Source organism: Plecotus auritus (assembly GCF_963455305.1).
Source record: "Plecotus auritus genome assembly, chromosome: 2".
NCBI classification, from domain to species: Eukaryota; Metazoa; Chordata; class Mammalia; order Chiroptera; family Vespertilionidae; genus Plecotus; species Plecotus auritus.
The window spans coordinates 69831123-69903211 of record NC_137771.1 but is presented as its reverse complement, the minus strand read 5'-3'; the positions used below and the strand labels follow the sequence as shown (position 1 = coordinate 69903211).

At 41.9% G+C, this 72089-nt stretch overlaps 2 protein-coding genes across 2 annotated transcripts; one reads left to right on the top strand and one right to left on the bottom strand.

The window, feature by feature from the left end:
• The first annotated feature begins 18339 nt into the window (after nucleotides 1-18339).
• LOC308242870 (guanylate-binding protein 7-like) lies at nucleotides 18340-43357 on the top strand. Its single transcript, XM_080657567.1, has 3 exons — nucleotides 18340-18450; nucleotides 21928-22123; nucleotides 41668-43357. Exons 2-3 carry the CDS (start codon nucleotides 21934-21936, stop codon nucleotides 41910-41912), a joined length of 435 nt encoding a protein of 144 aa, XP_080513693.1. The 5' UTR covers nucleotides 18340-18450; nucleotides 21928-21933; the 3' UTR covers nucleotides 41913-43357.
• A 1500-nt stretch (nucleotides 43358-44857) lies between these two features.
• LOC308241098 (uncharacterized protein) lies at nucleotides 44858-55594 on the bottom strand (the record flags this gene model as incomplete). Its single annotated transcript, XM_080654650.1, has 5 exons — nucleotides 55547-55594; nucleotides 51529-53066; nucleotides 50042-50169; nucleotides 48536-48670; nucleotides 44858-44905 (listed from the first exon to the last, which is right to left on the bottom strand). The coding sequence occupies exons 2-5, from the start codon at nucleotides 51545-51547 to the stop codon at nucleotides 44858-44860; spliced, it is 330 nt and encodes a 109-aa protein (XP_080510776.1). The 5' UTR covers nucleotides 51548-53066; nucleotides 55547-55594.
• Nucleotides 55595-72089: the final 16495 nt, after the last annotated feature.

The following is a 72089-nucleotide window of genomic DNA, read 5'->3' as shown; positions in this document are numbered from 1 at the left end:
ACTTTCTGTACCTTTCTCCATAGAGTTTACACTATGCTCACTTGAAAATGGAGGTGCCTTTTGTAATTAATGACCCTGATCAGAAAGTGTAATAAAAGTTTTCTTATCCTCGAGAAGAAATGGTTACAGCTAGAAGAGGCACATGAATTAAGTACCCAAGATGTCAGGGAGCCTGGAGCTCTAGCTTTCTGGGTGTTTATATTACAAAAAAGATGAAGCCCAGATAGTTGGAGTTGTAAAGCTGACAGTAGTTTTATTTAGTCCCTGGATAGTTTTATTTATATTCAAAAGTTTAGAAAAAGGACACTGGCTCATTGTTTCCAAAGAAACATTACATTACATTATACACAATTCACAGGAAGATTCAATTGTTCCTGGAATTATTTTTTGGGTTGCCTGAAATAAACAACAGATTTTATTGGCCAGAAGAAGCAGCTGATTTCTCAGTATTAACCCTATTTCAAAGTAGCTCTGCCCTACTATCTCTTTCAGACTCATATTAACAGGAAATGAAGTTTCAAAATTTGTCCTAAAATAGACAACAGAATTTTACTTTTATGAAAAAGATGGGGATAAACTATAGACCTTATCATTGACAAAATATTAATCAGACTAAGTTGAGGATGGTAAGAAGAGAAACAGGAAGAATGGGTGCACCCATGCCCCCACCCGTGCACCAATCCTCTATCTATATTAATAAAAGGGTAATATGCTAATTAGACTGGGAAACCTTCCAGGAGACCTTCTGGGCATTCTTCTGGACAAAGCCATGGTGGTGGGGCTGAGGTAGAGGCAGTTAGAGGCCAAAAGGGGAGGGCAGCTGTGGGTGATCAGGCCAGGATGGGACGGCAGTTGTGAGTGATCAGGCTGGTGGGTGGCAGGGCCATTGGGGGTAAGCAGACCAGCAGGGGGGCCAGTTGGGGGCAAGCAGGACATCAGTGGGAATCAGTTGGAGGTGATCAGGACAGCGGGGGGAGGCAGTTTGGAGTGAGCAGGCCAGCAGGGGGGCAGTTGGGGGTGAGCAGGCCAGCAGGGGGGCAGTTGGGGGTGAGCAGGCCAGTGGAGAGGGAAGGTGGGGGGTGAGCAGGCCAGCAGAGGGGCAGTTGGGGGTGAGCAGGCCAGTGGAGAGGGAAGGTGGGGGGTGAGCAGGCCAGCAGGGGGGCAGTTGGGGGTGAGCAGGCCAGTGGAGAGAGAAGGTGGGGGGTGAGCAGGCCAGTGGGGAGGGATGGTGGGGGGTGAGCAGGCCAGCAGGGGGCAGTTGGCAGCGAGCAGGCCGGCAGGCAGAGTGGTTAGGGGCAATCAGGCAGGCAGGTAGACAGTTGAACGGTTAGGAGCCAGCAGTCACGGATTGTGAGAGGGATGTCCGACTGCCAGCTTAGGCCCCATCCCTGTAAACCAGCAGTAGCACATCCTTCGAGGGGTCTCAGATTGGAGAGGGTGCAGGCCAGGCTGAAGGACACATGCACCGGGCCACTAGTAAAAGTATAATTTTTCAAGTATAGCAAAAAAATTTCTTTCCCTATATTTCTGTACAATCAAGCTCTCATTAAAATAATTCATGAGGACTTCAAAACTCTGTTCAGTGAACACTTACCTCATTAGTGGACAATTGGTTTACTGTGTATATATTTTTATCTGTAGCAATCCAAGTTTGCAGAGGAAAGTCTACTTCCAGTCATATTGAACTTTCCATTGCTCATTGCCGATGGATGGACCACTGTTAATCTTATGCCTGATAAAGGAATCTTGATAATACTGGGTTGCATATTTGATATTTGCTAACAGAGTTGAATTTAAAGGTTCCTATCAAAGAAAAAACAATGTTTATCACTATGTAAGGTGACGACAATAATTAGACATTGTGGTGACCGTTTTGCAATGTATACAAATATCAAACCATTACATTGTACACCTGAAGCCAATATAATGTAATGTCTCAATTTAAAAAATAAATGAACCGTGGATTTTCTGTCTACCAGTTCCATCATTTCACAAATGTTGAACCTGAACCCAAGAGAACTGAGGAACTTTCCACAGGTCACACAGCAAATTGGTCTAAACTGTGACTAAAATGAGCTTCTTGAGCATGGTCTATGGTTCCATGCTCCAGTCCAACCCGATGCCATCAAACGGCTTCTTCTACGAGGATCACCACTGGCTCTTCCCTTCTTTTATAATGGCCTCTTTCCTTTGCATTTCTCCACATTTCTGTGGCAGGGCATCGTAGAGAAAAAGAAGGAAAATTTCTTGCTGAAGAATGAAGAGGAATCTCTCAAATATTGCGAGGCTTAGCTTAGACAGCTTTCAGATCCGCTGATGGAAGGTATTTCTAAAGGAACTTTCTCTGTACCTGGAGGATACATTCTCTACTCAGAGGAAATGAAAACAGTTGAACAGTCCTATGAATTGGTGCCCAGGAAAGGAGTGAAGGTGAGGAATAAAATGAGGGGAAAGAGAGTTCTTGTGGGTTGTTTTGAAAATCTAAGACAATAGGTCCATTTGTGAAGACATAGCAAAACATAGCAATTTCTGTACATTTTTACCTTTTACATCTATAATTAGTTAAATACTTTTAAATAAGCCAGAATTTTTCTCCTAAATATAGGATTTACTATCAGGAATGTAGGTGAAAGAGAACATGTCTTTCTTTTAGGAAACAATGCAATAGTTTATCACTCTGTATAAGGGATACATAATTATAGAAACAATGTTCTCAACAAGCTTATGATCTTACCTAAAAAGGAATATAGTTCATTGGATTGGTAGGATAATGATTATCATGTAAGTATAAACTAATAGTGATGATAATAATGATGAAATGATGGTGATGGTTGATCTATATTGAGCACACACTTCCTAAACGAAGTATATTTTTAGGTTGATCATTTAAATTGATTATCACTTTAATCTTTAGAATAATATGACTTTAGGTACCAATGCCATCCCCATAATACAGTTGAGAAATGAGCTGTACTGAGAACCTCATAAGTTACCTAAGAACATACAGCCAGCAAATGGTATAGCTGGTGGGCAGGTCTGTGTACCTGGCATCCAGTCAAATCTCAGGAAGTTTAGCACAGCTTCTTGGAAGAGGAGGTAGAAGCTGTAAGTTGAAGTATGGATAAGTAGTATCTGAGTAAAGAAAGGGTAGATGAGCATCCAGTCAGAAGAAAAAGAATGTGCAGAAATTGCATACAATTGAGGAGGAGTGTTTGTAGTGGCATCATTAAGAGGAGGCTGGGGTTGCCAAATAGGGATTTTGGGGGCTTTTTTCCAACTAAAAATGTTGGATTTTTTATTGTGGCCCTTGAAGGAAGGGAACCACTGTTGGATCCTAAGAAAGATCATGAATTTACAGGGTCCAATTTGTAGTTTTTTTGAACAATGACTTCCCCAGCAAGAAGATTCTGTGCTCCTTGTTTCCTCAGGCAGTGGAGGTCCTCCAGAACTTCAAGCAGTCACAGGCTGCAACAAAGGAATCCATCCTGCAGGCTGACAAGGCCCTCACTGCTGGGGAGAAGGCTCTAGCAGGTACAGGGCAGGGCTGTGATAATGGAGGGCAGGGAGGTTCCTGCAGTGCCCCTCAACGTGTGAGAACAAATCCTTCTTGAAACAAGGTGTTTCCACAAAAGAATTAGAACAACTGGGCTAAATAAAAAAATAACCAGGTGAGTTTTAATTGCTGCTTCAGGCAACCAGTGCATTTCCATCATATTCTGAAACATGTTTTGCTGGTATTGTTAGTAAGAATATTCAGAGATTCCTCTCTGCCATTATAAAACCATTTTAGTCTTGACCTTTGAAGGGTACAGCTAGGTATAACTTATTTTCTTCACTGTGTAAAACCACTGTGGAATAGCTGAACAAGCCAAGACAGAGGAATTGGAAAGAAAACAGGAGTTTCTAACACAGTCACTGAATGAAAAACTGAAACAAATGGAGGCTCTAGAGATCAGCTTTGAGGAAAACATTGCCCAGATGAACGAGAAGATGAGCGAGCAGAACACAAAGCTGAAAGAGCAGGAAAAGAATATGCAGTACATGCTGATGGTAAGTCTGGGTGGGGGGTGGGCAAAACCTAAAGCACAGTCACCTAGTTCCTCATGAAGGGAAGACCAAAATACTGAAGTCATAAACTGTAAAGAAAATCTAACGGCATATGACTCAGTGAAATGTCAAGTTAATGGGATCATTCTAAAGCCCCAAGTCTTTAGACTCAGAGCCTTCTGTGGTATTAGAATTAGGGGTTTCAAATAACATGGCCCAGATTCATGATCTACTGTTTGTGGTGATTACAGGGTCATATTGTGCCCCAGGTGAATAGGATTTCACTTCTTAGGATGTTTGGTACAGCCATCAAAGAGACCTGCCATAGGGCCATCTGGTCTCAAAGTATCAGATTGTATGTGATATGAAATATGGGATAATGAAGCTCTAAAACAGGGGTGGGCAAACTTTTTGACTCAAGGGCCACAATGGGTTCTTAAACGGCCCGCGGGCCGTAGTTTGCCCACGGCTGGTCTAAAATGTGCTACCTTCGTTTCCACATCGGCCTGCTCCATTCTACACATCCAGAGTAAATGCACTTTTTGTCTCCACCTCGAGTTCGATAACTATATTTTATAGAGAGTTGGCAGTACCCATTAAGCTTAACGTGTATGGTCATCCTGATTCAGTGGAATCAAGAAATAGAACTAAACCCCCATTCCTCCCAAAGAACATCCTTAGGACTGAAACACATTCCTGGCATAAGTGTCAGGCCTGAGAAAGTTCCACCTCCTTCACATCACCAGTGAGATCCTGCTAAGGGACCTTAGGAAGGTATAAAACAAAGATACTCCTGCTACCAGATCCAGAGGTTCAGAAATATTGGACAAAAAGCATCAAAGAGCTATTTGAATTTTACAATGATTGTTATATGGATGATAAAATTAAATTTAATTGAGTGCATGTATTACTAGGTTTTCCTTAAACCCATAGTCATCATTTCTTAATTGTAACTTCCTCTGCATCACTAGACAGAAGAGATACAGAAGAAATACAAAGAGAAAAAGGAAAATATGAAAAGAGCAACTGAAGGTGAGAACAGCTGAAACACTTCAGATATCAAAATAATAAATTGTAGTTCAAAATTAAGAACTCCACTCTTTGTAAAAAATCAGAATTTTCATTCTTTTTTTTTGGTCATTTTCTATTTTTTAAATTTCTTTATTGATTAAGGTATTACATATGTGTCCTTATTTCCCCATAACCCCCCATGCTCTCATTCATGCCCTTACCCCCCTGTTGTCTGTGTCCATTGATTAAGCTTATATGCATGCATATAAGTCATTTGGTTGATCTCTCCCCTTACCCCCACCGTCCCCTACCTTCCCTGAGGTTAGACATTCTGATCAATGTTTCTCTGTCTCTGGATCTGTTTTTGTTCATCAGTTTATGTTGTTCATTATATTCCATAAGTGAGTGAGATCATATGATATTTATCTTTCTCTGCCTGGCTTATTTCATTTAGCATAATGCTCTCCAGCTCCATCCATGTTGTTGCAAATGGTAAGAACTGCTTCTTTTTTTACCACAGTGTAGTATTCCGTTGTGTAGATGTACCAAAGTTTTTTAATCCACTCATCTGCTGATGGGCACTTAGGCTGTTTCCAAATCTTTGCTATGGGGAATTATGCTGCTATGAACATAGGGGTGCATATATCCTTTCTGATTCGTGTTTCTAGTTTCTTGGGATATATTCCTAGAAGAGAATTTTCATTCTTTCAGTGAAAAGACAAGTCATAGATTGGAAGTAACTATTTGCAAATCACACATCAGATAAAGGACTTGTATCCAAGATATTTAAAGAACTCTTAAAACTGAACAAATATCTCACTAATTGGAAAAGCAAATATCCCAAGTAAAAGGGAAAAAGTGATATAATTTAAATAGATACTTCATCAAAAATATACTTGGATGGCAATAAGCACAGTAAACAACATCATTAGTTAGTAAAACATCATTACTTATTAGAAAAGTGGAAATTCAAGCCACAATGAGATACCACTTATGCACCTACTAAAATGGCTAGAATTAAAAAGACGAAACATCTCAGGTGGGAATGTGGAGCAACTGGAACCTTTATACACTGCTGGTGGAAATGTAAAATGGTAAATCACTGGGGAAAGGTTGTCAGTTTCTTTAAAAGTTAAACAAATACCTACCATTCAGTTCAATAATTTTGCTTCTACATCTATCCCCAAGAAAAATGAAAATTTGTGCATATGATAGCTTTATTGGTAATAGCCAATAACTGAAACAATGTCCATCCACAAATTTTAACATACCCATACAAGAGAATACTACCAAACAATAAAAAGGAATAAACTATCAATACATATAAGAATGTTAGATGAATCTGAAAATAGATATGTTGAGTGAAAGAAGGCATAGAAAAATGTCTACATACTGTATGATCCTTTTATGTAAAATTCCAGAAAATGCAAGCTATGCTATAGTGACAGAAAGCTGGGCAGTGGTCAGTGATGGGGATGAGGGTTTATGTTCAGGAGGGAGGAGTTTCCTAAGGGCATGTGAAGATGTTTCTGAGTGATGTGCATGCTCATTACTTAATTTTGATGGTGGTTTAACAGATGTATACATGTATAATAGGTAGATCAAAACTTATGTGACAGTATATTGCATTATTTTTATACCTCAATAAAGCTTTTCCAAAAAAAAAAAAACCCACCCCAAAACACGCCAGGTAATGGGAAGCCCTACAATTGTTAATGTTAGCTATATCAGTGCACCTGAAATCAAAGAATAACAAGTATAGTTCATAGTTCTAGGGGATTTTTTAACTGTCATTTACAGTTAAAATTACTCAGTTTTGCTTACTCAGTTTAAAAATTCTCACAGGAAGTTTTCTCTATGAAATAAGAATAAAACAAAAAAGATGGGTTGAAAGGCAAAATAAGATTATAACAATTTAATCCTCATGTTTCTCTGCTTATTTTTCTTCCTCAGAATGTATAAGAAAATTGGAGGAAATGCAAAAGAAAAATGAACAGATGATAGGAGAGATAAAAGAGATTTATGAGGTAAAAATGAAACAATTGATTGAGAAGATGGAGATGGAGAAGGCCCAGTTCATGGCAGAGCAAGAGAGAATTCTAAATCTTAAACTTTAGGCATTCACCATTTTATTGTCCACTGCATTGAGTCAAAAACATGCTTAAAAGTTAGATCATTATGTAAGATTAAGAATTTTTCTAGCCCAAACACTAGTAGACACTTCATTCTCATACTGCTTCTACCTGTGACCATACCTGGTTACTAAAGGGCATTACTTTCAGGATAAAATCTCATGGATCCTTTATTATTAAACTAGAGGCTCGGTGCACAAAATTTGTGCATGGGCGTAGGGCAGTATGTCCCTCAGCCCAGACTGCACCCTCTCCAATCTGGGACCCCTTGAGGGATCGGGCCTAAGTGGGCAGTTGGACATCCCTCTCACAATCCAGGACTGCTGGCTCCCAACTGCTCACCTGCCTGACTGATTGATGCCTAACTGCTCCCCTGCCAGCCTGATTGCCCCTAACTGCCCTCCCCTGCTGGCCTGGTCACCCCTAACTACCCTCCCTTGCCAGCCTAGTCACCCCTAACTGCCCTCTCCTGCAGGCCTGGTCCCCCCCCAACTGCCCTCCCATGCAGTCCTGGTTGCCCCAAACTGCCCTCCCCTGCAGGCCTGGTCACCCCCAACTGCCCTGCCTTGCTGGCCTGATTGCCCACAACTGCCCTCCCCTGTGAGCCATCTTGTGGTGGCCATCTTGTGTCCACATGGGGGCAGCCATCTTTGACCACATGGAGGCGGCCATCTTGTGTGTTGGAGTGATGGTCAATTTGCATATTACCTCTTTATTACATAGGATCACTAGTAAGCAGTAGCTATTCACTGCCAGGCACTGTGCAATGGCTTTACAATCAATCTATTATCAAATCCTTATGTTAAGTTGTAGATACTATGATATTCTCTTTTTCAAATGAGGAAATTATAATTTTATGAGGGATAAGTAATGTTTCAGAATCCTGCCTTGTGGAAGAATAGCTGGTCTGTCTATCCTACTTAGTGGAGTTCAAGAGGATTCTCTTTCTGCCATACCTGGTAACTTTATCTCTGCAGGAATCCTAATGAGTAGGAGGAAGACTCCGTGACCAAATACACTATTAATCATGCAATTACATACCCAGGCTGCCTGTATCATCCTGTTCTACAGGCTCTACTCCAAGTTGTTGTGTCCAGATGTTCACCCAGAAATAAAGTGTGGACCAGCACAGGCCCCGATCTCCTCAATTTATTACTGTTACTTTGCCTCATCAAACATCTGGCATGATTCTGAATCATGTAGTAACCTTCCCAATGGAATTCACTCATCTTTCTCACCTTCTTAGATAGATATTTGAGAGGCCACACTGCCTAGATCAGAGTTGAAGGAAAAAATGATATAATTTCCAGGAAGAGTGTAGTGCATGTGGGTGCAGAGGACCAAAAATATGATTCTGTGTCACTAAAAGTTTAGAAACTACAAGTAAACAACATTTCTGTAGCTAAATAGAACTCAGAAATATTAATGAAAAACAGGATACTCTGGAGAGAGTGAAATATTAGAAATTGAGAAGTGCACTTAGTTCACAAATAAGTTTAAGAAACTCATGAAGGATTAACATAGTTATTGAAAAGGGAAATAATTTGGCAAATGTGGGAAATGTTTTACATTGTGTGAGTTCAGTCTTCATTTTTTCCTCTCAGAAAAATTTACAGTGTCACCAGAAGAAATATAAGGAAGATATCAAGAAACTTCAAGTTGAAGTAAATTTTATGGAGAAGAAAATGGAAGAAACAAAATGTACCATACTCTAAAAATGCTAGGAACATAACTTCCTAACCAGCTCCCTCCCTCCACAGGGGACTACTGGATTGAGCAACTTCTGAATGTCACACAGTTGCCACTAAACTAAAATTAGAATCAGGATGTTTGTAATTTTGTTGAACCAAAAAAACTGCAAAGAGGAAATAAACTGCAAATACAATGTTTCCCTACAGAGTGATTCAATTCTTGCTGAATATAGTAATAGTGATTAGTATGATTCTTACATGGATTCTTTATTTGAAAGCATGGTTACTGAGTCTAGAGACACATTAAATTGTATAATGAGATGCATTTTACGATGAGGAGATATCAGGTGGGTCGCATTCAGGATAGAATTGCTCTCCCTCACATACCTCACCCTTCTAGACATCCTAAGCCCCTTGCTATTGCTCAAGGGTTTGTTTTGGTTTTGGGATAGAGTTGGAGTGTTGTGAAATAAGGCAAAGCTGATGGAAGTGAACAAAGTCGTGGGACACATTGATCATCACTCCTGCCAAGTAGTCTATGGCTCATGGGCTGGCTGCAAATCAGGGAGACCTGGGACAGTTGACTGCAAGGTGCAGACAGAGTACAGTTCTTGGTTGGGTGGTGGTTAATGGTCTGTGGGCACAGATGGGACTCTGGGATACTGGTAGAAGAAGTACTTGCCTCTGTGCAAAATGAATTTATGTGTGGATGCTTCACCCTCCATGTCCACAAAATTATTCTGGGTAATTACTGTCCATCCACAGGCCACCCACCTCTCTGTCTTCTACTCTCTTTCCTTATTCTTATTCTTCCCACAGTTCAGAAAATAAATTCTACAGTCATAGAAAGGGGAGTTTGAACTCAAACTTGAAAGAAATTTATTTTTATTTCTCTGAGAACCATAACAATAATCCTGCAAAACTTAAACTAGACTCTATTGTTCTCTTAGCCTTTCTACTTTTGTGTAGGAACAATATTTTTTTTTTTGGGGGGGGGGGAAAGAATATTGACCTTCAATCACATCATATGCAAACTAAATTTGAGATGAATCATAGTCTTAAATGTTAAAGTGAATATTTAAAAGAAAGTTTCTGGAAAAAAAGTAGAAGAAATTTTTATAATCTTAGTGTGAAAGGGAACTCTTGTGCACTGATGATGAGACTGAAATTGATGTCGCCATCATGAAAAACATTATGGAGATTATTACCATTAAAAATAAAAAGAAAACTACCATATGATTCAGCAATTCCACTTCTGGGTATTTAGCTGGAAAAAAAAAAAAAGAATGAAAACACTAACTCAGAAAGATATATGTAGTCCTATATTCATAATCAGTATATAAAAACACTCTAAGGGTTCATTGACAACTGAATGGATAAAGAAATTCTGACATATACACTGAGTGGCCAGATTATTATGATCTCTAAATGCATAATATTCTGGCCTCTCAGTATGTATGTGTGTGTGTGTGTGTGTGTGTGTGTGTGTATGTGTGTATATATATATATATATATATATATATATATATATATATACAGTATATAATACTCAGCTCTAACAAAAGATGAAACGTTGCCATTTGCAACAACATGGATGGACCTTGAGAGCATATGCTAAGTGAAATAAATCAGAACAGAGAAAATGGAATACCATATGGTCTCATGTGTGGACTAAAAACAAAAACAAAAAAAAGCCCATTTATAAACAGAACTAGAGGCTCGGTGCACAAAATTGTGCATGGGAGGGGGGAGGGTTGTCCCTCAGCCTGGCCTGCGCCCTCTTGCAATCCGGGACCCCTCAGGTAGAATCCCTAGGCCTGACTGGAGATCAGGGCCTATCAGGGCTTTCCTTCCCCCAGCTGCTGGCAGCTGGCCTGGCCCCCACCGCTTCACTGCTTGCCATTTGTGGGGCACTGCTCCCCCTCCCCTGCCACTGGTTGCCTCCCTCTTTGGGCAACAGGTGTGGGGTATGATCACTTGGCTGGCCTGGGCCTTCCTCTGCCGGGCGATCTATCATGAGGCTTTGCGATTGATGGCTCTGCAGAGGGAGGCCCCTCCCACCCACTGCAGCGCTGCTGGCCTGATAGCCTGGGCCTCTCTCTTTGAGGTGATCATGGAGGCGCCCCCGCCCTTTTGCCCGATCGATCGCCCTGCCAGCCAGTGGCCTGGGCCTCCCTCTGCAGGGCGATCATGGGGCAATAGCTGGCCCCCCGACCAATTGCATTGCACCCACCTTGGCTGGCCTGGCACCAGTGCATGTCATAGTATGGTCGTCTGGAAGGTCATCCGGATGGTCGTTCTGCTGTTCAGTTGTTCATTCAATTTGCATATTACGCTTTTATTATTATAGATTGGGGGTTGCAAGAGGCACCGGATGAGGTGTAGCAGAAATCAGTAAAGGAAATCAAAAGGTACAGTCTTACAGGTATAAAATAAGTAAGTCATCAGGATGTAATATACATGCAAGTGCCCCACGTTGGGCTGCCAGTTGCCAGTGTCCCTCCCCACGTCCCGCGTGGTTCAGGGTTCAGGTTCAGGGTTCGGGCTCTGGAGGAGGCCCCACACAAATGAAAGAGACAAGACAAGAAAATACTAATTTGGGAATTGGGGGCCAGGCAGAAGCCCAAGAGAGGACTCCGCTTTGCTCTGGCCTTGTGATCCCTATTATTCAGGTTTGGGATCCACCTACAGCCCTTAGGCAGGCAATTTCCAGTAATAGCTGGATGACAGCCCATCAGCAAGGATTTACATAAGACTAAAAGGTGGAAGTTGCTTCAGCTCCCTTTGTCTCCACCAGACAGTGGGTGTATGGCTCTGACCCTTGCCAGAGCCTCAAGGTTGACCTGCCTTCTGGGTTCCTTGTTCACCTCTTTCTGCTAGTGAAGGCAATGGGCAGCTTCCAACATATACAGCATTACACCTAGAGTCAATTATACTGTATTGCATATTTTAAAGTTGCTAAGATAGCAAATCTTAAAAGTTCTGATGACAAGAAAAATATTCTGTAACCATGTATGGTGATGGATGTTAACTAGACTTACTATAGTGATCATTTTGCAATATATACAAATATCGAAACACTATGCTGTACACCTAAGACTAATATGTTATATGTTAATTATAACAATAAAAAAGAATTAAAATATTTCACTCATTAAAATGTCATAACAATAGTGATTCAGGGGGTGTTTTGCTGAGCAGTGTGCAAGGGTGATTTCTTTCCCGGATTCGTGTCCAGATGGATTTGATGAATAAAGCCAAGGACAAAAGTGGTAGGTGAGAAGTACATAAACGTTATTGCAAACAGACACTATCTCTAAAACTTATAATCCTAAGTTTCTATTCCTAAGACTATCTCTTGTCTGTTCATGTTGGAGCTGCTTTTGATCTGCCTAATGGTTTCTTTAATACCTAGCAATTGTATCTTGCCAAGCCTTGAGACTGAAACCGCTGGCTTCTCTGCTCAAAGAGTAAAACAGCCTCTTTTTTCCTGGGAAGAGATATTTTATTACCCCTATGGCTCTCCCAGCTGCTCAGGCCAGGGCTGCTTTTAATCTAACTTATGGCTGCTTAATTGTTCAGGTCAAGATGCCCCTGTTCTCTCTGGACCCCCCCCCCCTTCCTGTCTGCGTAATTAAGCTAGCTAGCTACCCTTATCAAAAGCAAAAAGCAAGACATCAACTAAGAAAAAGTAATTACAATGCAAATATCAATCAAAGAACTCCTATGCAGATTATATAAAGAACTCCCTTGCCTGGCTGGTGTGGCTCAGTAGTAGAGCATCAAGCTATAAATCAGGAGGTCATGGTTTAATCCCAGTCAGGGCACATGCCAAAGTTCCAGGCTCGATCCCCGGGCGGGGGGCCGGGGGGGGGCGCATACAGGAGATGGCCAATCAATGATTCTCACTCATCATTGATGTTATTTTTCTCTCCCTTCCTCTCTGAAATCAATAAAAAATTTTTTCTTAAGATTAAAAAAATTTTTCCTTAATTCATTAATTTTCAACCTTCTTTTCTCAAGGCACACATAAAGTAATTACTAAGGCTGCTCTTTTAGGAATTAGTTTATGTGTGCCATGAGGAAAAAAAAAAGGTTGAAAATCACTGCCTTAAATCAATCTCACATACTGAAAACTTATACCCTTAAAAAAATACCTCCTTGCCAATAAGCATATATAAACACATGGGTTTCAATGTAATAATACTAACATGCAAATTAATTTTATTTCTGGCTATCTTTTAGAATAATACAAGTATTCTAAAGACTGCAACTCCAAGTACACTGGGAAGAGAGGAAATATACCTTTCTCTACCCAGCATTTAAAAGAAAATGTCCCTAGAAAGTTTTTCAAACAGCCTTACGTGAAACCAAAAAGCAGGGAAACTGTACAGAATTCATAGTACTCAACAGAAAAGAGCTATTTTCTTAACGTTTAGTTTATTCCTGAAACTAAGAGCTTGTTCCTGCTTCCACTTACAAAGAATGTGTTCAAAACAAGTACTTTCCATTTGTTCTTAATCGACACAAGATATTCCTCACTCATGAGAAAAAGAAGAGCCAGAGACTTTTAATTCATAAAAGGGCTGATCAGACTGTCATAGGCAGTGAGGATAAAGGGAGACTCCCTGCTGTGAGTATTTCAGTATTTCACTCCACATTTGCAAACACAGAGCCATGATGAATCTAATTTGACCTTCCTCTTAACATACTTACTCATCATTGGAAGAAATCCCAAATCAATCACCAGGGTCTTGTGACTCAGTGAACTGCAATCAACAAACCATTAGCCCTGGCCACTGTTGCTCAGTAGGTCAAGTGTTGTCCCCTGCAGCAAAAGGTTGCAGGTTCAATTCCAGGTCAGGACATTTGCCCAGGATGTGCACTTGATCCCTGGTAGAGGGCCTGTGGGAGGCTGTTTGGCTCTCATGTTGATGTTTCTTTCTCTCTCCCTCTCCCTTCCTCTCTTTCTAAAAATCAAAAACAACCAAACAAAAACATTACATACCTTTAAACTGTATTTACTAGTGTGTGAAATGCAAATTATAAAACCTACATTATATGCATGTGCTGAAGAATAAATTGAATTTTGTTAATGACACCTGCAAAGAGTTTAGAACAGCCGTGGGCAAACTACGGCCTGCGGGCCGGATCCGGCCATTCGGCTGTTCTATCCGGCCTGCGGAGCCGAAAGAGCGAGGGTTCTCTTGCTCTCCCCTCCGCTCCTTCACCAGCAGCAGTGTTAACATGGCAACATTGGGAAACACGGCAGCAGCTCCTTCTTCTGAGTGGGCGGATTTATATCCGCCCATTCAGTAGAAGGAACAACCTCTCAATCTTCCAGAGGCTCCTTGTAATGCCCATGGACGCGTCTCCCGACATCACCCTGGGAATGCGTAGACACGTTGTCGTGGTGATGTAGGGAGGCACGCCCCTGGAGAGCACAGTATCAGAGCATTAGCTAAAAAGGAGACCAACAACACTGTTCCCACTGAAGTTGATGTTTTAAAGACCAAAAACCTTTCAACGCAGTCTACATTGCCATCTACATCTACGTCCCGGGCATAATTTGGAAGTTGCACTAAAGAAAATGTTTAATTTACTGTTTACACATTTTGTTCTTTTCTATTTGTTTTAGTTTTAAATTATTTTATTATATTTAAGTTTAATTTGAAAGGCTTTTGTACCTTTCCTTTGTTAGGCAATTTTATTTTGCCTTTGCCATCTTCAATATAAGGTATGTTATTGTGCTATGATTCCTCCATTTTTTGAAGTTTCAAATTATAATAATTAGTGTTTACATTCTTCTTGTTAAAATGTTTGAAATGAATAAAATTATTGAAATAAAAAAAAGACCGTATCCTTTTATGTAATGATGTTTACTTTGAATTTATATTAGTTCACACAAACACTCCATCCATGCTTTTGTTCCGGCCCTCTGGTCCAGTTTAAGAACCCATTGTGGCCCTTGAGTCAAAAAGTTTGCCCACCCGTGGTTTAGAACCACAGCAGTGTTTGCATTTACTACCTGTTTGGTGATTGTGACACTAGAGACCCAGCACATGTGGGGTTTGGACCCACACTGCACAGCAGAAGGACTTGCTAGACCATTGCTGCATTTTCCTTTTTTTAAAAAAAAAAATCCCTCTCTTCCTTTTTCATTTTACTGAGCTGAATAAAATGAAATTGAATTCTTATGAAAGTTCTCAAAAAGAAATTGACCACACATCAAAACAAGACATGCTGATAACTATCAGTGACTAGAATGTACAAGTAGGAAATAAAGCAGAATCAAACGTCATTGGTAAATTTGGACTGGGAGTGAGAAACAAAGTAGGAAAATAGCTCATGAAGTTCTGTGAGACCAACCAGTTTTTTCATCACAAACACGTGCTTCACACAACCAAACAGACAACTATGTAATTGGAAGCAGAAAATGTATTTCCTTAAAAAATTACTCTTCCAGGTATTTTTTAAAAGGATATACAGTGGATTATTGAGGCATTCTGTTTGTAACTAACTCTCAAGCAGTTCGGACATAAAAAGAAAGTATGTGGTAAAATAACATTAAGGGAATTTTGTATTTTTGGCCAAGTTTGAGAAGAATGGATATTAATTCTTCTTTCAAGGTTTGGTAGAAATCACCAGTGAAGCCATTGGGGCCAGAGCTTTTCTTGGTGGCAGTTTTCAACCTCTTTACTTGTTACAAGTCTATTCAGAGGAGCTATTCTTCTTGGGGCAGTTTCAGTAGTTTGTGTCTTTCTAGGAATTTGTCCATTTTTAATCTAATTTGTTGGCATGTGGTTGTTCATACTATTGCCCTATAATCTTTTTTTTTTTTTCTGTCAATAGTAATGTCCTCTTTTTCATTCCTGATCTTAATAATTTGAGTCTCCTTTCTTTTCTTCTTGGCCAGTTTAGCTAATAGTTTGTCAAAACTGTTTTTCAAAGCACCAACTTTCACTGTCATTGATTTTTTTTCTATATTTTCCCATTATCTATTTCATTAATATCATTTACATAAATCTCTATTTTTTCCTTCTGCTTGCTTTGGGTTTAGTTGGCTCTTATTTTAGTGTTCTAAGGTGAAAGCATATTAATTGAGATCTATTGTTTTCTCAGTGGTGCTCCAGGAAATATAAATGATACATTTCAGAATATTTTTCAGTCTGTCCTCTGTATCTCTGAGTGTTTCTATTTTATTTGTTAGTTTAATTTGTTCATTACATTCCACATGTAAGTAAAATCATATGTTATTTGTCTTCCTCTGACTGGCTTACTTCACTTAGCATAATACTCTCCGGTATCTCAGAGGGGAAGGGGGATTGAGAGATTGGGTGAAAAAAGTGAAAAGATTAAGCGAAAAAATAATAAAATAAAATAAAAAATAAAACCCTCACATATATAGACAACAGTATGGTGATTACTAGAGGAAAAGGGAGTGGGAAGGTAGAAGAGAAAAGGGGGGATCAATGGTGACAGAAGGGGACTTGACATCAGGTGGTAAACATACAATATACGGATGATGTGTTATAGAATTGTACACTTGAAAACCATATAACTTTATTAATCGATGTCACTCCAATATATTCAATAAAATTAAAAAGAAAAAGAATTAATTCCAGTGAAATACAGAACAGTTACTTCTATAACTCTATTCCTTCTTACCTCCATTTAATGCTATTATTTTTACACTAGAGGCCTGATGCACAATATTCATGCTTCCCTCTGGCACCTGGACTTCCCTCGCAGCCCCAGCTTCCTCTGGAAGGATGTCCGGTCTAATTAGCATGTTACCTTTTATTATTATAGATATATATTACAAATTACATCTATACATGTAACAATCCCAACAAAACTTTTTGATAGTTATTAATTTATATGACATGTCTTTTAAAGAGAATGAAGGAGAAAGAATAAATGTATAGGGCTTCTTATAATAACTTTCTTTCTTATAATTTCTGCTTCTCTGTATTCCTATGAGTTATATCTTTATTTCAATAGGCGGTGTAACTACTTACCTCCTTTATTCTGTTTTGTTAAATATATTACTTTTAAGTATAAAATAGGCCCTGCAATACAATTATATACATATTGTTGTATACAATTGCTTCTTAAATCAGTTAAGAGGAGAAAGGAGAGGAATTCTGTATTTATACTGTCTTTTCTAATTACACAATTCCCTTATTGCTACTCTTTGTTTTTCTATGTGAATTTCCATTACCATCTGAGGCCACTTGTTTCCTGCTTGAAAACCTCCTTTTGTGCTTTTTGTAAAGTCAACGTGCTAGCAGTAAAGTTTCTTCAAGTCCCCACGCAGTTTCAAATAAAATCAGCTCTTTGGGGGAGAACTTCAGAGATCTCTGTGATTATGGTCTGCCTCTCTCCCTGGGTAAATATCTCTGAGCCACTGCTCCTCCCCTGGGCAGGGGTGGTAGCCTCTGGTCTTCCCCACTTGCCTCTCCCAGCTTGGAAACTCCTTCCTACAAGTGAGCTAGAGGTAGGGTGATCAGGCCAGGCAACCTCAGCCTGCTATGCATCAGCTAGAGCCTTCACTCTATGAGTGGGGCTGGGTGCAGGTTTGGGAGCCCCAACCTCCAGGAATTTAGTCTCTGCAACTCAGTGTTGAAGGCAATGAGAAATACTGGTGGCCTGCCTCTCCCAGTGACATACCTTACCCTGCTTGAAAGAGGGAACAGGGAGCCACATTTTGTTGACCTCACCCACCAAAACTGAGCTTTTGTCAAACTGAACTACCATATTTTTCCATGTATAAGAGACTCCCATGTATAAGACATCCTCCACTTTTCCAAACCAAAATTAAGATATCAATATTTTAAACATTTTGCTGGTTTTTCTCCTAAGGCTTTCTTCTTTTTTGCTATCTTAAGGAGTTGTTCTTCCTGTTTTCTCTACTGTCTAATCATACACTCAGTGGGAGGAGGTCCAAATTGCCTCTCTGCAGCTCTATAACATGCTCTTTTGCATAACTGATTACATTCAGTTTGAATTTTGTAGAGTAAGACTATCACTTACCGGTATTTATCTTTTTACTTTTTAACATCTTTATGAACTCAGAAAGCTCTAGTCCCTGTTGCATCTGTGGCACTCTCCACTTCTACCTATAATTATGGCATCAGATAACCAAAGTAATAATAAGGCTCCTGATTGGAGGAAGCCTCTTTGACAAGGTATGGGCAGCTATGCACCCACTTGGTCCCCTCCTCAGCTGACTTCTGTGTATAAGATACCCCTTGAGTTTCAGTCTTACAATTTTGGAAAAAAATAGCATCTTATACACAGAAAAATATGGTAGTTAAGAATCCTGTGTAATCCAAGAACTCTCCTTGGATAGCTTTCAGAAATTTCTATTTTGGATGTTGTGTCATTGCTTTGTACTCAGTGCTTTCAGTTTCACATTACTCTAAATCCTTCATTTCTAATTAATGGGTCTTTAGGAATTCCAGAAAGTCACATGACATGGGACAAGTGAATAAAAGCCTAACCATCCAGTGAAAGACAGAGAAGTGACAGAAACCACTCCAACCTACACTGAGGAGAAAATACAGGTAAGAACTTAATTTCAAAAACACCATGCATTTTAGTCACACATATGAGCTTTGTTTCACAGTGGATTTCTTGGTTTAGAAGTAACCCAGGTTCTGGTTGCCAGGTGGGAGGAATGGTAGGGGCTGGGTGAAAATGGGAAGGGATTAAGGTGTTAAGTACAAATTGGCATATATAAAACTGTCACAGGGATTTAAAGCACAGCCTAAGGAATATATTCAATAATATGGTAATAATTATTCAGGCTGCCTGGTAGGTACTAGACCTATTGGGGGTTTCACTTCCTAAATTATAGAAATGTCTAACCACTATGTAGAATGCTGAAACTCATACAATATTGAACTGTAATTGAAAATAAAATTGAACTGTAATTTAAAAAATAAAATAAAACATAGCCCAGATTCACTAGATCCAATTTTTTATGCCAACTTCTTTTTTATGCCTTACAAGTAGAATTTCTCCCCACGACTTTACTAAAAATTTTCTCATTAAAGAACCTACTGTGGTGCATTGCTAAAGCCAACATTTTGTTTATCTGACTTCTGGAAACTCTGCCTCTAAATTCCTTGCCTTGGCATGAACTTCACTCCTCACCGACTTCTCTAACAGCAAAAAACAGCGTGTCCTTTTTATTTTGATTTGGGTTCTAATCAACCCGACCCTTAACTTCTTGGCTGTAATAAATATCTGGCATGATTTTCAACTTCAAAAGTGGTCACTATCTGGAGTAGCCAGACAAGCAGGAAGGAGTGAGGGAGGGAAGAGCCAGGACAGCAGAAAAGGTGTCCGTTGTCTGCAGCATCAAAGACATGTAGGTTCCATCCTAGACTTGCTCTTCCAGGCCCATGTTCCTTAACATCAACAACAACAGGTGCCTAAATGCACACCCCACACTGGAAGCACAGACTTGGCACTGGAGGGCAGGGGGGCAGCGGGAGGCTAGCACTGGGCCTGGCTACCAGCAGCTCAGGCCTTCCCTTTGGATCAGAGACCTCTCTGTGAGGCAACCAGCGCTCATCCACCTTCTCACCAGTACAAGCTGCCTCTCTGGCACTCCCCAGGGCTACACAAACAGCCCTGCTTTGGGGGAGAAGGAATGGATCCTCCCTCAAAAGGGGCTAAATCCTTCCTGGGATGGATGGAGTAAACCCCATCTACTTGCAGAGGCTCCTGGTGGAGTCTCTTCCCCTCCATCTCTCTGTCCCTCCTCAGGGACAGGGAGAGCTAGGATAGCTGAGGTCCTGTCCCCTGTCTTCAGCACCCAAGCATAGCTGAGGTCCTGTCCCCTGTCTTCAGCACCCAAGCACCACCACCTCCTCCCCACCTCCCACCCCACACCTCCAGGCATTGGGGAAACGGAGAGAAAAGTTATTCCTTAATGTACAGACAATTTAATCTTGAATGATTGACAATGACTGTTTTTGTATTTAACAACATTTAATACTTTAAAGATATTCCAAAGCTGTGTGATATAGAATAATTCAATTAATCACCAAATGTTAGAAATAACTATAAAAGCTAATGATATTTGTTTACCAGGCATTGTTTCTCATGTGTGGTCCATACAAGAACCATCTCAGAATATCCTGTCACACTTGCTAAGAAGTCAAGGCTTCAGTAGTTTTCACCATCACTTTAGATGACTGACTATCCTGAGGAGTAACTTGGGAAACCGACTAACTCCATACAGGATAACTATTTCATTTTACTTGATTATTTGAAATTAACAGCTTTTGGATTGGTTTACTTGCACTTTTTTTTTTTAAATAAAATGTTTGTGAACTCATCTATTCCTTCCAAAATTTTAAATATTCTGTCTAAGAAAAAATTCTGCAATTTCTCCTGATTATAGCATAGCCTTAGAAGACTAATATTTATTCCCGACCTCTGCTCCCAATAAACTTTAGAGAAAAACAAAAACAAAAACGGAGAAATGGTACAGAGAATGTGTGTTTAAAATTTTTATGTGATTTTATGAGAAAACTATTTCAGACATATTATTTCTTGGCAATTTTGAACACATTGCCTAACTTGCGCATTGTTAAACACTACATTAATCCTGGAAAAGTCTTTTAATTATGGAGACCTTGTGTGTTACTACTCTGTACAGTGGTGAGTCATGCAGGAATTCTTGCTTTATCTATCACACTGATAAGAAAATGGAGACTCACATTTGTAAGTCCTTTTTCAAGGTCTCACTAACAGGAACTGATTGAACCCTGGGGTTTGAACCCTGATAGCCACTCCAGAATCTGTTCTCAGACATCCCAGGACTGCTCTGGGTTCCTCCCACAGGACTGACCTCCCACCCCCACTCGTTGTCCTCCATCCCCATCAGTGTCCTCCCTCCCAGCTGTTAAGGCTGCTCCTGTCTTGCCTGAGTCCTACTCATGGGATGTGTCCCCCACATGCTGACAACTGGATAAAGAGATGTAACTGTTCAGTCCAAAGCCAAATCTTCACCTTCATTTAGAACCTAACTTCCCTGCCCTCTTAGACACTCAATTTTTAATCAATACTAACATAGGATTCAGTATGCACCACATGATTTTAAGAGCATTAAAATTTCATCATATATTTAACCTTCATAGTGACCTTAATCACTAATAGATTATTATTTTTAGTGTTGTCATTTTATGGAAGAACAAACTGAGACAGAAAAATTACTCTTTCCAGTGCACACAGCTAGGAGAGCATGGAGCACATGAATGTTGTGTAGGATAGTCTTTGAGGAAGTGAAGGGACAGTCAAAGTATGTTGACTACATTCTGTCCCTTGATTCATGAAATGCCCACTGTGATGAAAACAGTAAAGGAGAATCTCTCCCAGCTGTGGGACTCTGGCAGCTCTGGGCACACCCAAAATCACCCTGGCTATAGCCTCTCTTCCCTGTCAGCCCAGAAACAAAAAGTGTCCTTTATTCAAGTTTAAATAAATGAATTCCTGCATTCATAACTGTCCCTGGGTCCTATAAAGATCTGTATCGTGGTGTTTTAAGAGGGAGTCTCATTCTTTGTCTTCTTCTTCCTCTCAAAGTCTCCCCTCCTCCAACTGCTGTAGCTCCCAGGATTTACTACATTTGTCCTCCTCAAGGTCACAGAGCACATGTATTTCTCTTTTTCTGAGAGGCCTATTCTGAACATCCTCTATTTAAATTCACTCCCCATGCTCCCTATCTCAGTTTTGCCCCTGCTTACCCCCAATATATTAATATTCTCAAGGCTCCATCACCAGTGTTTTGTTTTGCTCATTCTATTCCTTTTATGCATCACATGTGCAAGGTTGTATTAGGGTTTCATTAAAGAATAATATGATAATGTACATAAGAAATAAGTGCCAGGCCTTGACACACTAGGTAAATACTTATCTTTTAGAAACATGCAACATGTAGGAAACTGGTTTTTAAGTTCTACACACAGAAAGCTGACATGCATGTGACTTGTGTAACCATTAGACTGAGTTGTTCCTCTGGGTTACAGCTCACCATGGCCTCTGGATACACCATGAAGGACCCCATCTGTCTGGTGGAAAATCAGAATAATCAGCTGACAGTAAATCCAAAAGCACTGGAGATTCAAGACAAGATCTCTCAGTCTGTGGTGGTGGTGGCCATTGCAGGTGTGTATTGGACAGGAAAATCCTACCTGATGAACCGCCTGGCAGGACAGAACCATGGTGAGTGTTGTTCTGGGGAAGGGGCCATTTGCTTGGAGACAGTGATAACACAGGCTGATCATGCCTCCTTCAGGGTCATCTTTAAAAAGCCTAACTTCTTCCACTGAAGAAGAGTTCTCACTGCCACCACCAAATAAAGACCTTAAACCCCACTGTTCCACAAAACCTCACTCTTTATGCCAGTAATAAGGGGTTCCCAGATTTATCCAAAGATCCATCCATTATTCTTGATCCCATCCACTCTTTCTGCTGAGGTGCTCAGCTCCAACAATTATTCCCTTCCTTTCTCTCCTATCACTTTTGTCCTAATCTTAGGGCCTTTTCAACTAGGACACAAATATTGTTCAACATGTCCTTTTTTCAAAAGAGATGGAACAACTGACAACAATATATTATAGGAGAGAAACCAAGATGGCGGCATAGGTAAGCATCTAAACTGCTGCCTCGCAGAACAATTTCAAAACTACAACTAAAAGACAGAATGGACACGATCCAGAACCACAGGAAAGCTGGCTGAGTGAAAATTCTACAACTAGAAGGAAAGAGAAAAGCACACAGAGAATTGGAGGTACGGCAAAGGGTCTTTGTGTGTGCAGAGGGAAGGGCGGCTGAGAGCCTGGCTGACTTTCTCTAGCGGAAGGGTGAAGGAAGCCCCCGACCGCACTGAACCTCAGTTCTGACTGCACTGAATCCCAGTTCCGGGCGAGCCCCTGGGACCCACGCTCTTGTGGGGGGAGTCTGGACTCTCGGGTGGAGACTCAGGACCTGGGGAAGGCAGAGGTCTGAAGACGCGCGCGTGCCAGTGCACACAAAGGCAGCGAAAGTTGCCACAGGCTTTCCCTAGTGGAAGGGAGTCAGAGGCTCCTGACTGCACTGAGCCCCAGTTCTGACTGCACTGAACCCCAGTTCCAGGCGAGCCCCTGGGACCCACACTCTTGTGGGGAAAGTCTGGACTCTCGGGCGGAGACTCGGGAGCCAGGGAAGGCAGAGGTCTACGAGTGCGCGCAAGGGCAAGGCGGACGGGAAGCCAAGACTGTCTGCACCGCCCTGACACCCCACCCCATCCAAGCTGAGCACAGAGGCTATTGCAATTTGGCAAGTCTAATTCTATAAGGTTGTCTCTAGCACCGAACTTCTCCCAGCATAGACACAGCTGATCCTTACAGCCAACTGTCCTGGAGGTCAATTCCTCCCAGTGATACCAACAACAATCAAGACTTCATTACAACAAGGCTGTACACACAGTCCACAAAGGGGTGCACCAAGAGTGTCCACCTCAGGTTAACTGGGGAGGCTGACCCACTGGGCCATATAGGAAACCTAGCACACAAACCTACCCTACCAACTCAGGGAAGCAGTGAAAATGCGGCGTCAAAGAAACAGATCACAAACGAAAGAAATGGAGGAAAACAAACGACTGGATATAGAATTCAAAACCACAGTTATAAGGCTTTTCAAGAATATCCTAGAAAAGGCCGATAAATATAACGAGACTCTCGAAGATATGAAAAAGGACCAACTAGAAATTAAACATATACTGACTGAAATAAAAAATATTATACAGAGACCCAAAAACAGACTAGAGGAACACAAGAATCAAGTCAAAGAATTGAAATACAAAGAAGCAAAAAACACTCAACCGAAAAAGCAAAAAGCAAAAAAAAAAATCCAAAAAGTTGAAGATAGTGTAAGAAGACTCTGGGACAACTTCAAGCGTACCAACATCAGAATTATGGGGGTGCCAGAAGAAGAGAGAGAGCAAGATACTGAAAACCTATTTGAAGAAATAATGACCGAAAACTTCCCCCACCTGGTGAAAGAAATAGACTTACAAGTCCAGGAAGCCCACAGAACCCCAAACAAAAGGAATCCAAAGAGGACCACACCAAGACACATCATAATTAAAATGCCAAGAGCAAAAGACAAAGAGAGAATATTAAAAGCAGCAAGAGAAAAACAGTTAATTACCTACAAGGGAGCACCCATACGAATGTCAGCTGATTTCTCAACAGAAACTATGCAGGCCAGACGGGAGTGGCAAGAAATTTTCAAAGTGATGAATAGCAAGAACCTACAACCAAGATTACCCTACCCAGCAAAGCTATCATTCAGAATTGAAGGGCAGATAAAGAGCTTCACAGATAAGAAAAAGCTAAAGGAGTTCATCACCACCAAACCAGTATTATATGAAATGCTGAAAGGTATTCTTAAAGAAGAGGAAGAAGAAAAAAGTAGAGAAAAATTATGAACAACAAATACATATCTATCAACAAGTGAACCTAAAAATCAAGTGAATTAAAAACATGAGGAACAGAATAATCTGGTGAATATAATAGAATCAGGGGCATAGAAAGGGAGTGGACTGATAATTCTCAGGGGGAAAGGGATATGGGGGGTTCAGGAAGAGACTGGACAAAAATCATACACCTATTTGTTGAGGACAGTGGTGGGGGGAGGTAAGGGCAGAAGGTGGGGTGGGAACCGGGTGGAGGGGAGCTATGGGGGGAAAAAGGAGAAACAATTGTAATAATCTGAATAAAGATTTATTAAAAAATAAAATAAAATAAAATAAAAAATGTGGTTTCTTGTTCAAATTAAAATCCTAATCCTTATTTGGAATCAAAAATCTGTCATAAGAAATAAAACCCCGCTGCTGAATCCACTTCTGGTGCAGAGATATTCAAAAGTGGCTGGAGAGGGTGGAGCTATCAGCTCTGCCACAAAAATATTCCCTAATGCTTTGTTTAAGAACTATAGAAGAATGCATTGGGAAAAGCAAAATTTGGTGAAAATCAACTGAAGTGCTAGTCATTACTTTGGAGAGCAAAATAGGAACAAATTTAAAATCTGTCTTTATCTATTAAGCATGCCTTTAATTGGAAAAAGAAATGCTGCTGAATCAAACCAAGCAGGATGTCGGGGAAGGGAGACACATGGTGATCCTGTAATATGGACACCCACTCCTCGAGTATGCTAATTTTAAAAGTCTCCTTCTTGCCATGAAAAGTTTTACAACTTACTAGTGCACATGTAAAGAGAAAAGCTAGCTTAAAAAAATGCATGCAACTGTCTGATTTCATATATTAGATAGGTTTTGAGCTAAACTTGACTCTCTTTATGAATGATACAGAATAAAACCCAATACTGTTTTGTTCCTGCAAAAGAAAGATGGTGGATTTGACCCAGGGAAAAAAGATACAAGCTGGTTCTAACAACAAGATTGGTATTTCCATAATAAAAGGTAGTTTATTTAAATAATCATGAACCACATTCAAAAGTTAACCTTAAAGCCACCAAGAAAATCAGTAAAATTGTCTCTGTTACAAAAAATTTGCCAAAGAAGATTCCTTAAAATAATTATAATTGGATTTGAATCTCAAGAATTGTTGAAATATCCTAATATATAAAAGGCCAGGGTTGTAATGACCAATCATGACCGAAGGCTGACTCACCCGGAAGTCCTTCAGCATGAGGAGTGTCTGTTGGAGAGTTAAGGGACAGCTATACTCCAGGAGAAGGTGGGGGATTGTTGGATGGGGTTTCCCTGACCAGGCAGCCCCCTCTGCTGGTGGGTTCCCTCCCAGAGCCACCGGCTGGGACGTGGAGACTGTGCCATCTTGAAGGGGAAAGTGGATGTTATTGGAAACTTGAAAATCTACAACTGTGGCACCCACTGAACAGCTGCAAACCCCAGAATACCGGTTCCCAGTTGGCCCAAACACGCGGATTCAGACTAGAGGAACACAGCTCTACACTCCCCCACGGAAAGGTCAGATTTCGCCTGGGATAAGGTGAGGTCTCTGGTCCCGGCGGGACAGAGAAACGCACGCACTGTGGAAGCTGGAGGAACGGGGGAAGTCTGAGCCTAGAAAAATCAGTGGCTGTTGGGCTGGCGTGATCCGTGAATGTGGAAGGGGGTCCTCAGAGCTGCTAACAGAGGGGCTCTCTAAAAAGCAACCCATTTGATCTGACGCAGAAGGACAGCCTAAAAACTCTGGGAGTGTGCCAGCTGTTTGGACACAAGGGGGAAAGGGGGATTTCACAGGCTTAGGGAAAAACCCAGAGTTCGCACATTCGTGCTTTCTCCTCTTTGAATCCTTTTTTCTGATTACTGAGCCCAATACATAGGATCACCCAGTTGGGGACACCCTAGCAGACTGCAGGGGAAAGTTGTGTTTCTGGAACCTAGGGATCAGAGCGGGGAGTGATCATCAGAGAACCAGCTCTGGGGCAGCCCACACCCACAAACTGGTATTGAGTGCCATAGGGAAAGCAGGATCTAAAGCAGAGGCTAGAAAGGACCCATAGAACCAGAAGTCAACCCAGAAACACTGCCACCCAAGGGATGAATCACAAATTGACTCCTGTGTAATCACAAATTGAGGAATACAAGAAAGTAAGACACACCGCCTGCTTAAAAATCAGGACTGGCTTACAACACTGAGGAGCAATGGAATGCAGGGAACTGCAATACTGTCCTGACTGGGAAACAGGTGTGCCAAACAAAACAATAAAGGAAGTGAATGACCTTCACTATTGCACATTTTATTTTTGTTTTTCTTTTCTTTTTTTTCCTTTTCATCTTTTACTTAAGAAACTAATTTTTTTCTTTTTTCCTCACTTGATTTTACCTTTTTAATTATTACATTTTTATTTTCAAGCAGTATTATTACTACTACTATTTTACCGTTTTTTTTTTTAAAGTGTCATTTTATTTTCTCTTTATTTGACTTTGAGATTAGGGTTCTACATTCTATTATCATCTCTCCTTTAGCATCATTCTACTCTATCTCAACTCTATCTTTATGCCATCTCTCTCTTCCTAACTTTTGCCCTTTTGTTGTCCTGTTTTTCTTACCCTTTTCCTGCCTTAGATTTTCCCTATTCTTTGTTTTTACACCCTGTTAAAATTTCACCCTACTTATATATCTAATTTCCAATACCCTGCTCCGAGTTCATACACACCTCTCTCTTCTCTGTCTTCACTATCCAAAAATTGTTTTTCTCCCTGTCCTTTTGTTGTTGTTTGCTCAAATATTGATTATATCGTATCTTTATGCTTGTTTGTGAGATTCTTTTGTTTATTCTTTTTTGTTTTGTTTTCTTTTTTTTTTCAAATTTTTATTAAGGTATTATATGTGTACATATCTTACCATTGCCCCCCATCCCCACCCCACTCCCATACATGCCCTCACCCCCCAATGTTTTGCATCCGTTGGTTACTCTTATATACATGCATATAAGTCCTTCAGTTGATCTCTTATTTCCCCCACCTCTCCCTAACCTTACCACTGTAATTTGACAGTCTGTTTGATGCTTTACTGCCTCTGTAACTATCTTTTTGTTCATCAGTTTATAATGTTTTTCATTATCCCCAAATGAGTGGGATCATGTGGTATTTTTCTTTCATTGACTGGCTTATTTCACTTAGCATAATGTTCTCTAATTCCATCCAAGTGCCTACAAATGGTAGTAATTCCTTCTTTTTTACGGCAGCATAGTATTCCATTGTGTAGATGTACCATAGTTTTCTGATCCAGTCATCTGCTGATGGGCACCTAGGCTGTTTCCAAATCTTAGCTATTGTAAATTGTGCTGCTATGAACATAGGGGTGCATATATCCTTTCTGATTGGTGTTTCTGGTTTCTTAGGATATATTCCTAGGAGTGGGATTACTGGGTCAAATGGGAGTTCCATTTTCAGTTTTTTGAGGAAACTCCATACTGTTCTCCACAGTGGCTGCACCAGTCTGCATTCCCACCAGCAGTGCACGAGGGTTCCTTTTTCTCCACATCCTCGCCAACACTTGTCATTTGTTGACTTGTTGATGATAGCCATTCTGACAGGTGTGAGATGGTATCGCATTATTGCTTTGATTTGCATCTCTCGGATAATTAGTGACTTTGAGCATGTTTTCATGTGTCTCTTGGCCTTCCTTCTGTCTTCTTTCGAAAAGATTCTATTTAGGTCCGTTGCCCATTTTTTTATTGGATCCTTTATCTTCCTTTTATTAAGTTGTATAAGCTGCCTGTAGATGTTGGAAATTAAACCTTTATCAGTGATACCATTTGCAAATATGTTCTCCCATACAGTGGGGTTTCTTGTTGTTTTGTTGATAGTTTCTTTTGCTGTGCAAAAGCTTTTTATTTTGATGTAGACCCATTTGTTTATTTTCTGTTTGGCTTCCATTGCCCTAGGGGCAGTATCACTGAAAAAGTTCTTTTGGCATATGTCTGAGATTTTGCTGCCTGTGGATTCCTCTAGTATTTTTATGGTTTCCCGTCTTATATTTAAGTCCTGTACCCATTTTGAGTTTATTTTTATGTATGGTGTAAGTTGGTGATCTAGTTTCATTTTTTTGCATGTATCTGTCCAATTTTCCCAACACCATTTATTAAAGAGACTGTCTTGACTCCATTGTATGCTCATGCCTCCTTTGTCAAATATTAAATGCGCATATTGGTTTGGGTCGATATCTGGATTCTCTATTCTGTTCCATTGATCTATATGTCTGTTCTTGTGCCAGTACCAGGCTGTTTTGATAACAGTGGCTTTGTAATACAGCTTGAAATCTGATATTGAGATCCCTCGTACTTTATTCTTCTTTCTCAGGATTGCTGTGGCTATTCGGGGTCTTTTTTTATTCCAGATGAATTTTTGGAGAGTTCTTTCTAGGTCTCTGAAATACGCCGTTGGTATTTTAATGGGGAGCGCATTGAATCTATAGATTGCTTTGGGTAGTATGGACATTTTAATGATGTTGATTCTACCAATCCATGAACATGGTATGTTCTTCCATCTGTTTACATCTTCCTCTATCTCTTTTTTCAGTGTCCTGTAGTTTTCCGCATATAGGTCTTTTACCTCCTTGGTTAGGTTTATTCCTAAGTATCTTAATATTTTTGGTGCGATGGAAAATGGGATTGCTTTTTTAGTTTCTCTATCTGTAAGTTCATTGTTGGTGTATAGAAATGCCATAGATTTCTTGGTGTTAATTTTGTATCCTGCTACATTGCCGAATTCATTTATTAAGTCTGTTAGTTTTTTGATGGAGTCTTTCGGGTTTTTTATGTACAATATCATGTCATCTGCAAATAAGCACATCTTTACTTATTCTTTTCCAATTTGGATGCCTTTTATTTCTTCTTCTTGTCTAATTGCAGTGGCTAATACTTCCAGTACTATGTCAAACAGGAGTGGTGAGAGTGAGCATCCCTGTCTTGTTCCTGTTCTTAGGGGAAATGGTTTTAGTTTTTGCCCATTGAGTATGATGTTAGCTGTGGGTTTATCATATATAGCTTTTATTATGTTGAGGTATGATCCTTCTATTCCCACCTTGTTGAGAGTTTTTATCAAGAAAGGGTGTTGGATTTTGTCAAATGCTTTTTCTGCATCAATTGATATGACTATGTGATTTTTATCTCTCAATTTGTTTATGTGATGTATCACATTTATTGATTTGCGGATATTGAACCATCCTTGCATTCCTGGGATAAATCCTACTTGGTCATGGTGTATGATCTTTCTGATGTACTGCTGGATCCTATTTGATAGAATTTTATTGAGGATTTTGGCATCTACATTCATGAGGGATATTGGCCTGTAATTCTCCTTCATTGTGTTGTCTTTATCTGGTTTTGGTATTAGGGTGATGCTGGCTTCATAGAAGGAGCTTGGAAGTGTTCTTTCCTCTTGAATTTCTTGGAATAGTCTGAGGAGGATAGGTTTTAGTTCTTCCTTGAATGTTTGGTAGAACTCTCCTGTGAAGCCGTCTGGCCCCGGGCTTTTGTTTGCCGGAAGCTCTTTGATGACTGCTTCAATTTCTTCCATAGTTACTGGCATGTTGAGCTGTTTAGATTCTTCCTGATTGAGTTTTGGAAGGTTATATTTTTCTAGGAATATGTCCATTTCCTCCAGGTTGTCCAGTTTGTTGGAATAGAGTTGTTCGTAGTATTTTTTAACAATCCTTTGTATTTCGGCGGGATCTGTTGTTATTTCACCTCTTTCATTTCTGATCTTGTTTATTTGGGTCCTCTCTCTTTGCTTCTTGGTGAGCCTGGCTAGAGGTTCATCAATCTTGTTTATCCTTTCAAAGAACCAGCTCTTGGTTTTGTTGATCTTTTGTATTGTTTCTTTGGTCTCTATGTCGTTTATCTGTGCTCTGATCTTTATTATTTCCTTCCTTCTGCTTACACTGGGCTTTTCTTGTTGCTCTTTTTCTAACTCTTTGAGTTTTTGGGTTAGGTAATTTATTACCATTGTTTCTTGTTTTTTGCCATAGGCTTGTAGAGCTATGAACTTCCCTCTCAGGACTGCTTTCACTGTGTCCCATAGATTTTGGATTGTAGTGTTTTCATTGTCATTTGTTGTCATGATGTTTTTTATTTCTTCTTTGATCTCTCTGGTAACCCAGTCATGGTTTAATAGCATGCTGTTTAGTCTCCATGTGTTTGATTTCTTTGGGTTGTTTTTATTGTAGTTGATTTCCAGTTTTATGCCACTGTGGTCTGAGAAGATGCTTGATATGATTTCTATCTTCTTGAATTTGAAGAGACTTTGCCTATGTCCCAACATATGGTCTATCTTTGAAAATGACCCATGTGCACTTGAGAAGAATGTATATTCTGTGGCTTTGGGGTGAAATCTTCTGAAGATGTCAATTAATTCCATCTGGTCTAGTGAGTCATTTAGGATTGATGTTTCTTTGCTGATTTTTTGTTTAGAGGATTTGTCCAATGGTGATAGTGGGGTATTAAAGTCTCCTACTATGATTGTATTGCTGCCAATCTCTCCCTTGATATCCTCCAGGAGTTTTTTTTATGTATTTGGGTGCTCCTGTATTGGGTGCATATATGTTTACCAGAGTTATTTCTTCTTGTTAGATTGCTCCCTTTAGTATTATGAAATGGCCTTCCTTATCTCTTGTTATGTCCTTCAGTTTGAGATCTATTTTGTCAGAAATAAGTATTGCTACCCCAGCTTTTTTTTCAGTTCCATTTGCCTGGAAAACCTTTTTCCATCCCTTCACCCTCAGTCTGTGTGCGTCTTTTTTTCTGAGGTGGGTTTCTTGTAGACAGCAGATATATGGGTCGTGTTTTCTTATCCAATCCGTTACCCTATGTCTTTTGATTGGGGCATTTAATCCATTTACATTTAAAGTTATTATTGATAGGTACTTATTTGTCGCCATTCCTATTCTTTACCCCTGTGTTACTTCTTCGCTTCCTGTTTCTTTCTTTCTTTCTTTCTTTCTTTTTTTTTTTTTTTACAGCAGACCCTTTAGCATTTCTTGCATTGCTGGTTTGGTGGTAATAAATTCCCTTAGTCCTTTTTTGTCTGTGAAGCTCCTGATTTCACCTTCAATTTTGATTGACAGCCTTGCTGGGTACAGTATTCTTGGATTCAGACCCTTCCTTTGCATGACTTTGTATATTTCATTCCATTCCCTTCTGGCCTGATGAGTTTCTGTTGAGAAATCAGTTGCTAGTCTGATCGGGGTTCCTTTGTATGTAACTTTCTGTCTCTCTCTTGCTGCTTTTAAGATTCTTACTTTGTCGTTGGTGTTTGCCAATTTAATTAGAATGTGCCTTGGTGTCGGTCTTTTGGGGTTCATTTTGCTTGGGACTCTGTGAGCTTCTTGGATTTGTGTGTGTTTTTTCTTCCCTATATCTGGGAAATTTTCTGTCATTATTTCTTCAAAGAGGTTTTCTATTCCTTGCTCAGCTTCCTTTCCTTCTGGAACCCCTATTATGCGGATGTTGTTTTGTTTCGTGTTGTCCCAAAGTTCCCTTAGACTCTCCTCCTGCCTTTTAATTTTTTTTTTCTAGAAGTTGCTTTTCTTGGGTATTTTTTTCCATCTTGTCTTCTAGCTCACTGATGCGGTCCTCTGCTTCTTCTAGTCTACTCTTGATGCTTTATATTGAGTTCTTTACAGCAGCAATGTCATTTTTCATTTCTACCTGGTTCTTCTTCATTTCCTCTTGGTTCTTGCTCATATTGTCGAATTCGTCTTCCATTCTTTTCAGCCACCTTATGACCATTTCTCTGAATTCTTTTTCTGGAAGGTTGCTTGCCTCCATTTCATTTACTTCCTTTTCTGGTGATGCCTGCTTTTCTTTCATATGCGGGCTGCTTCTTTGTCTCCCCATGGTCTCTCTTCTCTGGGTGTCTGGTTATGTAGTTCTCTCTCTCCTGGGTTGATTTAAAGGCACAAAATACAGCACTACCAGGTACAACTCACAAGGCACTGAACAGGAATGTATTCACGATGTTAATAACCTCCAATAAAGGTGACCACCAGAGAAAGGCAAATTAGGTGATAGGAGAGAAAGAAGAAGAGGAAAAAATTAAGAAAGAAAGAAAAAAAGAAAAAAGGAGTGTGAAAATGAAATTGGGAAAAGGGAAAGTAAAGAGAAAAAAAAAGTAAGAGAGATAAGAAAGTGACTAAGAGAGAAAGGGGAACAGACTATATATATTGGGGATAAAACTCCAATAGAACAATCACTAATCCCAGCAAATGCCAGCAACAAGTGCCTGGGGATTAGTACAAACTACCACACCAACTAATATGCAGTGAGGCAAGGGAAAGCTGAAGCACAAAACAAACAAAAAAATAAACAAAAGAAGAATAAGCAAAACAATCTCACAAAAAAGCATAAAAATTGGATATAATCTACATTCAAGCAAACAACAACAAAAGGACAGAGAGAAGGACAAGTTTATGGATAGCTCAGACAGCAAAGGGAGAGGTGTATGTGGACTTGGAGCAGAGGATTGGAGATTAGATATGTAAGTAGGGTGAAATTTTAACAAGGGGTAAACAGAAAGAATAGGGAAAATCTAAAGCAGTAAAAGGGTAAGTTAAACAGGACACTGAAAAGGGGGAGGTTAGGAAGAGAGTGATGGCCTAAAGGTAGAGTTGAGATAGAGTAAAACGATGCTAAAGGAAAGATAAAAATAGAATGTAGAACCCTAATCCCAAAATAAAATGAAGAGAAAATAAAATGACACTTAAAAAAAAAAAGATAAAATAGCAGTAGTAATAATACGGATTGAAAATAAAAATGTAATCATTAAAAAGGTAAAATCAAGTGATGAAAAAAGAAAAAAAAAGTTTCTTGATTAAAAGATGCAAAAAATGAAAATAAAAAAAAATAAAAAAAATAAAAAAATAAAAGGTAAAAATAAAATGTGAAGTAGTGAAGGTCATTCACTTCCTCTGTTTTTCTGTTTGGCACACCTGTTTCTCAGTCCAGACAGTATTGCAGTTCCCTGCGATCCACTGCTCTTCGGTGTTGTAAGCCAGTCTGATTTTAAGCAGGCGGTGTGTCTTAATTTCTCGTATTCCTTTATTTTTGATTACACAAGAGTCAATTTGTGATTCAGCCCCTGGGTGGCAGTGTTTCTGGATTAACTTCCGGGTCTATCTATGGCCTCTCTAGGCAGTGTTAGAGCCTTCTTTCCCTGTGGCACTTGCCACCGGCCTGTGGGAGTGGTCTGCCTCAGAGCTGACTCTCTGATGGTCACTCCCCGCTCCGATCCCCAGGTTCCAGAAAAACAACCTTCCCCTGCAGTCTCCCAGGGTGTCCCCAACTGGGTGATCCTATGTATTGGGCTTAGTAATCAGAAGCAAGAATTTCAAGAGGAAAAAGCCCAGTTGTGCGAACTCCGGGACTGCGCGTAAGCCCAGGCACCCAGGGAACGCAGGGGCTGCGCGTAAGTCTGGACTGCCTGAAATTCTTAGGGTGTCCCTGCACTTCAGATCAAAATGGGTTGCTTTTTAGAGTGCCCTTCTCTTAGCAGCTCTGAGGACCCCTTTCCACAATCACAGATCACGCCAGCCCCTACAGCCATGGATTTTTCTAGGCACAGACTTCCCTGTTCCTCCAGCTCCTGCAAAAAGCGCGTTCCTCTCTCCTGCCGGGACCAGAGACCTCACCTTATCCCAGGCGAAATCTGACCTTTCCGTGGTGGAGTGTAGAGCTCCTCTGAACCCGTGTGCTTGCGCCAGTTGGGGAGTGTTGTTCTGGGGCTCGCAGCTGTTCCTGGGGTGCCGCAGTTGTGGATTCTCAGGCTTCAGATAAGCTCCACTTTCCGGATCAAGATGGCGCAGACTCCGCGTCCAACCCCGCAGCTCCGGGAGGGGACCCAGCCGCAGTTGGTGCTGCCAGGTCAGGGGAACCCCGTTCAGCAGTCCCCCACCTCCTTCTGGAATTCAGCTGTCTCCCAACCAGCCAACAAACACTCCTTGTGCGACCCTCAGCTGTTCTTTCTTTCTGCTCCGGGACAAGGCTCGGAACACGTCTGTCTATTCCGCAGCCATTATTCCCTCCTCCTGTTTTGTTTTCTTGTTTGCTTTGTTTTTGTTTGTTTTTTGCATCTGTTTTTCCTCATGTTATTTGATATTAATTGTTGTTTGTAGTTGGTATTCATCTCCAGGTACTTGTTGCTGGCATTTGCTGGGATTAGTGGCTGTTCTATTGGAGTTTTCTCCCCATATATACAGTTTGTTCCCCTTTTCTTCTTATTCTCTTTCTTTTCTCTCTTACTTTTTTTTTCCTTCTCCCAATTTCATTTTGGCACTCCTTTCTTTCTTTTTTTCCCCCTCTATTCTTCTTTCTCTCCTATCCCCTAATTTGCCTTTCTCTGGTGGTCACCTTTATTTGGGGTTATTAATATTGTGAATGCATTTCTGTTCAATGCCTTGTGTGTGGTACTTCGTTGTGTTGTATTTTGTGCCTTTAAATCAACACAGGAGAGAGAGAACTACATAACCAGACACCCTGAGAAGAGAGACCATGGGGAGACAAAGAAAGAGCCTGCATATGAAAGAAAAGCAGGCACTACCAGAAAAGGAAGTAAACGAAATGGAGGCAAGCGACCTGCCAGAGAAAGAATTCAGAGAAATGGTCATAAGGTGGCTGAAAAGAATGAAAGACAAATTCGACAATATGAGTAAGAAGCAAGAGGAAATGAAGAAGAACCAAGAAGAAATGAAAAATGACATTGCTGCTGTAAAGAACTCAATAGAAAGCATCAAGAATAGACTAGAAGAAGCAGAGGACCGCATCAGTGAGCTAGAAGACAAGGTAGGAAAAAATACCCAAGTAGGACAGCTTCTAGAAAAAAAAATTAAAAAGCAGGAGGAGAGCCTAAGGGAACTTTGGGACAACACAAAACAAAACAACATCCGCATAATAGGGGATCCAGAAGGAGAGGAAATGGAACAAGGAATAGAAAACTTGTTTGAAGAAATAATGACAGAAAACTTCCCTGATGTAAGAAAAACCCCACACAAATCCAAGAAGCTCACAGAGTCCCAAGCAAAATGAACCCCAAAAGACTGATGCCAAGGCACATTATAATTAAACTGGCAAACACCAAAGACAAAGTAAGAATCGAAAAGCAGCAAGAGAGAGACAGCAAGTTACCTACAAAGGAACCCCGATCAGACTAGCAACTGATTTCTCAACAGAAACTCATCAGGCCAGAAGGGAATGGAATGAAATATACAAAGTCATGCAAAGGAAGGGTCTGAATCCAAGAATACTGTATCCAGCAAGGCTATCAATCAAAATTGAAGGTGAAATGAGGAGCTTCACAGACAAAAAAGGACTAAGGGAATTTATTACCACCAAACCAGCGATGCAAGAAATGCTAAAAGGTCTGCTGTGAAAAAAAAGAAATAGGAAGTGAAGAAGGAACACAGGGATAAAGAATAAAAATAGTGACAAGTAAGTACCTATCAATAATAACTTTAAAAGTAAATGGATTAAATGCCACAATCAAAAGAGATAGGGTAATGGATTGGATTAGAAAACACGACCCATAAATCTGCTGTCTACAAGAAACCCACCTCAGAAAAAAAGATGCACACAGACTGAGGATGAAGGGATGGAAAAAGGTTTTTCAGGCGAATGGAAATGAAAAAAAAGCTCGTGTAGCAATACTTATATCTGACAAATTGGATCTCAAAGTGAAGGACATAACAAGAGATAAGGAAGGCCACTTCATAATACTAAAGGGAGCAATCCAACAAGAAGAAATAACTCTGGTAAACATATATGCACCCAATACAGGAGCACCCAAATACATAAAAACAAACTCCTGGAGAATATCAAAGAAGAAATTGACAGCAATACAATCATAGTAGAAGACTTTAATACCCCACTATCACCATTGGACAAATCCTCTGAACAAAATATCAGCAAAGAAACATCAATCCTAAATGACTCACTAGACCAGATGGAATTAATTGACATCTTCAGAAGATTTCACCCCAAAGCCACAGAATATATGTTCTTCTCAAGTGCACATGGGTCATTTTCAAAGATAGACCATATGTTGGGACATAGGCAAAGTCTCTTCAAATTCAAGAAGATAGAAATCATATCAAGCATCTTCTCAGATCACAGTGGCATAAAAGTGGAATTCAACTACAATAAAAGCAATCCAAAAAAATCAAACACCTGGAGACTAAATAGCATGCTATTAAACAACGACTGAGATCACGGAAGAAATAAAAAAAACATCATGAAAAAAATGACAATGAAAACAAAACAATCCAAAATCTATGGGACACAGCGAAAGCATTCTTGAGAGGTAAGTTCATAGCTCTACAAGCCTATGGCAAAAAACAAGAAACAATGGTAATAAATTACCTAACCATAGAACTCAAAGCGTTAGAAAGAGAGCAACAAGAAAAGCCCAGTGGAAGCAGAAGGAAGGAAATAATGAAGATCAGAGTGGAGATAAAGGACATTGAGACCAAAAAACAATACAAAAGATCAACAAAACCAAGAGCTTGTTCTTTGAAAGCATAAACAAGATTGATGAACCTCTAGCCAGGCTCACTAAGATGCAAAGAGAGAGCACCCAAATAAACAAAATCAGAAACGAAAGAGGTGAAATAACAACAGACCCCACCGAAATACAAAGGATTGTGTAAAATACTATGAACAACTCTATTCCAACAAACTGGACAACCTGGAGGAAATGGACATATTCCTAGAAAAATATAACCTTCCAAAACTCAATCATGAATAATCTAAACGTCTCAACAGGCCAATAAATATGGAAGAAATTAAAGCAGTCATCATAAAGCTTCCAGCAAACAAAAGCCCGGGGCCAGATGGCTTCACAGGGAAGTTTTACCAAACATTCAAGGAAGAATTAAACCTATCCTCCTCAGACTATTCCAAAAAATTCAAGAGGAAGGAACACTTCCAAGCTCCTTCTATGAAGCCAGCATCACCCTAATACCAAAACCAGATAAAGACAACACAATGAAAGAGAATTATAGGCCAATATCCCTCATGAACGTAGATGTCAAAATCCTCAACAAAATTGTAGCAAATCGGATCCAGCAGTACATCAGAAAGATCATACACCATGACCAAGTAGGATTTATCCCAGGAATGCAAGGATGGTACAATATACGCAAATCAATAAAAGTGATACATCACATAAACAAATTGAGAGATAAAAATCACATAGTCATATCAATTGATGCAGAAAAAGCATTTGACAAAATCCAACACCCTTTCTTGATAAAAACTCTCAACAAGGTGGGAATAGAAGGATCATATCTCAACATAATAAAAGCCATATATGATAAACCCACAGCTAACATCATACTCAATGGGCAAAAACTAAAACCATTTCCCCTAAGAACAGGAACAAGACAGGGATGCCAACTCTCACCATTCCTGTTCAACATAGTATTGGAAGTATTAGCCATTGCAATTAGACAAGAAGAAGAAATAAAAGGCATCCAAATTGGAAAAGAATAAGTAAAGATGTGCTTATTTGCAGATGACATGATATTGTACATAAAAAACCCAAAAGACTCCATCAAAAAGCTAATAGACTTAATAAATGAATTCTACAATGTAGCAGGATACAAAATTAATGCCAAGAAATCTATGGCATTTCTATACACCAACAATGAACTTACAGAAAGAGAAACTAAAAAAGCAATCCCATTTTCCATCTCACCAAAAAAGATACCTAGGAATAAACTTAACTAAGGAGTTAAAAGACCTATATGCAGAAAACTACAGGACACTGAAAAAAAGAGATAGAGGAAGATGTAAACAGATGGAAGAATATACCATGTTCATGGATTGGTAGAATCAACATCATGAAAATGTCCATACTACCCAAAGCATCTATAGATTCAATGCACTCCCCATTAAAATACCAATGGCATATTTCACAGACCTGGAAAGAACTCTCCAAAAACTCATCTTGAATAAAAAAAAGAGCTCGAATAGCCACAGCAATCCTGAGAAAGTAGAACAAAGTAGGTGGGATCTCAATACCAGATTTCAAGCTGTATTACAAAGTCACTGTTCTCAAAACTGCCTGGTACTGGCACAAGAACAGACATATAGATCAATGGAATAGAATAGAGAACCCAGAAATCAACCCAAATCACTATGCTCAGTTGATATTTGACAAAGGAGGCATGAACATACAATGGAGTCAAGACAGTCTCTTCAATAAATGGTGTTGGGAAAATTGGACAGATACATGCAAAAAAGTGAAACTAGACCACCAACTTACACCATACACAAAAATAAACTCAAAATGTATCAAGGACTTAAACATATGACGAGAAACCATAAAAATACTAGAGGAATCCACTGCCAGAAAAATCTCTGACATATGCTGAAGCAATTTCTTCACTGATACTGCTCCTAGTGCAATGGAAATTAAAGAGAAAATAAACAAATGTGACTACATCAAAATAAAAAGCTTTTGCACAGTAAAGGAGACCATCAATAAAACAACAAGAAAGCCCACTGCATGGGAGAACATATTTGCCAATGATATCAACGATAAGGGTTTAAACTCCAATATTTACAGAGAACTCATACAACTTAACAAAAAGAAGATAAACAACCTAATCAAAAAATGGGCAACTGATCTAAATAGGCACTTTTTGAAAGAAGACAGAAGGAAGGGCAAGAGACATATGAAAACATGCTCAAAGTCACTAATCATCAGAGAGATGCAAATCAAAACAACAATGCGGTACCATCTCACACCTGTCAGAATGGCTATTATCAACAAATCAACAAACGACAAGTGTTGGCGAGGATGCAGAGAAAAAGGAACTCTTTTGCACTGTTGGTGGGAATGCAGACTGGTGCAGCCACTGTGGAGAACAGTATGGAGTTTCCTCAAGAAACTAAAAATGGAACTCCCATTTGACCCAGTGATCCCACTTCTAAGAATATATCCCAAGAAACTAGAAACATGAATCAGAAAGGATATATGCACCCCTATGTTCATAGCAGCACAATTCACCATAGCTAAGATTTGGAAACAGCCTAAATGCCCATCAGCAGAGGAGTGGATTAAAAACCTGTGGTATATCTACACAATGGAATACTGCGCTGTGGTAAAAAAGAAGGAGTTCCTACCATTTGCAACAGCATGGATGGAGATGGAGAGTATTATGTTAAGTGAAATAAGCCAGGCAGCAAAAGATAAATATCACATGATCTCACTCATTTGTGGAATATAATGAATGGCATAGACTGAAGAACAAGAACAGAACCAGAGACTGAGAAATGTCGATCAGAACCTCAAACCTCAGGGTAGGAAGGGGTCGGTGGGAGTAAGTGGGAGAGATCAACCAAGGGACTTTTGTGTATGCATATGAGCCTAATCAATAGACAAAGACAACAGGTGGGTGCAGCATGAGTGGGGGGGGTTGGGGGTAAATGGGGAATAAGGACACATATTTATAAAAATAATAAAAAAATTTGCATACTGCAAGTCCTCTGAAAGGTTATTAAGACCTCCCATGATCCCTCTATATTTCCAAAGGGAATACTCTTTAAAAATATAATTCTATGTTTAATAAAAAGGAGAAATTTTAAAAAATTGAAATCTCTTATGCTAATATTTACTGGGTAAACTAAAGATTGTTGTTAAAATACTAAATCTGATCCTTACTAGTAGTCACCATGACTGTAAAGGAAGTCGTTTAATGTGACTACATGGCCTGGCAGTATTGGTGAGCATCAAAAAGCAGCCATGTTTGTTACATTTGTTGCTTGGTGTAAAAAAGAAAGATGAAAACTTTTAAATGAAACTCTCTAAGTGTGGCCTGAAAACTATTCTGGAAGAGAATAAAAAGAGGTTTCCTTCAAATGTCTGGAAAACTATAATTAAAAGTATATATATTTGGCCTCAAAAAGAAAAGTAAGTTGTATTTTTGCCTCCCTGACAAAGTTTATGTAAAATTACTCAAAGACTATTAGCAGAAATTTAATTAATGTCATTTACTATCCATAACCTAGGACAAGTAAAGTTAAAAAAAAATAAACCTTATTTTAGACTAATTTAAATTGGCTAAATTAAATAAGTGAATAGTCAAGAAAACTTAATTGTACTGGGCAGGAAACTGTTCTTGAAAGTACTAACTAATCTATATATGTAAAAGCTCAGCAACTGGAATGGTGGAATGACCAGAACAACCGGAATGACCAGTGTCTATCACGCACACTACAGCAGCCAACTGACCTGATCTGGACCTCGATCGGCGCCCCCTCCTGACCAGCCCGTCCCCGGATCAGCCCCAAACACCTTTGTTGTGAACCTTTTTGTGAGCCAAATTAAGAAATGCTCACTGATTTGATTAGTAGTCAACATTCAGGTTGAGTCACCTACTGACTCAGTAAACCTGGCTGGAGGAAGCGGGGGAAAAAGGAAGGCTGTGGGAAGCAGAAAGGGTGCGGGAAGGAGGTTAAACTTCCAAGTGAGGTTACCATGCTCAAATCAAAAGCACACAAATGAAGTCCAGTAGTGACAGGGAAACCCAGGTTCAGTCTCAGAAAGTAGAGGTCAAATGAAGAGCATCACACCAACCAGAGGGAGCTGCCTTTCCTGTGGAAGGCCCCGTCCCCGATCGGCCCCCAACATCCCAATTGATGATGGGACCGGCCAGCCAACTGACCATGGACCCTCCCTCCAGCCAGCCCTGCCCCTGGTCAGCCCCCAACACCCCGATCAGGGCAGGGCTGGCCGGCCAACTTCCCATGGCCCCTCCACCCCATCGGTCCAGCCTGATGGGCCCCCATCAAGGCGGGCTGGCCGGACCCCACCTGTGCATGAATTTGTGCACCGGGCCTCTAGTTTTTTAATGATAGTTCATCTCTTGGTAAAAACTACTTGACATGCAATGAATCCAGAGCAGTCATATTTCTGTGCAGAAAGTTAAAATTATAAGTTATCAAGACTGCATTGTAATATTTCCAAAAGCCTCCTAATACTTAAATTAAAAAAAGGGGGATAGTGGAAAAATATCCTGTAAAAAAAATTACATCAAGCCTTAATTGCTTTAAATTTTTACTTTGAAAGTTATTTTTCATTTGTAATGCTGATAGCAAGACACCCATAAAAACACACATGGTGTTAAAATAAGCCAAAGGAAAATCTTTTGGGCAAAAATAAAAGGATCCCAAGTCTTAATTTATAGAAAAGGTTTCTTTATTAACCTTTGGTAGAGAATATGTTTGTGTATTTCCAGAAAACTCCTCCAAGCCTGTGTGGATTCCTGCAACAATAGATCCCAGAGAGGAACTGACCAAATTGCTCCACCCACAGAATAGAAGTGGCCCCCAAGACAAGAGGGAAAAAAGTCCAGAAATGAAGATGGTGAAGACGCCTTGCTATGCTAGCAGTCAGCAGCTGTGCGTCACTGAAGGTTGTCCAAGACCAAAACAGAGAAGGTCAGACCTGCATTGCCACCGTTTGCCCACCATCCAGAACTAGAATATAATTGCTGGCATGTATACATAAGGAACTATTGGACATTGAAATTGGGACTCAAAGAACTGTTGGCCAGAAAGAAACTGAATACAAACTGATTCTTTTAATGCCTGACAACATTTTAAAGGGACTTGAATTTAAAAATCTTAAAACATACATTCTTGTTAAATTTATAAAGTAAAAAAGGGTGAGTTGCCAGAAGCCAATTCCAGCATGTCAGCAGGGCTGAATCATCTGCAAATGGCTGAGGGCATTTCCCCAAACCTGAAAAGGATGCATAAAATGATTGCTTGCTGCCAGACAGCTCAGGGCATCTTAATGTACATGTTATTGCCTCCTACTGGCCAAACACCTGAACAGCCAAAGGCAATTCCCCATCATGACAATGGATTGTGTATACAAACCCTACCCTTTGATGTGTATATCTCCACCTTGCCTTAGGACAAATTGTGTTAATAAAAAGCAAGGGGTCCTGAGAAAAGGGGAACTTAGTTCCTTTAGTTTTGTCTTCTCTGAATCCCTATTATGCCTTTCAAAATTATGTTTTGTCTCTGAACTCTTATTTAATTTATGCACAGTGCCTTCTCCAGATTTCTGAACCCTTCTAGATACTGGATCAAGACCACTGGCCTTAACAAGGCCTCTATACTCTAATTGGCCTTGACCATCTGGAGTGCTCTAGACAGGGCCCCACACCACCTTAAGATGGGACCGAAGATTCTCTTATGTGTGTCTGTGAGGAAGCCCCACGTGGCCATGTACATTGAAATCAGCAGGTGAGGTACTGCTACAGGGCCTCTATGGCCCTCACATGAGTGTTTCTGTCTTTCTCATTTCTGGGATGTATTTGTTGGTGTGTGTGTGTGTGTGTGTGTGTGTGTGTGTGTGTGTGTGTGTGCATGTGCTCTGTGGGTGTGCTTTTATTCACATGAGGGTGCATCAAAGTTCTGCTGCAGAAATGTGTGCCCACCTGTGTGAGAGTGTGCCCTCCTAGAGACCAAAGTTGGGACATCCAGAGGTTGGTTTTCTGCCCTCTCTGAGTTCACAGAGTCAGTTGGTATATCTTCTATGTGACTCTCCCTCTGTCTTCACTTCAAGTGCCCTGGGATCTAGAATCCAGGGCAGGGCTCCTTCTAAGGGCATGATAATGATCCCCATCTCCTTGATGATCTAGGGCCCTTTGGTACCCCTTCCCTCAGCAACTGGACAGCTGAGTCAGGTTCCTTGCAAGTCCTCTGAGGGGAGGTGATTCAGGATGTTGGGGTCAGGGGGCAGCTCTCCTGGGGGCAAAGGGCTGAACCCCTTGCCTGGACCGTGGACACTGTTATATGTCTGCAGGATACAGAACTGCAGGAATGGCCCCAATTTCACCTCTGTTTATCCTGTAAACTGCAACCTGTAAATAGCAGTTAGCATTCCTATTGTAACAAAATAAACTTTTATGAAGTAAATTATGTTTCCTAGCCTAACAAAAACTCCACATTATAAAACAAACAAACAAACATAAAAACAAATGAAGAAACACATAAGCAATAAAAAGGACTCAATTTATTTGTCAAAGAAATTTGTTTGATTTTAAAAGCAAATTTGTCATAAAATAAATAAAACAGAATACTAGAAAAGAGAGAGGCTATCCAGCAAGGTAGAGAAATAGGCTGGACTGGGTTACTGTGGAGTTAATGACTTGTGGTTCCCCTCAAAGATGCACTAACAATGGTATTGTCTGCCTCCTATATCTTCAGTAAAATCTACTACACTCACAAGTGCTTTTTGGATTGCCTTGCATTGGCACATGGGTGTTATAGGAGGTTTTATATCCGGCTCTATCTCAAATTGCATTATCGTCCCCAAATTGAGAAATCACCTTGCCATGACTTCACAAGTCATGGCTGGGAAAAATCAGTCAATGACTCAGCATGCTCTAAGCTAGCCCTAGAAAACCACTCAAATGTAACAGAAAAACCATGAGAATCATTCCTGCATTTCTGTTTGGGGAGAACAAGTAGTTTAGATGTTATGTTTCAGTTAGAGAAATGTTTTTCTTTGAATATATGATTCCAGCAAAGTATTTCCATCATGAACTAGCACTTGAGAGAGAGAGTTGTGAATATTAATTACTGGGTTAGAGAATGGAAGCCCATGGCAATATATGTAGAAAATCCTAAAAACTCAACATAAAATTGTTATAACTAATAAATGAATTCCATAATTTTGCAGGATATAAAATCAACATACAAAAAACATAGTTGCATATCTATACACTAACAACAAATTATGCAAAAGAGAAATTAAGCAAAGAATCCCATTTACAGTAGCATCATAAAGAATAAAATACTTAGAATTAAATTTAACCAAGGAGATATAAGATTTGTACAATAAAAAACAAAAACACAGATGAAAGAAATGAAAGCAGACACAAATAAATGAAAGAACATTTTTGTGTTCAAGAATGAATATTGTTAAAATAGTCATACTACACAAAGCAGCTTAAACATCTGATGTAGTTCTTATCAAAATTCTAATGACTATTTTTTACAGAAATAAAAAGAAATTCTACAATCCATATAGATCCACAGAAGACACTAAATAGCCAATGATATTTTGAACAATGCTTGAGGCATCACACTTAATGATTTCAAAATATATTACAAAATGATGGTAATCAAAACAGTATGATACTTGCATGAAAATTGACAGATAGACCAATGGAGCAGACTAGAGAGCCCAGAAATATATCCATACATATATGGTCAACCGATCTTTGGCAAGGGTGTCAAGAATGCACAATGGGGAAAAGTAGCCTCTTCAGCAAATAGTGCTGGGAAAACCGGATATCTGCATGTCACAGAATAAATTGGACTCTTATCTTAAACCATACCCCAAAACTACTCAAAATGAATCAAATACTTAAATGTAAGATTTGAATCTTAAAACTGCTAGAAGAAAATTCAGGGAGAAAGCTTCTTGACATTGGCCTTGGCAATGCCGTTTTGGATCTGACACCAATAGCACAGACAACAAAAGCAAAGTAGACAAATAGGATTATAAAATAAAAAGGGTTTTCACACCATAAGATACAATCAATAAATGAACACGCAGCCTCTGGAATGGGAGAAAATATTTGCAAACCATATATCTGATAAAAGGTTCATATAAGAAGTATATAAAGAACTTCTACAACTCCATAGCAAAAAAACAAATAAACCAATTTTAAAAATGAACAAAGTAACTGAATAGACATTTTCCAAAGAAGACATAGAAATGACCAATAGGTATGTGAAAAGGCATTGAACATCACTAATCACCAGGGAAATGCAAATGAAAACCACAATGAGATATCACCTCCCACTTTCCAGAATGTGTATTAAAAAACAAAAAGAAAAGAAAACAAATGCTGGCAAGAATGTGGAGAAAAGCAAATCCTTGTACACTCTTGGTGGGATTGATTATTGGTGCAGTCACTATAGAAAACAGTATGTAGTTTTCCCAACAAATAATTAAATAAATAGAATTACCATATGATCCAGCGAGCCCACTTCTTGATATGTGTATAAGGAAATGAAAACATCAAAGAGAGATCTGCACTCCCATGTTTGCTGGGGCATTCATTGTGCACAAGAACCAAGACTTGGAGGTAACCTAAACATCCTTTGAAGGATGACTGGATAAAGAAAATCCGGTATTTACATACAATGGGATGTAATGCAGCCTTAAAAAATAAATACTGAAATTTGTGGCAATATGCATGAACCTGGTTCATGTTATGTTAAATAAAATATGGTAGATGCATATGCTACATGATACCACTTATATGAGGAATGAGAAACAATGAAAGTCAATGGAGCAGAGATTAGATGGGTGGTTGCCAGGGGCTGGTGGGGTGGCTGAGATATTATGTAAGAGCATAAAGTTTCAGTATGTGAAATTGATTTAAGGCAACGATTTTATTATTTATTTTTTTAAGATATATTTTTATTGATTTCAGAGAGGAAGGGAGAGGGAGAAAGAGATAGAGAAAATCATTGGTTGGCTGCCTCCTGCATGCCCACACTGAGGTTTGAGCCCACAACTGACCTGAAATCAAACAGTGTCCTCCTGGTTCATTGGTCAGCGCTCAACCACTGAGCCACACCAGCCAGGCAAGGCAGCAATTTTCAATCTTTCTTTTCTCATGGCACACATGAACTAATTTCTAAAAGAGCACGCTTAGTAATTAGTTTATGTGTGCCTTTAGAAAAGAAGATTGAAAATCGCTGAATTAAGGAATTAATTTTTTTAAATCATTTAAAAATATTTTTATTGATTAGAGAGGAAGGGAGTGTGTGAAAGAGATAAAACATCAATGATGAGAAAGAATCATTGATTGGCCACCTCCTGCACACCCCACACTGGGGATGGAGCCCACAACTCAGGCATGTGCTCTGACCGGTAATCAAACCATGACTTCCTGGTGGATATGTCGAAGCTCAACAGCTGAGCCATGACGACTGGGCATTTTTGACTTCCTTTACACATTTCTGCTACTCTCTAACCCCTGCCTCTGGCAACCCACAATCTATTCTGTTAATTAATTGCCTGAGTTTTTTGAGTCCACATGTAAGTGAGGTCATGTGGTATTCATCTTTCTCTGTTCTGACTTATTTAACTTAGTTTATGCTCTTAAGGTCCATCCATATTGCTGCAAATGGCAAGGTTTCCTTTCTTTTGTTATGACTAAGTAATATTCTATTATATATGTGTGCTACATTTTCTTTGAAAAAACATATTTTTATTGATTTCAGAGAGTAAGGGAGAAGGAGAAATAGAAATATCAATGATGAGAGAATCATTGACTGACTGCCTCCCACAGCCCTGCACTGGCGACTGAGCCCACAGCCCCGGTATGCGTCCAGACAGGGAATTGAACTGTGACCTTCTGGTTCAAAGGTTAATGCTCAACAACTGAGCCACTCTGGTCAGGTCACATTTTCTTTATTCATTCAGTTGTTGATGAACCCTTAGAGTGTTTTCATACCCTGGTTATTGTAAATAATGCTGCAATGAATATACCAGTACATATATATTTCTGGGTTGATGTTTTGTTTTATTTGGATAAATACCCTGAAGTGGAATTGCTTAATCATATGTTAGCTTTATTTTTAATTTTTGAGGACTCTTTATGTTTTCATAGTGGCGACATCAATTTCGGTCTCATCATTAGTGCACTAGGGTTTCCTTTTCATCAGCATTTGTTATCTCTTGTACTGTTGATAATAGACATTGGATATTTTAACTCTGATGAAGATTAATTTAACAATTGTTTTTCTTATATGTAGAGTTCATTTTATATGAACTTTTATCTCCCCCAAGATGAAAAATTACTTCTGTTTCCTTTTAGAAGCTTTCTTTTAGATATTAACTTTAACATTTAAGACTATGATTCAGCCATAGCTCATTTAGCTCAGTGAATAAAGCGTCGGCCTGGGGACTGAAGGATCTTGGGTTTGATTCCAGTCAAGGGCACATGCTCAGGTTGCTGGCTCTCATCATTGATATTTCTATCTCTCTCTCCCTCTCCCTTCCTCTTTGAAATTAATAAAAATATTTTTAAAAGACTATGATTCATCTCAAATTTATTTTTGCATGTGGTGTGATTTGAGTATCAACATTCATTTTCTCCCTCAAAATATGTTCCAACACAAAATCAGAAAGGCAGAGAGAACAATAGTCTAGTTTCAGTTTTACAGGATTATAGTTAAGGTTCTCAGAGGAATAAAAATAAATTTATTTCAAGTTTGAGTACAAGCTACTCTCTGAACTGTGGGAGGAAAAATAGACTAAGTAAAGAGAGAAGAAGAGACAGAGGTGAGTGGCCTTTGGACAGGACAGTAATTACCCAGAAAAATTTTGTAGGGAGGTAGGGTGAAGCATCCACACATAAATCCATTTTGCACAGAGGCATGTGCTTCTTCTACCAGTATTCCAGAGTCCCATCTGTGTCCACAGACCATTAGCCACCACCCAATCGAGTACAGCCACCAAGAACTGTACTCTGTCTGCACCTTGCAGTCCATTGTCCCAGGTCTCCCTTATTTGCAACCAGCCCATGAGCCATAGACTACTTGGCAGGAGTGATGATCAATGTGTCCCATGGCTTTGTTCACTTCCATTATCTTTGCCCTAAGTTCACAATACCCCAAACCTGTCCCAAAATCAAAGCAAACCCTTGAGCAATAGTATAGAACTGAGGATGTTTAGAAGGGTGAGGTATGTGAGGGAGAACAAGTCTACTCTGAACATAAGCTGCCTGATATCTCCTCATTGTAAAATGCATCCCATTATACAATGTAATGTGTCTCTAGACATATTAAATATGCCTGATTTCAAATATTGTATCCAGTTAAGAATCATGCTAATCACTCTTACTATAATTAATCACGAATTGAATCACTTTATAGAAAATAACATTGTCTTAACAGATTATTTCTTCTTTGAAAAGTTTATGGTTCAACAAAATTGCAAGCATCAGCCATAGCCAGTTTGGCTCAGTGGATAGAGCACTGGCTCACAGACACATTGATGTTTCTCTCTCCGCCTGTCCACCTTCCTTCCACTTTCTCTAAAAATCAATAGAAAAAATATTGTACGGTGAGGATTAACAAAACAAAAAAAATTGCAAACATCGTGATTTTAATTTCAGTTGAGAGGAAATTGTTTGACATAAGTTCCTCTTTCTTCTTGAGAAGCCGCTCACATTCCTGCTCATTTTTCCGCTCACATTCCTGAAAGAAAAAGTGGGGACTGAAATCACACTATTTATTTATTTTTTTATTTTATATATTTTATTGATTTTTTACAGAGAGGAAGAGAGAGGGATAGAGAGTTAGAAACATCCATGAGAGAGAAACATTGATCAGCTGCTTCCTGCACATCTCCTACTGGGGATGTGCACGCAACCAAGATACATGTACTTGAACAAATCAAACCTGGGACCTTTCAGTCCCTAGGCTGATGTTCTATCCACTGAGCCAAACTGGTAAGGGCTGAACTTGAACAATTTAAAATGGTTCCCACATTTGCGAAATTGTTTCCCCTGCCAATACCTATGTCATGAGTTTTTCAAATTTATTTTTAACTATGTGCATCTCTTAACTTCTATTATATACTTTCTCCTATGCGAACCAATAATATTTCTGGGCTTTATGTAGCTACAGAAATGTTCTTTCTCATAGCTTCTAAAATATTAGTGACTCAGATCTTATTCTTGGCTTTCTTCACCCACATGCATCATAGTGTTCCTGGGAAATATATCATTTTTTCCTTCAACTCTCATCTAGGTGGTGTATATTCTCAAATATATATCTAAGAAGGTGAGAAAGATTAGTGAATTCCATTGGGAAGTTTACTACGTAATTCAGAATCATGGCAGATGATTGATCAGGGAACTTAATACAATTCTCCAAAACTTGGTGGCAAGGTAACAGAAATAAGTTGAAGAGATCAGGGCCTGTGCAGTCTATATTGTATTTCTGGGTGGACATCTGGACTCTACAATGACTCATAGTAGAGCCTGGAGAACAGGAAGATACAGGAGCCTGGGTATGCATTTACATAGTTAATTCTGTAGCTGGTCACAGAGTCTTATTTCATTAGGTGCCTGCAGAGATAAAGTTATACCAGGTACTGAGGAAACAAAATCACCTTGAACTCCACTCAGTCAGATAGAAAGACCAGCTATTCTTCCATAAGGCAGGACTCAGAAATGATACTTATCCCTCATGATATTACAATTTCCTCATTTAAAAATTAGATTATAATAGTACCTACAATATAGTCTTACAATTTGATCACAGAATGACTGTAAAGCCATTGAACAGTGCCTGGCAATGAATAATTATTGTTTATTAGTGATCTAATAGTAAAGGATTCCATGAGATTTTATCCTGCAAGTATTACCTTTAGTAACCAGAGATGGTAACAGGTAGAAGCAGTAAGAGAATGTAGTGTCTGCTAGTGATTGGGCTAGAAAAGTGACATAATGCTCTACCTTCTAAGCAATGTTTTTGATTCTGTACAGTTGAAGTAAATATGACGATGACAGAATTGAATACCTGAAGTTTATGTTTTGCATTCCTCGCTTCCTCTGCCCTTACCTTCTCAAGCCTTTTCACATGTTCCTGATAATTGTTTTCTCTGTCTTCCCACCTCTGTTCATTCTTTTTTTGTACCTCCTCCAACATTTTTCTTCTGGTTGCTTCAGATTCAGCCTTTATACGTTGCACTGACAAAGAAAAATAAGCAGAGAAACATGAGGATGAAATTGTTATGGCTTATTTTGCCTTTCTCACCATCTTTTTTGTTTTATTCTTATTTCATGGAGAAAACCTCTTGTGATAGCTTTTGCACTCAATATGCAAAAGACAACTGTAAATAACAGTTAAAAATGTCCTTGAACTATGAAATATACTTGCTATTATTTGCACTACAAAATGATTTCCAGTGCATTGATGTTGACAGCATTTCTAGGGTTTCCCATCTATCTGGAATTTTTATTTTTTTGAACAGCTTTAGTGATGTATAATGGTAACACTATTTACTGCCAAATGCATTTTTATCTATCTATGATACATGTATACACCTGACAAACCACACCACACTCAAGTTAGGAACATACCTATGACTGAAACAACTCCTCATGCCCTTTGGCTTCTCCTGAACATAAAACCTCATCCCCATCACTAGACAAAACAACTGGCCAGTCTCTGTCACTAGAGAATAGTTTGCTTTTTCTAGAATTTTACACAAATGGAATCATAAAGTATGTAGACTTTTTTGTTTGCCTTCTTTCACTCAGCATATTTATTTTTGTAACATTGTTTTATGTATCAATAGTTTATTCCATGTTATTGCTCAGTAGTATTTTTTTGGTATGGATATGTTCAATTTTGTTGTGCATCTGTTTATGGACATTGGGCTTGTTTCCATTATTGGCTATTACCAAGAAAGCAGCTATGAACATTTTCAAACAAGTTATTGTATGTACATAAACTTTCAACTTTACTGAGGATATATTTGGGAGCAAAATGATTAGCCTGCATGGTAGGTATTTGTTAAACTTTTTAAGAAACTAACAAACTGTTTTCCAGAGCAATTTAAAATTTTACATTCCCACAGCAGGGTATAAGGGTTCCAGTTGCTTCACATCCCCACCAACACTTGAGATGTTTAGTCTTTTTAATTTTAGCCTTTCTAGAAGTGCATAGTGGCATCTCATTGTGGCTTGAATTTCCACTTTTCTAAGAAGCAGTGATGTTGTTAATAACTAATGATGTTGTTTAATGTGCTTATTGACATCCAAATATATATTTTTGATGAAGTATCTGTTCAAATTATATAATTTTTTTCCTCATACTTTGGTTGTTTGCTTTTCCAATTAGTGACACATTTGTTGAGTTTTAAGAGTCCTTGAAATATTGTGGATACAAGTCCTTTCTCCGATGTGTGATTTGAAAATAGCTACTTGCAATCTGCGTCTTGCCTTTTCATTCAATGAAAAGTCTGCTTTTTCAAAGAGCAGAGTTCTTAATTTTGAATTACAATTTATTATTTTTATATTCAGGGTGTTTTTAGCTGTTCTCACCTTCAATCTCATTTTGCATCTCTTTCTTCTGGTGTTTCTTCAATAACTCTTGAACCTAGTGATGCAACAGAAGTTAGAATTAAGAAGTAAAGACTATGAGTTTAAGCAAAACCCAGCAATAAAGCATTAATTCCATTTACTTTTTCACCCAAATAATAATCATTGTAGAATTCAAATAGCTCTTTGATGTTTTTGTCCAATGTTTCCAAACCTTTAGACCTGGTAGTAGGAGTGTGTACCTATGTGCCCTATGCAGGATCCCTCTGGGGTGGAGAGGGGCTGGGTCTGGGTTAGGCCTGACAACTATGTCAGGAATGTGTTGCAGTCCTAGAGATATTCTTTGGGAAGGATGGAGGTTTTGTTCTATTTCTCAGTTCCACTGAAGTAGGATGGCTACACCCATGTTACCCATAATGGGAACTGCTGACTCTCGAGAACACTGGCAATCAAACTCCAGGTAGGGACAAAAAATGCATTTACTCTGGATATGTAGAAAGAAGCAGGCTGATGTGGAAATGAATGCAGCAAATTTTAGAATTTTCAGCATCCCATATTTCATATCATGTATAATCTGAGACTTTGAGACTTTGAGCTCTATAACAGGTATTTTTGATGGTTATACCAAACATCATAAGAACTGAAGTCATAGTCACTTGGGGCACAAGGAAACTCTTTAATCACCACATACAGCAGTTCGGAGGACTGGAGCATGTTATTTGACCTCCCAAAACTCTAATACCACAGAAGGTGCTTAGTCTAAAGACTTAGGGCTTTAGAACGATCCAATTAACTTGTCATTTTAGGGAATCATTTGTAACTTTTGTTAAAACTTTTGCTTTTCCCTTCATGAGAAACCATGTTACTTACCTTTAGACTTTGCCCACAACAGGCCCAGACTTACTTTCTGCATGTATTCTGCCATTTTATCCCAATGTTTCTGTTCATTTTCATTTTCTATCTTCATCTCCTCCTTCAGTAGGGCTATGTTTTTCTTGAAGCTTCTCTTTTGTGCCTTCATTTTTTGCTGTGTTTCCCTCAATGTCTGCCTTAGAAGTTCCTGTTTCCTTTCCCCTGCCTCTGTCTTGGCCTGTGCAGCTGTTCCACAGTGGTTTTACAGAGAGAAGAAAATAACAGCTATACCTAGCTGTACTCGTCAAAGGTAAGAGATTAAAATGATTTTATAATGTCAGAGAGGCATCTCTGAATATTCTTACTAACAATATCAGCAAAACATGTTTCAGAATATGATGGAAAGGCACTGATTTCCTGAGGGAGCAATTAAAACTCACCTGGTTATTTTTAGATTTAGGCAAGTTATTCTAATCCTTTTGTGGAAACACCTTGTTTCAAGAAGGATTTGCTCTCACACATTAAAGTGCACTGCAGGAACCCCTCTTCCCCCCTGCCCTCCGTGATCACAGCTCTGCCCTGTACCTGCTAGAGCCTTCTCCCCAGCAGTGAGGGCCTTGTCAGCCTGCAGGATGGATTCCTTTGTTGCAGCCTGTGACTGCTTGAAGTTCTGGAGGACCTCCATTTGCCTGAGGAAACAAGGAGTACAGACTCTTCTTATTGGGAAAGTCATCGTTCAACAAAACTGAAAAACTGAACCTGTGAATTGGTCATCTTTCTTAGGATCCCACCATGGTTCCCTTCATTCCATGACCACAGTAAAAACTCCAATCACTTTAGTTAGAATAGAACCCTTTTTGTTACCTCTTTCTCAGCTCTACAGTCCTGTCCTAATGATGCCAGCCACCACCCACCTCAGGTTCTAGACAACCAGGTTTACGTGCAGTTCTACAAACACTCCTCCTCAATTGTTCACAGTTTTTGCACATTATTTTTCTTCTGACTGGATGCTTATCTACCCTTTCTTCACTCATATCATTTATTGATACTTCAACTTGTAGCTTCTACCACCTCTTCCAGGAAGCTTTGCTGAACTTCCTTCTGAGATTTGACTGGATGCCACATACATATACCTACCCTGCCACCTCTACCACTTACTGGCTGTGTGTTCTTCGGTCACTTATTAGCTTCTCGGTGCATATCATTTCTCAATTGTATGATGAGGATGACAGTAGTACCTAAAATCATACTATTCTGAAGATGGAATTGATAATCAAAAAACAGCACCTAAGTATATACTTGGTTTAGAAAGTGTATGCTCAATATATATCTGCCATCACCATCTTCATTTTTATCACTATTAGTGTATACCTGTATGATAACCATTATCCCCCCATCCAATTGGGATATCCAAGAGATGAGGAGTGGCCAGAGAAGATACTTGGAGTTCCAGAGTGATTTGCTTTCGCAGTAGCCTCATACATTCTCTGAGCACCTACCATGTGCTGGGCACTGGTCTGTGTGCTCGGTATCAAGTGGCGAACAAAATGGATACCAATTCCTGCCTCGTGGAGCTCTATTCTAGTTGGAGGAGACAGACAATACAGAAAGCAAATAAGCAGCATGCATAGTATATATATATTAGATGATGGAAAGTGCTCAGGAGAAAACAAGCAGGGACTGAGATAGAGAGCATCGGGCCTGAATTTATATAGAGGATGGTCAGGAAAGGCCTCTCAGAAAAAGAGAAATAAATGTGCTCTGTGACCTTAAGGAGGGCAAATGTAGTGAATCCTGGGAGCTGTAGCAGTTGGAGGAGGGGAGACTTTGAGAGGAAGAAGAAGACAAAGAATGAGGCTCCCTCTCTAAACACCATGATGTAGATATGTATAGGACCCAGGTACAGTTGGGAATGCAGGAATTCATTTATTTAAACTAGAATAAAAGGGCATTATTGTTTCTGGGCTGGCAGGGAAGAGAGGCTGTATCCAGGGTGTTTCTGGATGTGTCCAGAGCTGCCAGAGTCCCACAGGTGGGAGAGATCCTACGTTAGTGTATTCATCAAAGTGGGTGATTCATGCAATTAAGGGACAGAAAGCAGTCAAAGTGCTTTGACTGTCTCTTCACTTCCTCAAAGACAATCCTAAAGAACATTCATGTGTTCCCTGCTTTTCTAGCTGTGTGCATTAAAAAAGTAATTTCTCTGTCTTAGTTTGTTATCCATAAAATGGCAACACTAAAAAAAAAACACACCACACCACAATCTATTGGTCATTAAGGTCATTAAGAAGGTTATATATACGGTAAAATTTATAATGCTCTTAAAATCATTGTGTTGCATACTGAATCCTATGTTAGTATTTTTTTTATTTCTTTATTGATTAAGGTGTTACATATGTGTCCTTTTCCCCCATTAAGTCCCCATTCCCCCCACTCATGCCCTCATGCCCCTGTTGTCTGTGTCCATTGGTTAGGCTTTTATGCATGCATACTATGTTAGTATTGATTAAAAATTGAGTGTATATGAGGGCAGGGAGGTTAAGTTTTAAATGAAGGTGAAGATTTGGCTTTGGACTGAGTAATGACATCTCTCAATCCAGTTGTGAGCACGTGGAAGACACATCCCATGAGTAGGACTCTGGCAGGATAGGAGCAGCAGTAACAGCTGGGAGGGAGGACACTGAGGGGGGATGAGTCCTATAGGAGGAACCCAGAGCAATCCTGGGATGTCTGAGCACAGATTATGGAGTGGCTACCAGGCTTCAAATCACTTCCTGTCAATAAGACCTTGGAAAAGGAACTTACCGCTGTGAGCTCTGTGACCTGTGAGTTGGCATTCAATATTGTATGAGTTTCAGCATACTACATAGCTGTTGGAGATTTCTATAACTTAAAAAGTGAAACCCCCAATAGGTCTAGTACCCACCTGGCAGAATACATAATTATCACAATATTATTGAGTACATTCCCTAGGCTGTACTTTACATACCTGTGATGTTTTATAACTGCCCATTTCTACTCCTTAATTCCTTCCCCATTTTCATCCAGCCCCATCCTTTCTCCACCTGGCAACCAGAACCTTGGTTACTTCTAAACCAAGAAATCCATTCTGAAACAAAGCTCATATGTGTGATTAAAATGCATGGTGTTTTCAAAATAAAGTTCTTACCTGTTTTTTCTCCTCAGTGTAGGTTGGAGTGGTTTCTGTCACTTCTCTGTCTTTCACCAGATGGTTGGGCTTTTATTCACCTGTCTGATGTCATGTGACTTTCTAGAATTCCTGAAGACCCATTAATTAGAAGTGAAGGACTTAGAGTAATGTGAAACTGAAAGCACTGAGTACAAAGCACTGATTCAACAACCATCAAAGGAATTTCTGAAAGCTGTAAAATATGGAAGAGTACCTGGATTTTCACAGAATTTTTTAACTAGTCAGTTTGACAAAAGCTCTGCTCCTGGTGGTTGTGGTCAACAAGATGTGGCTCCCTCTTCCCTCTTTCAAGCAGGGTAAGGTATGTCACTGGGAGAGGCAGGCCACCTGTATTTCTCATTACCTTCAATACTGAGTTGAAGAAACTAAATTCCTGGAGGCTGGAACTGCCAGTCTGCATGCAGCCCCACTCATAGAGTGAAGGCTCTAGCTGATGCATAGGTGGGAGGAAGGATGGGGGCTGAGATTGCCTGGCCTGATCACCCTCCCTCTGGCTGAGTTGCAAGAAGGACTTTCCAACCTGGTAGAGGCAAGTAGAAAAGACCAGAGACTACCATCCCTGCCCAGGGAGAAGCAGTGGTTCAGAGATATTTTCCCAAGGAGAGAGGCAGTGTATAATCACAGAAATCACTGAATTTCTTCCCCAAAGAAATCATTTTATTTGAAACAGTGTGGGGACTTGAAGAAACTTTATAGCAAATTGACTTTAGACAAAACACAAAAGAAGGTTTTCAGCAGGAAGCAAGTGACCCCAGATGGTAATACAAATCCATATAGAAAAACAAAGAGCACCAGTAAGGGAATTGTGTAATTATAAAAGACAGTATAAATACTGATTTCCTCTCCTTTCTCCTCTTAACTAGTTTAAGAAGCAATTGTATACAACAATCCTATCTAATAAAGAGGTAATATGCTAATTGACCATCACTCCAACACACAAGATGGCCACCCCTATATGGTCAAAGATGGCCGCCCCCATGTGGACACAAGATAGCAGCTACAAGACGGCCGGCAGGGGAGGGCAGTTGTGGGTGATCAGGCTGTCAGGGGAGGGCAGTTAGGGGTTACCAGGCTGGCAGGGGAGGGCCGTTAGGGGTGACCCGGCTATCAAGGGAGTGGTTAGGGGGTGATCACGCTGGCAGGCAGAAGTGGTTAGGGGCAATCAGGCAGACAGGCAGGCAGGTGAGCAGTTTGGAGCCAGCAGTCCTGGACTGTGAGAGGGACATCCCTTGAGGGGTCCCAGATTAGAGAGGGTGAAGGCTGGGCTTAGGTAACCCCCCCTTCCACCACATGAATTTTGTGCTCCAGGCCTCTAGTATGTATATAATTGTATTGCAGGGCCTATTTCATACTTAAATGTAATATATTTAGCAATAGAAAAATAAAGGAGGTCAGTGGTTGCACAGCGTATTGAAATAAGGAGATGACACGTGATGTTAACATGACCTCATAGGAATACAGAGAAAGAGAGATTGTAACAAAGAAAGTTACTATAACAAGCTCTATACAATTATTCTTCCTCCTTCAGCATTTTTAAAAACAGAAAATCTTACAAATTGTTAATTATCAAAATGTATTGTTGGGGTTGTTACATATCTATATATATAAAAGGCTAAGTGATTGGTGGACCAGCCTATCGGCTGGTAGGTATGATGTGCACTGACCACCAGGGGGCAGATGCTCAACGCAGGAGCTGCTGAGAGATTGAAACTTTGCAGTGTGCCTACTCCCCCTCTGGGGCCCCTTGTGGGATGTCGAAGAGTCAGTTTTGGCCTGATCCCCACAGGCCAGGCCGAGGGACCCCACTGGTGGAAGAACCCCACTCACTCTGCAGATGCCCTTTGAGCCCCAGCACCGCCCCAGGTGTGGTAGCTGGGGAGGAACCTCGGGAGGTTGGCTCCAGGGCGTGTCCAGCCTGTCTCACCCAGGCCCGCCCCACCAGCCACATTCTAATTCATTTCCTCTCAATGTGCATGAATCTGCGCACCGGGCTACTAGCCCTATATAATAAAAAGTTAATATGCAAATTGTCCCCTCAACCGGGAGTTCGACCCCTCTCTATGACATGCGGTGATCACCAGGGAGAGGAACATGGCGGGTATCGGCGATGCAGCACTGGCAGTGGGCAGCAGTGGATGCGCTGCCAGCTCTGATGGGCCCCCAGGACAGTAGGACTGCAGCAGGATGGTGGAGCAGGTGAGTGGGCATCACCAGGACAAGGCGGGTGCGAGCGGGAGCCCGATCACCCCGCCAAGTGCCCTGCAGATGGTGACCAGTGGAGGTGGTAGGGGGTGGGGTGGCTGCCTGGCACCCAGTCGCTGAGGGAGCTGGGCACAGGGCCTGGACCCTACTGATCACCCCGCAGATGGTGACCAGTGGTCAGCAGGCTCTGATTGCCTGATTGGGGCCGGGCTTTGGGTTGGGATAGAGAACTGGGGTTGGGTGGCAGTGACCAACCTCCTGTGGTGCCCAGGCAGGGGGCTGTGACCTCTTGCAGGCTACCTGGGGGCTGGCATGATGGGGACAGAGGTGCTTTGAGAATGTGCAGTGTCTGCCGAGCACACTCTCTCTACCCCTGCTACCCTCCCCGGGGGTGCCAGTGCTCGAGTCCTAGGGCAGCCCCTGTGCTCAGGTGCCGGATGCCTGCTAGGAGCCTGCCCAACACCCTCACAGCCTCTTCTGGGTGAGCCAGGCCCCAGCCCCCAGGGCCGGGCTGAGGGACCACCCCCCCACCAGGTGCATGAATTTTGTGCATCAGGCCTCTAGTATGTCCATAAAAGCAGATGAAAATGGATAAAGGAAATGTATATACATAAAATTGAATGTTACTCAGCCTTAAGGAAAAGAAAATCTTGTCACGTGCCGCAACATGGATTGACCATGAAGACATTAAGTGATATAATCTAGTTACAGAAAGACAAATTCAGTGTACTTTATGATTCCTCTTCCTTGAGCCATATATGGTAGTCAAATTCATAAAAGCAGAAAATAGAATAGTGGTTGCCAAAGGCAGGGGAAGAAAGTTAGTAAGTTTCTTAATAGGTACAGTTTTGCAAAATAAAAAAGTTCTAGAAATCTGCTGCACAACAATCCTCTATACTAATAAAAGGGTAATATGCCAATTAGACTGGATAGACCGGAGGTCTTCCAGATGTCATTCCAGACGTCCTTCCTGACCAAGCTGGGAGTGTGGCCAGCCCCACCCCCCAGTGGGGACTCCCACCCCGATTGGGGAGTGGCTGGCCTGCAAACCCCAGGTGGCCCCAAGCCCAGGCTGTCCCTGCCCCCCCCAGCAGGGACCCCCATCCCCTTTGGGGGCATGGCTGACCTGCAAAATGCCTGCAGCCCCTCGCCCAGGCTGGCCTCATCCCCAGCAGGGACCCCTACCCAAATTGGGGGCAGGGCCGGCCTGGAAACCCTGCGGCCCCTCACTCTAGCCTGTCTGCCCCCCAGCAGGGACCCCCCCACCCCAATCCAGGGCCCTGCTCAGGGCAGGCCAGCCGGCCCCCACCCATGCACCAGGCCTCTATCCTATACAATAAAAGGGTAATATGCAAATTGACTCTAACGGCACAAGGACCAGAACCACCCCTGGACCAGTCACTTTGAGGTGCACTGACTACCACCTCTTGGTCCCTTTCCCTGGCTGGCAGGCTCCAATCCCCTGATGGCCACCTGCTGTGGGGGCATGGCCGGCGAGTGGGTGGGAACAGCCAACCTCTCGGTCCTTTCCCCTGGCTGTCAGGCACCTATCACCGATGGCAAACGGGGAACTGGGGATGGGTGACCATGGGGGAGGGGGCAGCTGTGGGCAGCTGGGGAAGATGGCCCTGATTGCAGGCCAGGCCTAGGGACTATACCCGTGCACGAATTTCATGTGCTGGGCCTCTAGTATATAACTAAAAGCCCAGCAACTGAAACAGCAGAACAACCAGAACAGCCATGGCCCCTTGCCCTAGCCGGCTCCAGACAGGCACTCCTCATGGCAGGATACAAGGAGAGCCCCATCTTGAATGTTCGCAGAGACAGGAATGCTCAGGAGGCCAAGATAATAGAAACCTAAGGACCCAAATGCTGGGGCCCATGCCTCCAGGGCCTGCTCAGCACAAGGCCAAGGGTAGCTCAGACCAAGTTCTGTTCCAATTCCTAATCCGGTCACAACCTGCCATCCCGGGGCCACAGTGCGTGCTGGAGTGTGTGATCGCGGGGGACAGTCTGGAGGCAGAGGGCTCACCCCAACCCTTGGGCCTCAGGGGCTCTCTGCCTGCATGCCCTTCCCCCAGGCACTCAGCCCCAGCTGTTCCAACAAAGACCCTATGCTGGAGGGAGATCGTAGGGTACAGGCCAGGGAAGGGGTGGCCAACCCGTGGCCTCCGCTGCTGCTATTTGCACACATGTAATTAGCTCTAATTATCTCAGGCTTTCAGTTTGCAGACTCCAGGCCAGGGAGCTGGGCCCTGGGTGAATGCTCCCAGGGAGCTGCTGCTCTGCTGAATGAGTCCTCTCACCCGGCCAGGAAGCTCTATCCCCATCCATAGCACCCTGTGTCCTGTGTCTGTGTTTGCCCAACTCTCTACACAGCCACCACGTGCTGGCTTGGGGATATCTTTGTGTGTCCTCGGTCATGTGTCTACACTGGCTGCTGGGAAGGTTAGAGAGTACCAGGCACAGATGAGGAGAGGAGGGGTGGTGGAGCAGGGGAAGGGGGAGGATGAACTGGATCTTGGCTGCAAAGGAAGGAAGTGCTAGCGCCTGGCTCTCCTGTCTGTGCAAGTCCTACATAAACATGAGCTCGGGGCAGTGGCCTAGGCCAAAAATCCCTGGGATTTCTGATGTAACCGCCAAACTGAGGTGTCCTAGCCCATGCTCTGTCTCCTCGCCCCCCGAGCCATTTCGAACCTCAGCCACCAGCACTCCTCTCCCGCAGGTGTTATGGAATATGGAATTTATGGATTTGGCACGGAGAGACACTTGGACGCGCTGAGGTTTCACCAAAAGCCTTTTTTCAAAGCAGCACTGCTGGTTCAGGGGACACTAAGATCCAGATCCTGAACCCCTTAGACCAGCGGTTATCAACCTGTGGGTCGTGACCCCTTTGGCGGTCGAACGACCCTTTCATAGGGGTCGCCTAAGACCATCGGAAAACACAGATATTTACATTATGATTCATAACAGTAGCAAAATTACAGTTATGAAGTAGCAACAAAAATAATTTTATGGTTGGGGGTCACCACAACATGAGGAACTGTATTAAAGGGTCGCGGCATTAGGAAGGTTGAGAACCACTGCCTTAGACAATGAGATTTTTCTCTTTATATATTTCTGAGTTTCCTTGTTTCCTAACTACCAAGCTTCTGTAGAAGACTCTCATAGCTCCCCTCCCCGCTTGAGAATCAGTTAGATGGGTAACTCAGATTGTATGTAATGTTCATCCTCCCTCTAGTTAAGCTGTTACATCCTTGGTTTATGTCCTTGTAAATTGGGAGCATTTAGGTAAGTGGCTCCTGCAGGACCAGATAATTAAGGAAGGGGCAGTGACTTCAGGAATGTGCAGTAGGGACATTGATTAACTTAGGTACAGAGTCCGCTGCTAGTCTCCTACATTCTTTCACAAATGGAGTTAATTATCGGCTAGCAAGAGAGTGCAGTAGAAAGCAGGGTACTGGAATAAATTCAGATTGCTAGCCCCAAAAATGTCTTGTACTCCCCATCATCCCCCCGCCCCCAACCCCAATTCCACAAGCTAGCTTTAGCCTTGGGGATTATAGAAGACTCAGTAACTGGGGATAGGGCCGACGACCACTCTGTCTACTTCCAGCTGAAGGGGGACATCAAAATAAAGGGGTTCAACACGCCGAGTCTTCATCATCTTCCCCAAGGGGGTCATAGTAGTGCGGGGTCCTGGCTTGTAGTGCCATCTGGAGCTTAAAGGCTTCTAAATAAGAAGAGATAAACTGCAAACTGCGTTAGCATATTGAGTATACAGGGGCCAAATAACAGAGCTAGGAGTATCATTAAGAGGGGACCTGCTAGTGGAAGTACCCATGAGGCCCAGTTCCATGTATTATTCCAGGAACTCCAAGATTCAGATAATTCCTGTCTTCTTTTTGAAGCCCAATCAGCTAGATTCTTGGCCCCATCCCTTATAATACCAGACTGGTTGGCATAAAAACAGCAATCTTCCTCAAGGAACAGGCACAACACCCCTTTCTCCACTGTGAGAAGGTCTAGTCCTCTTTGATTCTGGACAGTAACGGCTGCCAGTGAGTCAATCTGATCCTGTACTGCAATAATACTTTGGGCTATTTCTTCTAAGCTGTCAGCAAGGTCTTTGGATAGGCTCTGATAGTAGGAGAGGGAAGTTGCCAGTCCCCCTAGCCAGTGCTAACCCCTGCTGTAATACCGAGCATTATAAGGAGAGGGATTAGCTGGGCTGCTCTTTTGTTTCAGATATGGTGTGGATGGGGACAGGCAAGGACTGATTACTGGGGGCTATATTTACATTGGGTGAGAGGTAGATGAGAGTGCAAGTCCCTGTCCAGTTTGCGGGGGGACAGACATATGTGTTCTGTCCACAGAGGAAGAAGATTCCCTGATTATGGAGACAAGCTGAAAGGTGTAGAGAAAAAAGGTGAGTTGAATGGTATGGGGGTCTCTGCCCTGATTCTGTGCTCCAAACCGAGAGGGTGGCTCCCATGGCGCTTCTGATAAGAGGTGAGAGGTAAGAGGTTGAGACTCTTTTCCAGTGAAAGTGGATAAGAATACTAATATGAGGTGTTATCCAAGGAAAAAGTGAAAGGGAAGAAAAAGAACAATGAAGCCTCGGGCCTGGACTGTTGGATAAGAAGTAAAACGGACTGGCTGCAGAAAATGACCACTGGATTCCGGGGAGACCTGGTAGTCAATCCCTTGGGACCAATAGGTATTTGGTAGTTCCAGTTTGACTGTGGTGTTGCAAGCAGAGGATGGGAGGTCACCCATTGATATATTGCCCCGTGATCTTGTAAAACATAAAGGGGCCTGGGCGAGTAGTGGTGTGTGTAGAGAGATAGGGCCTGTGACTGGGAGAGAGGACGAAGCTGCTTTAGCAAAAGATTGAACATAGGTAGAAAAGAGAAGGGAGGCTTGGTTTGCCTGGGCTGTAGGATAATCACCTAATAGGGTTTCAGCTCTTTCAGAAAATATATTCCCCTTCTCTCTTTTATAAGCCAGAGTGATTTTGGCCTGGCTCTACCCCTCGATGGGTGTAGGGACGGCTATATATGCTGAAGAAGAGAGGGAAAGGCAGAGCCAGTATTCCCTGGCTAAGGCTGGGTTGGTCTGATTTAAGAGGGAGAGGATAAGGTTAAGCGTTTGGTAGAGATAGTGAGGACTTAGGAGATTTTTAAGAGGCAGAGTGTAGACCTGGGAGTGGTGGCAATTAAGAGAGTTCAGTAACCGTGAAAGAACCAGTCTCAGCCTCATCGTGTTCCTTTGCTATGCAGGAGGCAGTAGTTTGATGGTGCTTCAGTGTCCCAGCAAGGGCAGAAGAGTTCTCCTCCTGGTACTAGCCTAGGGTCCTGGTGGCACTCATAAAAAGACAAAATAAGAATTATTAGAAAGATAAAAACAATGATTATTCAGAAATACCAGAGCATATTGCCTTCAGGAAGAGATAAGAAAGATAGTTTAATGTAAGGGAGAATTTAGCAAGGTGTTATCTAAATTCCTTGAAGCAGGTTGATCAGCCAGGACTGCAGTCTTCTTGAGGGTGACCCTCAGGGGGTGTTTCTGGTCAGAGGTCACCTTCCATTCAGGCTGGGTGTCACTCGGCTAGTAAGCTGCTTTCACCTGAGAGTGGTGGATCCAGGTGTTCAATCCTGCAACCTTGAGAGCTGTGGGGGTGGTTAGTATGACTGGATAGGGTCTCTTCCAAGTTGGCTTAAGGGGCTCCTTTTCCACTCTTTTACCCAAACCTGGTCTCCAGGTTAATAAGAGTGTATAGCTGTTCCTAGAGAGATGGGTAATCGGTCAATAATCTATCTGCGGACCTCAAAGACAATTTTTCCAAGTCCTTGTAATTGCTTCTGAATTCCTAAGTTCCCTATTTCCCCAAATCTTCCTTTGGCTGAATTAAGGGAGGGGTCTGCCATATAGAATTTCAAAGGGAGAGAAACCTACCCAGGCCCTCAGGGCACAGCGTACCCGCAGGAGTACAAGAGGCAAGATATCTGTCCAGGGTAAGTTTGTCTCTTGGCATAGCTTAGCCATGGCCTGCTTGATTGTCCAGTTCATGTGTTCTGCTTTCCCTGAGCTCTGAGGCCTGTAAGCTGTATGTAGGTTCCACTTAATTCCTAAAGCCTTAGCTACCTGTTGTACTATTTCTGCCACAAAGGCTGGGCCATTATCCGACCCTATGGTCAGAGCCATTCTATACTGTGGAATTATGTCCTTTAGCAATGCCTTAGTGACATCTCTCGCCTTTTCTGTGCAAGTGGGATATGCCTTGACCCAGCCTGAAAAGGTACAAAGACCTGTAGATATTTATTCCCTCTGCTAGGCCCTTTTTCTGTAAAATCTACTTCTAAGTCCTCAAAGGGAGCTTGCCCTCAGCGCTGAACTCCTATCAGTGCTACAGGACCCTGTTTGGCATAGTTCTAGGCACAGAGGAGGCAATACTGAGAGACTGAGGCACACAAGGAGGGAAGACGGGCATTCAGGTAGTATCTGCCTAACAAAGCTTCTAGGACAGTCTTCCCTAAATGGGTACGTTCATGTTGCTGGAGGACTACCTTATGGGCTAACTAACTGTTCTGGAACATAGACCCTATGATCTGGGAGTATCCACCAACCTTCCTTCGTCCTCTTACCCCCTTCTTTCTGGGCCCATTCTTCTTCTTAAGAGGTGTATTTCAGAGGTTCAGGTAATTCAGGAGCCAGCATGATGCGCGATGGCACCGCTCACTCCTTAGCAGCCAGCTTTGCCGCTGCGTCTGCGCAACGCTTCCCTTCTGAGACTGTGTCTTCCCCTTTTTGGTGTCCTCTACAATGGATGACTGCTCCATTGGGCTCCCAGACTGCTAGTAGTAACATCAAGATTTCATTCTGATTTTTGATTCCTCTTTCTCCGACCATCAGGAGCCCCCTTTCCTTGTACATGGCCCCATGGAGATGCAGGATAGCAAAGGCAAAGCGCGAGTGAGTGTAGATGTTGGCGCACTTATCCTTACTGAGTTCTAAGGCTCTGACTAGGGCCCAAAGCTCTGCCCTCTGCGCTGACCATCCTTCAGGCAGGGCCTGTGCCTCTATTATCTCAACGTTTGATACCATCGCATATCCGGCTCGTTTCTTTCCTTCATCTAGGAAGCTACTGCAGTCCGTGAACAATACTAAGTCCGGATTCTATAGGGGCCTGTCTGTTAGATCTGGCCAGCTGGAGTAAACCTCCTCTAGGACTTCTAGGCAATCATGATCAGGGGCTCCCTCAGCGACCAGTAAACAGGTGGCAAGATTAAGAGTTCTCACTGCTTCTAATCGTACCCGGGGATTCTCACAAAGGAGCCCCTGATCCTGAGTCATTCAAGTATGAGTTAGCCAGTGCTGTCCCCTTGCTTCCATTAGGGTGGCAACAGCATCAGGTACTTTTACGTTTAAGTTTTGTCCTAAGGTAAGCTTATCCGCTTCTTTGACTAATAATGCCCTGGCTGCAAGGGCCCTGAGACATGGGGACCACCCTGAGGCAATCAGGTCAATCTGCTTGGAGAGATAGGCTGCTGGTCTTTGCCAGGGTCCAAACTCCTGGGTTAGAACTTCTTGGGCTATACCATTGTTCTCACGGATGAAGAGGTTAAAGTCCCGTTTCACATTTGGTAGCCCTAGTGCTGGGGCCTCGGTGAGCTTTGCCTTTATAGTGATGAAGACCTTTTTCTGCTCGGGACCCCAGTTGCTGGGTGCCTTCTCTTCCCCCTTCAAAGCTTCATAGAGAGGTTTAGCTAGGTCTGAAAACCCTGGGATCCAAATTCGACAGAACCCTCCTACTCCCAGGAATTCCTGAATCTGTTGCCGGGTGCTAGGGACTGGGATAGCATATACTGCCTGCTTCCTTTCAGTCCCTAGCCTTTGTTTCCCTCAGATGATTCCGAAGCCTAGATACTTGACTTCTTTCTGACAAATCTGTGCCTTTTTCTTAGACACCTGATAATCTCTTTCAGTTAAGAGTTTCAGAAGGGCTCACATTCCTTCCCAGCTCTGAGCTCTCGAGGAGCTAGCCAGTAGGAGGTTATCGGCATATTGGAGTATTTTTACCCTAAAAAGAGTAAGGGGGTTTTTGAACCCTTGTGGAAGTCTAGTCCAGGTGAACTGCTCCTTGGCCCCCGTAGTTGGGTTTTCCCACTCAAAGGTGAATAGTGGCTGCCTGGAGGGTGCCAACTGAAGGCAGAAAAAGGCATCTTTCAGATCTAGACATGTAAACCGTTCTGCCTCTGATAGAATGGATCCCAGAAGTGTGTAGGGGTTTTACAACGCCAAACAGCCTCATTAACAGCTCGCAGGTCCTGCACTGGGTGGTAGTCATTAGTCCCAGGCTTTTTGACAGGGAAGAGAGGAGTGTTCCATGGAGACTGACATGGTTTAAAAAGTCTCTACTGAAGCAGCCAGTCTACTGGTAAGTGGACATGGATTCCTAGGCGTGCCTCCCTTGGAATTGAATATTGGCAGATTTTGACAGGCTGTGGCCCAGGCTTTAAGTTAATTAGTACCAGGGCGAGGTCTTTGGCCAGGCCAGGGGGATTTCCTTCTGCCCAGACCAGTGGGAATTCTTCCTCTAATTCAGTCTCTAATGGTAAGGCCTTTGACTGAGGGGTATAAAGTCTCCATTCTTCCTCCCTGGGCACTGCTAAGGACAGGATCATTGGAGAGGTCTCCTCACCTAGGCGCAGCTGTGCCGAACCATCTGGGGCAAAGGTGATCTCTGCCCCCAACTTGGCTAAAAGGTCTCTACTCATCAGAGGTACTGGACCATCTGGCAAGTACAGGAATTCCTGAATTACTTGGTGGCCACCAAGTTGGCATCGGCGAGGGTGGCAGAATACTCTATGGGTCTGGTTGGTCCCCAGTAGCTCCGATAATGGTGACCTCCTTTCCTGAGAGAGGCGCTACTTTCTGAGTGACTACTGAGTGCTTAGCTCCCGTATCAACCATAAAGTCCACAGTCTGGCCCCCAATTTTCATTCTGACCTTGGACTCTGTCCCTTCTTACACCCTAGTCGGAGTCAGCTACCCGTATCAACCATAAAGTCCACAGTCTGGCCCCCAATTTTCATTCTGACCATGGACTCTGTCCCTTCTTACACCCTAGTCAGAGTCAGCTGCCGTCAGCCCAATAAGGTCTGCTTCAGGCAGTTCTGGCTAGTACCAGCTGGGTGGGTTGGCCCACCCTGACCTGCCTTTCTGGTGCTTTGGACACTCATTCTTCCAGTGTCCAGATTCCTTACAATAAGCACACTGGTCTCTCTTCAGATTTTTCCTCCTTAACCCTGGCCTAGGTCTTTGTTTCCCTTTCTTACATGTCTGGGAGCTTGATTCCTTGATAGCTGCTTCTATCATGGTTGCTTTTTTTCCAGTCTCTCCTCCGCATTTTTTTAGCTGCCCTGTCTCAGATAATGAAAACCTTGTTTGCTATTTCTAGCAGCTTGGTGGCATTTTTTCCTGCAAATCCTTCTAGCTTCTGTAGCTTTCTCCTTATGTCAGGCTGGGCTTGTTCCACAAAGGCCACATTTACCGTAGTCTGATATTCTGGGGCCTCAGGATCAAAAGGAGTGTAGAACTAGTATGCCCCACATAGTCTCTCATAGAAAGCCTCTGGACTTTCACCAGGCTTCTGGAAGACCTAGGAGGTCTTAGCCATATTGGTAGTCTTCTTGGCCCCGACTCTGAGCCCCTGGAGGAAGGCAAGCCGATATCTTTCTAGCCTGGCCCTTCCGTCTTCTGAGTTCGGTCCCATCTGGGTTCCTCACCTGGGAGGGCCTCCTTGGCCCATCTGTCTGCATCTGATATCCCTACCGGGGCCTGGGTCTGAAGCCATTTTTGAGCCTCTGTTACTACTCTCATGCGCTCCTCAGTGTTAAAGAGCGTGAAAAGGAGCTGCTTGCAGTCTACCCAGGTGGGCTTCTGGGTCTGGAAAATTGACTCAGGGAGGTCTACCATGGCCTGAGATTTTTCAGAATAAGCAGGAATGTTATGCTTCCAGTTCAGGAGATCAGTCGTGGTAAAAGGCTGAGAATAAAAGACTGGTCTCCCCTCTTGTAGGGGCCCATCTTCTCCAAGCACTAGAGGACCCCAAATCTCCCAGAGAGGCATCTGGAAGGCTGGGTGTGGCCTGGATCTCTGATCAGCTGAGCGCAAGTGCCGTCCAACTGGCTCTGGAGAGTCCAGTTGGGGAGAGACGGAAGGAGGTGGTATATCTAAACTTCCCTGGCCAGGCAAGGGAGCACTGGGTACCATTTGAGGCACATATGGAGGTGGTAAAACTGGAGGGGCTTCCTTGGGGGGTTCCTGTAGCATAGGGGGCTGGACTTCCTTCTGAGGGACCTGTTTCTTTTCTCGTGCCTGCTCTGTTCTGCTGCTACTAAAACCTTACTCTGTGCCTTCTTACACACGTAGAGCCGGATCCAAGGAGGCTTGTGCTAAGCTATTGCTAGCCACTGATTGATATAAGGGAACTGATCAGGATGACCTGGGTTTCCTGTTATAATTCTGTGAACATTCCTATTTGTAGGGACATCCAATGTGCCCTCCAGTGGCCATCCTACTCTAAAAGATGGCCAGTCTATTTCACACATTCTTTTAACTTCCAAGAGTCTAATTTCCCCCCCATAGTCCCCAGCAAATCCTTTCTTAAAATTCCCTAACATACATTCTGACACATTGGGTGTTGAGGAGCCATTTCCCATGCTGCAAGTATGTAGCCCCACCCAATGAACGGAGACACAAGACAAATAGGAGGTAATTTTCGCTTCACCTGCCCGGCCATGCCAGTCCCTGGGACATAGATGCCTCTTAGCTTTGAAGGAGGATCCTTATAAACCCCGGACCCAGATCGCCACCACAGGGAGGGACCGAGTTGCCTCAGTCCCCCAGGTGACAATGCCTCCCTTAACCCTATGAGGTCACCATGGAACCGCTGCGTAGGGTTCACACAGGCTCCATAGCTTTTTGCCATGGAGCATGGGCTCTCACACTCCCATTCATACAACAGTCTGTCTGAGTTTGACTTCTACTCACGGAAAGTCCCTGAACTGGGGCAAATGTTTTGCCTAAGTAGTGATCAGCTACTTCTTCTGCCCCTAAAGGCTGGCCTGACCTCGGACTGGTTCCCTGGGGGACACCCATCCATCAGACATCTGGTCCAGAGAAGGTGTTTCCTGCCTCAGGAGAGTCCACTTGGAGCTTGAAAGCACAGCAGTCTTCCCAGGCCCCAGGAGTCCAGGAATGTGCCAGAGGCACCTTCCCAGGGTCACAGAGGCCGGGTCAAGCATCTGGGAGTCTGCTCCCATCAGCAGTGGCCTCAAGAGCCAGTCGCAACTGACACCTTGTTGGCCAATGCACCAAAATGTTATGGAATATGGAATTTATGGAATTGGCGCAGAAGAGACAGTTGGACATGCTGAGGTTTCAGGAAAAGCATTTATTCAAAGCAGCAATGCTGGTTCGGGGGAATCTAAGATCCAGATCCTGAACAATTTAGACAACGAGATTTTCTCCTTATGTATTTCTGAGTTTCTTTGTTTCCTAACTACCAGCTTCTGGGGTGGACTCTCACAGCCCCCACCCACTGGAGAGTCAGTTAAATGGTTACTTTAGATTGTATGTAATGTCCATCCTGAATGGCACCAGTGACCTCCCTCTAGTTAAGCTGTTACATCCTTGGTTTAGGGTAGGCCCTTGTAAATTGGGAGCATTTAGGTAAGTGGCTCCTGCAGGACCAGATAATTAAGGAAGGGGCAGTGACTTCAGGAATGTGCAGTAGGGACATTGATTAACTTAGGTACAGAGTCTGCTCCTAGTCTCCTACATTCTTTCACAAATGGAGTTAATTATTGGCTAGCAAGAGAGTGCAGTAGAAAGCAGAGTACTTGAACAAATTCAGATTGCTAGCCCCCAAAATGTCTTATGCTCTCCATCACAAGGGGTATAGTGTCAGGGCTTAGAGAGGTTAGGGCACTCACCCTAGGCGGCATAGCAGGCCAAGGTCGCCAGGGTATTCGGGATCCGGGCTTCCCTCAAAAACAGAAGGTGTGCTGGGACCTGGGAGGGAATGCCTCCAGGTCCTTCTCTCTTTGTCTGGTCTCGGATCCTTAGCCCTCGGTGACCCTGGTCCTGTGTACTCAGTCCATTGCCAGACATAACCTTCCAGCCCTTTCCCTGAGTCTAATTCAGCCAAGTCTGCGCTGAATGGAACCAGAGCTCAGAGGAGAGCAAGCTCAGCCCCAGGGGCCTTAGTTGGAGGTAGAGGAATCTGCCTTCCCAAAGCAGGACTTCTTAGCACACTCGCTCTGCCCTTAGAGCTGAGTCCCTCCCTTAGCCTTCTTGAGTTCTCTGTGTCTGTCTGTCTGTCTCACCCTGTGCTTCTCTCTCCCTGTTCCTTGCTCTCTGGTCCCATTTACTCATTCCCCATGTCTCGCTGGGCCTCTTGTCTCTGTCTCTCATGGGATCTCTGCCTGTGGAGAATATCCCTGCAGCCCCACAATGGAACACACACCAGCAGAATCTGTCTTTTCAATAAAAAAATGAGAAGTGGGAAACAGAGTGAATTAAAAAGCATTAAGTTAAAAACAATCCATGTGTCTGCAAATGCATTCCAAATGGCAGCACTTCCATGGGGGTGGCAGGGGCAGGGTGTGTTGGCCACATGTTCTGGAGCCTCAGACACAAAGTGTAGGGAGCACAGCGCCTGGCTATGGAACTCTCCCACTAGCCACTTGGGATGACAGGGTCTGAGGAAGGGACTTAGTCTATAGAACTAACACAACTAACATGTAGGTATATTTAATCTGTATACATCAAAATAGTTAAGATGGTAGATGTTATGTTATTTGTCTTTTAACTATAATTAAACAGGAAAAAAAGGGTAAATAATAAAGCAAGCGTAAATACTCGCTCTTGTGGACCCCCACCTGAATCCATAGACGCTTTCCTCTTTTCTGGCATCTACCGCTCCCTCTTACTCCCCCAGTACCTCCAAACCTTCCTATGCTGACCCCAACTCTCCTTCTGCACCAGCCCTCCCCCCTACACACACACAGAAATTTCATTCTCTCCCTTCCCCACCCCCAGTCTTCTACCTGTTGCTTCTTCCTCCCCTGCCCTGCTCCAACTCCATTCTTCCCTCCTGCCCCAGATCACCCAGCAGCCCTGGCTCTGGGAGAAATGGTTAGAACAAAGCTTTTCTTGGCTGGAAGAGACTCTTCATGGAGCTACATGCAGAAATGCCCTCCCAGTCCTGTACCTGCAACTGCTCTGACCTGCCAGATGCCAATCAGAAATTGTGTCTCTGGAGACAGAGGGTAGCAGAAGTAGGCTGCTGTCCTTTGAAGCCCCTCATCAGGAGGAAACTCTCCTCCCCACAAAAGAAATTTCACCCTGCTGCCTCCCTTATCACTTTCAGCAACCCTCCTTTGCCCCTTTCCCTGGAAGTGGAAGGATTGGGGCACATCTATACATATAAGAGAGTAATATGCAAATCGACCAAAAGGTAGAACGACCACCCGACCAGTTGCTATGAGGTGCATTGACCACCTCTCAGTCCCTCCCCCTCGCACATTCTCACCACACCTCTGTCACCATCACCCCTGCCCCAGGTAGCCTGCAAGCAGTCACAGCCCCTTGCCCGGGCACCACTGGAGGGTGATTGCCGCCACCCAACCCCAGTTCCCCATCTCAACCCAGAGCCTGACCTCAATCGGGCAATCAGGGCTTGCCGGACACTGGTCACCCTCTGTGGGGCGATGGGTCGGGTCTGGGACCTGTGACTGGCTGCCTCAGTGACTGGTTTCCGGGCAGCCACTGCCTCCGCTGGTTGCCATCTGCAGGGCAATCGGCGGGGTGATCGGGCCCTGCAGATGGCAACCGGGGTTTGTTGGCGGCAGGGGCAGGGCCGGCTGCCAGCAGCCAGGGAAGATGGCCCTGATCAAAGACCAGGCCTAGGGACCATACCTGCGCATGAATTTCGTGCACTGGGCCTCTAATGTGAATATAACTAACATGTACGTATATTTAATCTGTATACATAAAAATAGTTAAGATGGTAAGTGTTATGTTATTTGTCTTTTAAATATAATTAAACAGAAAAAAGGGTAAATAATAATGCAATAATAAACTTAACCAATAAAACCCTAAAAAGGGTTTTAAATAAGTAGAGCAATGAACCATACACCAAATGAAAAAAATTAGCTTAAAATAGTATCTATAAATCAGTTTATATTACCCTATTATATCCAATATAATCCCAATTCTGGAGGAATGT

Excerpts from the sequence above, each read along its gene's own strand:
- LOC308242870 (XM_080657567.1), top strand. The coding sequence starts at position 21,934 with ATGGCCTCTGGATACACCATGAAGGACCCCATCTGTCTGGTGGAAAAT. Across the intron at positions 22,124-41,667 it reads CCTGGCAGGACAGAACCATG|AAAACTCCTCCAAGCCTGTG; the intron begins GTGAGTGTTGTT and ends GTGTATTTCCAG.